The sequence below is a fragment of the Nuphar pumila genome, chromosome 13, assembly GCF_984573655.1.
Source record: "Nuphar pumila chromosome 13, dmNupPumi1.hap1.1, whole genome shotgun sequence".
Taxonomy (NCBI): domain Eukaryota; kingdom Viridiplantae; phylum Streptophyta; class Magnoliopsida; order Nymphaeales; family Nymphaeaceae; genus Nuphar; species Nuphar pumila.
This window is the reverse complement of record NC_143261.1, coordinates 72,771,439-72,843,527: the sequence shown is the minus strand read 5'-3', so window position 1 is coordinate 72,843,527 and position 72,089 is coordinate 72,771,439. Positions and strand designations below refer to the sequence as shown.

The window sequence follows — 72,089 nt, the reverse complement described above, 5'->3', positions numbered from 1 at the left end:
GAACTCGGGTCGGGTATAAAAGTTCACAAACTATACTCAGATCCATGTATTAATTAGACCTATAGGGTTTGGTTGGCATCGGGTCCAGATAAACCAAGCCTGCTGACACCCTACTTGGTGGGTGTCTTCTTTTATTGTTTTAGCTTGTAGGGACTTTTTTTTCTTTCAAATAATAGGCAAAATCCCAATTCATTTCCACTTCCTGTAATCTTACCCTCCCTTTTTTTCTCTCTTAGGACCAATGTTTCCCTTGTCATGTGCCATTCAATCATGAACAAGGACTGACCATAGTTAAGAAAGCTGACGAGACGTTTTAAATACCTCTAGTATAATAAAAAAGTCACTAGAATAGGCGATTTCTAACACTTTTTTTATTTGCAAAGGCTCGGCATGGTGAATTTCCTACTGTTAGATAGTGTATTTTCATTGAAAATACAATTTCTTTGATACTTGATCATTTGTGAAGATTGTGAGCCGTTGAGTTTAAAGCTTTAAAAAAACATATTTAAGCATGATGATTTAAAAGCTGGTTCTTACAAAACCAATCATGCATCATACAAATGGTCATTTTAAAACTTCCAGGCAATTTCTCGCGATATATTGGTAAAATTTTTATAAATATCATCATAATATTTGTCACAGAGCTAAGGATTAAGAAGAAGAAGGGATAACGTTTATAAGATTAGTGACAAGGAGGGAGGGACTATTTTTGGTTTAGTAAAACAAGTTAGGGACTAATAAGAAAAGAAAAAAAACCTGACTTTTAACTTGATGGAAGAGTGTAGAGATAGCACTGGACTGAGGCGGGTGCGGGGGATAAGGTCTCCACCCCTTTCTATCTAAAAAATTTGCCCTCCATCCCGGGTCCATCCCCATACCCATCACTGCCCCTTCCACGTTTCAAAATAACTTTATTTCTATTTTAAAAGAAAAAAAATAAGAAGATAAAGAATTTAAGGTTAGAAATATATGTATATATATATAAATATAAAGATTTTATAATATTATATATTTATAATTTCATTAACGGAGATCGGGGACGAGGATGGGTGGGGTATAGAGTAAATTCATCCCCACTTTAACATCCATATGTGTTTTTTATTTTCACCTTTATTCCCGATCCATTCTCCGTTTTATGTCCTTCCTACCCAGTCCAAAACAGGGCGAGTTCAAACGAATCTCCATTTTTTTTTTCGATCCACTACCATCCCTTGAAAAGTGTATGACTGCCTATCAAATGGCATCTTAACTGAAAGTAGCGTTTTTGTTTGGACTCCTTTGTGGTCGCAGGTGCCTTAGTTTTGGTGAATGGAGGAGGAGCATGAAGATGATGATAAGAGGCGTGCAATTCTATCGTGCTGATTGAGTGTGATATAATTAATTCTCACATACTTTAATATTATTTATTTTTTTTGGCATTTTGTTTTTGATTTATTCATAAAAAATTTAATGATTATGTGGTCGCTTGCTAATGAGCTGAGTGAAGATACGGCCATGAGCAATGTTTACCACATGTGAATATTAATGTGCGCTTAAATTTGTATTTATATGTTAGAAATCTCTATGGGTCCGGGTATGGTGATAAATAAGAAGAACCGATTAAGACCCGAGTGTGGGCTCGAAGGTCCGATTAATACATGGATCCAGGTATAGTTTGTGAAATTTTATATCAGACCCAGACCTGACCGAGTTTTGATTAAGACCCACATTTTTTAATGTAAAAATGATAAAAAAAAGATGGTTTTACTGGGTATGGTCCAGGTTTGGTTCATGCAGTTCTTATCGAGACCGGATATGGGTTTTCTTATAGTGGATCTGATTAGACTCAGGTCCAAACCCGATACCATACCCGAAAATCTGTTTCAAGTTTGGTTCCACCTGGTCCAAACCAAACCTTACCCATTGACACCCCTAGTTGTGAGGGTGATGAGATGAAGGCACCATATCAAACCTCTGAATCAATGGAGCTAGGTATGATATGTGAAATTTCATACCCATTCCAGATCCGACCTAAGGTCGGATTAAGACGTGATTCTTAATATAAAAATATAATTTTACTGAATATGGACCATGTCTTGTTCATGTAATCTATATAGGAGCCGGGGTATGTCAAACCCGATCAGACCCAGTACCTGCACCTCAATGTCAGATCCAGGTTTGGACTCACTCGAGTCCAGAACAGATCTGACCTGTTGACACCTCTAAATAAATACGGTAAAAATATTGCCTACTTTTGTGTGTATCGTACCCTCTAGTAGAAGCAGTCCGTTTCATCACATTTTCTATCAAGCCCCATAAATATGATTTATGATTTATTTGATAAAAAAACATGTTTTAGATTGTCTAATCGATTGTATAAACAAATTTTTTTGAAGGATTCAAATTCAACAATCAATTTCATGATTGAGAAAATTCATGTTTTTAATTGAAACTACACTATAAAAAGAAAGTATTTTCTAGTAATTGTATATGCACGATCAAATTGGTAAAATGAAACTCACACCTATGAGTTTTAGCTAAGGAGTAGGGTACTCTTTAATGTAGCCAATATTTTCTCAAATTTATATTTATTTAACGAGCATGCAGAACCGAGCAGAGAGTCTAGCACCTTTTGTTCGTCTTCGATTCCTTAAGCCCCCAAGAGCATCTCGTGCCTCGGCACACCAAGTCTGTTTTATATGCTCGAATGAGCATATCCGAGGCAAGCCACGAGTTCCTGTCTTCTTTCCAAGCTCTAGTCTCCACAGCGGTGTCAATGGATCTGGTTTACCTGGACCCGACCCAAACCAAACCCTATAGGGTCCGAGTATGGTGATAAATAAGAAGACCTGAGTCCATATCCGAAGGCCCAATTAATACATGGATCCGGGTATGGTTTACGAAATTTTATACCAGACCTGGCCCGACCCGAGTTCGGATTAAGACCAACAATTTTCCAATGCCAAAATAATAAAAAATATTAATTTACTGGGTATGGTTATGGGTTCATATTGTTTTTATCGGGTCCGGTATGGTTTCTCTTATAATGGACCTGATTAGACCTGGGTCCGAACCTGATACCATACCCGAAAATCGGCTCCAAGTCTAATTCCACCTGGGTCTGAACCTGATACCATACCCGAAAAAATCGGCTCCAAGTCTAATTCCACCTGGGTCAGAACCTAACCCGACCCGTTGACACCCCTAGTCTCACATAATGTTTTTTATAATGTTGATGGGATAGGTACAGTCACATAGCATAAATCACCATACATTTGCTGTTCGGCCCTACTCTGACAGGTTGTACAACAGAAGATGGAGGGTGTTCAGGTGCAGCCGGACAATGCAATGTGATTGCATCTGATCCTGCCTCATTTACATAAGATAAGGGCCAGTCATGTCAGATCTAAGTCCGAACCCAAATGCAAATAGTAGATCTAAATCTGAATCAGATCCAATGTTTTGAGTTGAACTAGGATATATGTGATAATACCAGAACCAGTAAAAAACAAGAAATGAGATCTCCATGTAAAAAAAATGCTATTGGATCAGAATTTGATTAGAGTTCAGATTAAATATTAACCACATATGGATACAAATCTGATCCAAGTCCTAAAATCATCCATTTTCCCCAATCAAAATCTGATCCAAATGCATTTTAGTTCTAATCTTACTTCAGGGATCTAAATCTGAAAATAACGTGGGATTCAGATTGAACTTCTGACTGCATTCATTCTTTGGAACCCTAAAGGGAGAGACCCATGAATGGGCTTTTTGGCAGGCCAGCCAGGGAGTGACATGTTTTGGGTCCAAAAATTAGGATTGGTCCAGATCGATGGATTCTGTTTTAGGCTCAGCATGGTTACCAGCTCGTTTCTTGATACAACATTTACCCAGCGCCCTAGGCTTTGGCATCCCCCTGACTTGGATCCGTATCCAGGCTTGAGCAGGGTAAAATGAGCAAGCCCTCAAGCCAGAGCCCTAGTTATAGATGTTGACATATGAAGTTTGCATCAGATATTTAACCCAATCCAATTCCAATTACTCAGTTTTGATAAAGCAAGAGACTGATTAATAATTGGATTCAGATTTTGTATGTAGCTTTGCATCCAAGGGCAGTCCCAGGGGGGCGAGGAGGGAATCGAGGATTTTTGAAAATTTTCATTATTTTATTACAAAAAATTATATTACCCTATAAAATTGTGTTGCCCCCCTTTAAGCAAAATCCTGAATATATATTAGAGCTATATTTTATTTATTATAATTTCGTTTGCTCCCCTTTAAGAAAGTTTTGAAAATTTTCACTATTTTATTATAAAAATTTATATTGCCACCGTTTATATTTTATTTTATTATACATTTTTTGTCCCCTTTTAAACAAAATCCTGAATATATTTTAGTTTTATAATTTATTTTATTATAATTTTTTGTACCCCTTTAAGCAAAATCCCAGACCCGTTTACACCCAAGCTATAAGGCATTATTAGATCATTGGATTAATTTTGTTTCCGTACTCTAAAGAGTACCATGCTTTTGGTCCTATAAGCAGAGCCAGACCTGTCAAGAGACCAATAAGACTTGGGCCTCAGGCCCCTCGGACAAAAAAGATGTTAGGGACCCATTTTTAATAGGGATTTCATTTTTAATAAGGGCCCCAAAAAAATTGGAGGCGCTTCCCTCGAACTCCTACTATTAATAGGGGGCTCAAAAAAATCTGAGGCGCTACCCCCGAACTCCTACTATTAATAGGGGGGCTATTTTTAGGGAGCCCATTTTTAATAGGGGCTCAAGAAATTCTGAGGCCCTGCCCTCAGAACTCCTACTATTAATAGGGGGGGTCATTTTTTTCCTCCGCCTCAGGCCCCATAAAACACAGGTACGACCTATAAGGCTATAATTCAAGATATATATGGCTTTGGGAGCCTGGTGTCAGAGAGTGCCACAACTGTGTCATGGTTTCCTCGACGACCTCCATTGTTTGTGATGGTGTTGACGGTGCAACTCCATCCTCCGCACCACAATTCGATCACTCCAGCACCCATTAAAAATAAAGAGAGCAAAAAGTTAGAAAGAAGAACAGAAAAAGAGCAATGGAAGAGTGCAACCTTACCACGTCCTCTTCCTCCATGCAGTACTCGTGGGTAGATTCAGGACATCAAAACTAGGAAAAATGTTGTCCTTTTTAATCATCACCATGGCTAAAAAAGATAAAAATATGCAAAAAAATTGAAGAAAAATCTCTTTGATAGCCTGACACATAACCAAGCTCTTTGAACTTTTAAAAAAGCTACCAAAGCAACTCTAACGACAAACTGAGTTGACGTCGGAGCAAGGTTAGGTGTTGTCAGCGAATACTCCAAGTTCCTAAGTTGTTGCCAGACTTTAAGGAAAGTTTATGAAAAGAAAGCTAAACGCCTCAACTTGTTGTTAGAGCATTAAGGAAAGTCTTTAACTAACACTGTAACGCCCCAACATTTTATAGTAAAAATTTTGGAGTAAATTTTTTTTTTTTTGAAATAGCGGAAGTGACAAATCTAAGCGTCAGGCGAGTTACAGGTAAGCCAGAGAGGTACTAAAATCATTTCATTCATTTATTAAAGCTTTAAGTACATCTCATAAATGGAAATACAAATCTAACTATTCAGAGTTTAAGCAGGAAACATTGAAAAACTGAGATCTCTTGACTACTTCCATACGCGACGCCCACGATGCTCCAATTTAGTTGCTACCTGAAAAACATTCAAATGCAGAATGGTCAAACTCCCCTGTCTGCGTAAGAAGTATCTGATGAAACGGTGGGCTCTGAGTCAAGCCATGATTGGAAGGATGTTATTCAATCGGTGTTTACGACACTCTGACGCAAATGAATATAAAGTGTGTAAATCCTAAGACAGGTTTGGGTATTTGTTGGAAATCCTATGCGTTGCGATGACTCGCACAAGAAAGCAAACAAAAGAAAAAAAATGAATGCAAAATCATAAAATTTGTGTGGCTCTGGGTGCACTTGAAAGAAGGTGTATGTTAGCGGACCCCTCGTTGTGCGATGACTCGCACCTGGTTTTAAAGAAATGTTAAATGTATACATAAATATAAAAACCTTTGAGATTCTAGGTACACCTAGAAGAAGGTGTATGTTACTGGATTCTTCGGGCTCTGGGTACACCTGAGAGAACAGTGTATGTTACCAGACCCATGATCTACCGTGGAGAGGGTCGAATACGATGTCGAATGCCTATGCGTACCCATAGGGTAATGGAAAGATAAACATAAAAAGTTTACATTGTTCTCGTAGATGTTTGTGAATAAATGTTGTAATCCTTATAGTGGATCTTGTAAATGATAAAAACACATAGTGCGTGTAAGAATGAATACACACCTGGTATTTTCTTGTTTCATAGCAAAGTAGAAAGCATGCTTATTTCAGTAGAATTTTCCTTCTTAGCAAGTTATATTGTCATAGGGCTTCTAGTAAAATCAGCAAAAGGACATGTGGGGTATTGGTGGTGGCAGTTGAGGCTGAAAATAACATTAGTTGGAACATGTATTCACCATCAAGAAGCTACCGATACTAGTCACTTGATTGCACACCAAACTATCAATCAAATAAGCCGTGAAGAGAAATTTTGTCTTGAAAAGAAGCAGGCCAAATTCTGGTCAGATTTGTTGCCACCACTCTTTTTACCTGCCACCATGTGTGCACAAACTCACACAAGCATTCACTGCTATATCCACTCACTCCCTGCAACTACCGCCATACCAGCACCAGCCAGTACCCTAACCTACTCACTTTATTCTATTGTGACTCCCACAGTAATATCACTATTATAGCATAACCTCCATGTAACTTATGTACCTCCTTCACCCTGCATTTCTGCACCTATACATTGCTCAGCACAACATTGCATCACCTTCATCCCCTTCATACCATACTTCACTACTTTGTTTACATGGTTTCCAGCATGACTAATTGTTCTTTATTTACATGCTTATATCCAGGCACATTAGATAGCAATAACAGGTTATTGGTTCAGTTCATGGTATATCACTCATAACAAGAACCTTTGTTAGCTTTATGTCTTCATAAAACTGCTAGAAACACTTGATATTATCACAGTCCTGCCAACATCCTGTTCAATTACCGAAATTGCTGCCTTTGCGGAAATCGCCTGCTACACTTTCACTGTTACTATTGTCCTTGTTGTGATTCCGTATACACCCCCCTTAATCAGTCATAGCCATCATGTATACACAGTCCCTATTTTTATCATGTTTAGGTGTATATATAGGCTCTTTCTCGTAGCCTGAGATATCATATACATGTACATACACTTCATCATTGACATAAGTATGAGTCTTTCATCAATATATTATGTAAATTCTCTCATTAATGTGATATACTAATATTATTATCCTGATGCAGAGTATATACATGAAGCTTTCTATCAGTTGTATTATAGATTCAAGATTACATTTTGTAAGACCTCCTTCTATATGCATCTTTTACTCTGTGCTAACTTGTATTTTGCAGGAATTAGGTAATTTTCTCTCTTAATTTAGGAATTTAAAATTTAAATTCAAATCAAGAATTTGTAATAGCTAGATATCAATGAGAATTATTAGATTAGAATGTATGAGCATTTTCATGAAAAGTACTTGTTCCATATTATCTCTTTTATTCCAAAATTTCACAAATAGGAACACGAATGGCACGTGCACCATTTTTAAGAGTTAATTAATTCTAAATTAATGATTTACATCAATGGCCATAGTCAGGATGTAAACAAAACTTAGGGTTTTTTTCTTTTGTAAAATAACACTGGATCCACACTAGATCCTCCTCAAAATTCATCATGCTTTCTTTGAATATTTTCCTCTTTTATCAGAGTTTAGTCTAAGATTGATTCAATACATATATCAATGGCCATAGTCAGGATATATTGAGAATTAATTTCATTTTAAACTCTATAAAAGCACCAAAATGTATTTTATTCTTCATTTGAATTTAGATATGATTATTATATAATACATTCAATGACCATAGTCAGGAGTGTATTATATCATTAATCTTATTTACATTCATTTAAAGAATGAAATATGATTTTCAAAATCCAAAATTCAAAAATTCTTTAAATTCATTCATCATTTAGGATAGAATTGCATCATATTTTCAAAATTCTAAGTGATTCTTTTTCTTCATTTCTCATATCAACTCTTATTTATAGATTCAAATTCAATTCTATCTCATTTCAAGATTCAAAAATTCAATTTCAAAAGTCCAATTTAACTTTAAAATTTCAAAATCAGTTTGTATTCAAACTTCAAATTTCCAATTTAATTCGAAATTTAACTTTGAAGTTTTTTATTCATCTTCTGATTCAAAATCAAGTTTATCTTCTTATTTTGAGATTAATTATGAGTCTCAAAATTCAATTCTTCTTAAAATTTTAAATTTAATCTGGGTTTTCAAAACCCAGATCCATCTTCAAAAGTCCCATTTGGACTTTCAAAGTCCAAATCCAAAGTTAGATCCCAAATCCCAACTTGGATCAGATTTCTAAATACAATCTCCACTTTTGGATCTCAGACTCCAGATCCAAATTACATCTTGGATTCCAGACCTTCGACCCAATTCCATTTAGGATTCAGAATCCATCTTCACTTTTGGGTCTCAGACTTCAGATCTAAATTTCATTTTAGGTTCCAGATTCCAGATCCAATCCAATCTTGGATCTCAGATTCCAGATCCAATTTTATCTAGAAATCCAGAACTCAACCCAATCTTGGATCTCAGACTTCAGATTTAAAATCCATTTAAGACCCAGAATCCACTTCCATTCGGATCCAGAATCCAATTCCATCTTAGATTCCAGATCTTCAAATCCAAAATCCATTTTAGGGTCCCAAGTCCAATTTCTCCTTTAGGGTCCAGATTTCAGATCCAATTTCATCTCGGATCTTAGACTTCTGATCCGATCCCATTTAGGATCTAGAATTCAACTTCACTTTGGATCTCAGACCTCAGATCCAAATTCCATTCCAGACTTCAAAATCCAAAGTTTATTTTGAGTCCCAAGTTCCAAAAATCAATTCCATTTTTCATATCCCATTTAGATTTCTTAAATCCAATCCTATTCAAACTCAATTTGGATTTCTCAAATCCCATCCTAATCTGAAATTCCATTCCACTTCAAATTTCATCTTCTCTTCTAAATCCAACTCGAAATTCGAATTCAAAGTCCATTTCTGACTTTGAAATTTCCTTTCTTTCTCTTTCTCTCAACTTCAAAATCATTCTTTTTCAAATCAAGACTTATTTTCCCAAACTCTGATTATTTCAAAGACTTGGAACTTCAAATATCCTTTTTGATCTTTCTCAAGTTCTAAGTTAGATTCAACCATTTCTTCATTATATTATCAAATTCATCTCAGAAACACTTGGGGATTTCCAAATCATTTTTTAAAGAAAAGAGCATACATCCTTGCATTGCACAAGCATGATTCTTTGTGCATTTAGACTTAGAATAAAATTCTTAGGTAATATTAAGGCAAAGCAAAAGGCATGAATTCGACCATTGGTTCGATTACCCCTGGTAAAGGCGCCAGGAACGGTCGAACCTCGTACCGACGAGCGAATCCCGTCTCCCAATTTTTCCGCAAATATTTCAAAACGGATGCGAGTTATTTTCTTAAATATTTTCAAATCAAGGTCAAGTGAGACCCCGCAAAAGAGTTTCTCTTTTCTCTTTTTTTTGTCTTTTATTTTACTCCCTTCAAAAAGGAGGAAAATAGAGGCTGGAAAGGAAAAGAGAAGGAAGAGAGAGAAATACCAAGAGAGGAAAATTTTTGCGATGATCACAAGGGAATAACCTGCAATACGTAGTCTAGAAAAACTAGACAGTAGGTGGTAGGATCACCAACAAAGAATTTATGGACATGAATTCACCCGCATTCAAGGGTAGAATGGATCTTGAAGTTGTTGAGAATTGGAACTAGAAGATCAAGCAAATCTTTTATGTTCTTAAGGTGCTCGAGGACTGTAAGGTCAACTTTAGGACTTATATGCTAAAGGACCACACAGAAAAGTAGTGGGACACGATCCATGAAGTCAAGTTCCAAAACAAGTACATGTCTTGAAAAGAGTTTATAGAGGTCTTTTATGTTGCCTACTTTCTGAGACATGAGAGGGCCAAAAAGATACAAGAGTTCTTGGACCTGCAGTAGGGAGGATCCACTCTTGTCGATTACTTCATGAGGTTGCGTGACTTGAAACGTTATTGCTCCTAATGTCTAAATGATGAAGGAGAAATGATCTATGAAGTTCGCTCATGGACTGAGACCAACCTTCAGGACCAAGATGTATACCCAAGGTCCTAAGTCCCTCAAAAAGGCCATTGAGGTAGCCACTTTGCTTGATGATGACTAGGTGGAGGCTCAGCAAGTTCACACCTCTTGCCAAGAAGCAGAAGAAGCAAAACGAAATTAGCGGTGTCTGAAGTGTGACCATGTCCACAATGAACAAGTGTACCCTCATGATATGGGTGCTTGCTACTAATGCGATAAGATGGGTTATTATGTCAGGAACTATCGCAAGAAGGCAGTCAATGAGAAAAAGCTATTAGCTAGAGGACAGAACAGAGTGGCAGGTATGGTGTTAGTAAGGCGACTTAGTGAAAGGTATGGTGTCAATAGTTGCTTAAGATGCACTTGTCTTGTTTGGTTGTGGTGTCTTACACTCATTTATAATTGTATTGTTTGCTAAACAATTGGGGTTAAACATTGAATCCCTAAACCATGTTTTAGATATACATAACTTAGTGGGTTATAATTCTTTGTGTGTTACCTATATTCCTGATGTGGACATTGTATTAGATAATCAGAACTTACATACTTGGCATGACCGAGTATGACATCATATGAGGTATAGATTGGTTGTATGAGCGTCATGCTAGTATTTTGTATCGGAAAGAGAAAGTGGTGTTGTATTAATCAGGTTGTCTGAAGATAAAGTTCAGAATTTTTGAACCTATCCTGAATGACAGATTCATCTATGCAATGAAGGCTCAGAAGTACTTGCAAGAAAGTTGCACTACTTTCCTAGTCACTATGATCATAATAGAGCCTAATACGTGGTCGATGGAACAACTTGATATAGTCTGTGAGCTACGGGACATGTTCCCAGAGGACCTACATGCACTCCCACCATACCATGAAGTAGAGTTTAGTATTGACTTGTCTGAAACCAAACCGATTTCCAAGGCACCCTACCATATAGCACCAGCAGAGCTCGAGAAGCTGAAGAAGCAGTTGCAATAGCTGATGGAACATGGATTGATCTGACTGAGTGTTTTACCTTGGGGAGCAACAATGTTATTCATAAAAAAGAAGGGTGATTTAATGAGGTTGTGCATAGACTACAGGATGCTTAATCAAGCAACTATTAAGAACAAGTAACCCCTATTCCGTATCGAGAACCTATTTGATCAGCTGCAGAAGGCCAAGGTGTTTTTGAAGATTGATCTTCAATCTGGATAACATCAACTCAAGATCCAAGATGAGGATATCCCAAAGACGGTATTCAAAATGAGGTATGGGAATTATGACTTCGTAGTGATGTCTGTCAGACTCACTAATGCACCTACGACATTCATGGATTTCATAAGTCATGTATTTCAGCCTGTGAACACCCAAAATTTTCAAAATTTTCAAAAATTATGTTTTTGCCCTTGACACCCACCTTCTGAGCAATTGGGTTAATTTCTAAATAATTCTCAAATTCATTTCCTTGTTAAAGATCCTAAGAAGGCGAGAAGGATATTTATAGGCTTGCAAAGATGAGAGATAGGAAATCGAAGGATTTGGGTATGGTTAGATGTATCAAAGATGAAACGCAAAGGGTTTTAGTCAAAGATGAGGAGATTAAGGAGAGATGGAAAGATTATTTTGATAAGCTATTTAATGATAGTCATGCTCAAGATCTTGGAGACTTCTCCATTCCTTTTTATGAGATAAATCGTGACTTCATGCACAAGATTCAAAAGAAAGAAATTGCAGAGGCTTTGAAGAAAATGAAATCAAGAAGGGCAATTGGCCCAGATGGTATACCTATTGAGGCTTGGAAATGCTTGGGAGAGAAAGGTTTAGAATGGTTGACAAATCTTTTTAACTTGATTTGGCGAACAAATAAGATGCCTAATGAGTGGAGGAAGAGTACTTTGGTGCCTTTATATAAGAATAAGGGTGATATACAAGATTGCACAAACTATCGTGGTATAAAACTCATGAGTCATACTATGAAACTTTGGGAGAGGGTGATTGAGTCTAGGTTGAGGAAGGTTGTCATGATATCGGAGAATCAATTTGGTTTTATGCCTAGAAGATCAACTATGGAAGCTATACATCTTCTTAGACAACTTATTGAAAGATATAGAGAGAGGAACAAAGATTTGCATATGGTTTTTATTGATTTAGAGAAGGCATACGATAGAGTACCTAGGGACGTTCTCTGGTGGACAATGATGAAGAAAGGTGTTTCTCTCAAGTACATTAGTATAATTAAAGATATGTATGAAGGAGTAGTAACCAATGTCCGCACTTGTGGAGGGGTGACAACCAATTTTCCGATAACGGTTGGGTTACATCAAGGATCTGCTTTAAGCCCTTTCCTATTTGCGATAGTGATGGATGAGCTTACGAGATCAATTCAAGAAAATGTACCGTGGTGTATGTTGTTTGCTGATGATATTGTTTTGATTGATGAGTCTAGAGCCGGGGTTAATGCTAAGTTAGAATTATGGAGACAGACATTGGAAGCTAGAGGTTTTAAGTTGAGTAAGAGTAAGACTGAATATATGGAATGTCGGTTTAGTAAGCAACGAAGTAGTGATGGGAGTGTAGTGAAGCTTGGTGAGCAAGAAATACCGGTGAATGATTATTTCAAATATTTGGGATCCATCATTCAAAAGTATGGAGAAATTGATGGAGATGTAAATCATAGGATAAAGGTTGGGTGGATGAAATGGAAAAGTGCAACTGGAGTGCTGTGTGATCGTAGAATGCCATTGCGGTTGAAGGAAAAGTTTTATAGGACGACTATTAGACCCGCTTTACTATATGGTACGGAATGTTGGGCTGCCAAGAGACATCATATTCAAAAAATGAGTGTAGCTGAGATGCAGATGCTTAGATGGATGTGTGGAAATACAATAAAAGATAAGATTTGGAACGAGGAGATACGTAAGAAGGTAGGTGTTGCACCCATTGAAAATAAGATGCGAGAGAATCGTTTACGGTGGTTTGGACATATTCGGCGAAGGCCTAATGATGCTCCAGTTAGAAGGTTGGAGAAATGGGAAAATATATTAGTTAAAAGAGGTCGGGGTAGGCCTAGGAAGACTTGGATGGAGATGATAGGAAAGGATATGAATGCTTTGAACCTCACCGAGGACATGGCATTGGATAGAAATGATTGGAGGAAAAGGATTCATGTGGAAGACCCAAAATGATTTTCTCTTTTGGTTCATATCGCTGACCCCAATTGTTTTGGGATGAAGGTGTAGTTGTTGTTGTTGTTGTTGTTAAAGATCCTAAATTCAATTTCATTTTTCCATATTTGACCTAATCTTGGATCTAGATCAGATATCCAAATCGAATTCTGAGTCTGGATCTTCTATTTTTCAAAAATCAAAAAAATCAATTCTCTGTATTGGCTTAGGTATTTCATCCAGACCCAATATCCATTTGGATCCACTCTTCTTTTTTCTCAATTTGAGAGCCAAACTCGAATGTCTACTCAAAATCTCGGATCCAGATCCATTTTGAAACTCAATTTTTGAAATTTAACCATATATTTTCACAAAACCTCCTTTCGTAAAAACCTTAAATTTTAAAACAAAATATTTTATTAAACTTCTTAAAAACTTCATCTGGATCCTCTCCCTCACACTTTTAGGTTTTCTTTCAAAAATATAAAAGAAAAAGAATTTTAGGAAGTAGCTTTACCCTTTCTTCTGAAAATTCTCATAATCAGAGTCCTCTTTCCGAAATTCTTTGAAACTAGGAGGGACCCATTTTAAAAATTTTCTAACGGCCTCCTCCTATATAACAAAATGCAGAGGTCGATTATTTGACATCCATTTCATCCATCCACCTTCGACCGATCTCCCATTTTTCTCGCACCTATCCATTCTTCTCATCTCTGATCCTTTTTTTCACCATCTCCCTTCTCTACCTCTCGTATCTCTCTTCTCCTTTCTTTCTTCTTTTCCTTGTTTTCCTCCTCTCAAGTGGTGAAAGAATCTTATTCTGCAAGCAGTGTACAGAGGCAACACCTCTTTTTTCTCAATTGAAGCCTAGCCACGGTAAGAACTTCTCCTCTTATTCTCTTTCTTTCCTCCTTTCTGTTTTCTTTCACGAATTACTTTTGCTTGTTTTCATTGATTCAATATAAAGCACCCTTTGTAGTGTCAATCTGCATATAGAAGCATCGACCTACATGTTGCAATATCATTGGAATTCTCATATTCCAACAATTTATTATCGAATTTCTTTTGTTCACGTATAGTTGAATGCATGTTCGTGTGATTAAATTTGGTACTCCCTTGTAGCATCATCCATTTTGTTTTCCTGCATCCCTGTGCTTTATGATTTCATACATCTTGCATTTGAGCATTCACTACATTTCCTCTGTGCATTTCATGTTTCATCATCATTTCTTCATCCTACATTAGCATCTCATTCCATTTGCATTACATTTATTTTATCATTTCTAGCCTGTATCATATCCATCTAACATTTTTTTGCAATTTGTAGAATTATCAATTTGATTTTAGAGTTACTTCTTTTTATTTTCATCCGATTAGTATTTTCACCTTCATTTTCACCAATACCTGTAATTAGCATCTGATCTGATCCAGTATTAGATCAGATCTACTTTGCAGTGATCCTCCATTGCACTGCTTGAGGGCTCTTCATTATTCAATGATGTTGTATTTTATTGGGTTACATTGATATTCTTTATGCAAAGAGGACTAATCCCCCCTCTTTTTGAGGAGATAAGCAATCCAGACTACAAATATGTTGCTCTCGGGCTTACATTTCTCTTCTTGGAACTTCTTATATATCTACCGTATATGTTTCCTTTTACACTGCAAGACATCATCTAAGGGAAATTTAGGCCATTGTTGTCTTAAGACTGGAGATGCCCTTGTAGCATAGTGACATCCTCCAACAAAGCAGTATCAGTGTGACCTGTGAAGGCTCCTTTCTTATGATTGATAGGGACTTTGCCAATAGTTTTTCATCTTGAGGGTTGCTTAGGTTTGGCTCAAAATATATAATGTTGACTCACGTGCGGATTCTGTGGCAGCATGTTAGGATATGTGCACGTTATTGTTCCTTCTAGACCTTTGCAGGATGGAAATAGTTTACTTTGTCATGGTGATAATGTTGGTTAAAGAAAATGATCTATGTGATTTACTTGACTCATTCTCATGTGTTTAGCTACATCGGATTTCCATTATATTATCATCCTTGCATTTGCGTTGATTATTCATTGAGTTTTGATCTGTTTCATCGGTATCATTTCATCGATCCTTCATTTTGGCACCTGCTGCTCTGAAATCCAAATCAGAGTTGCAGTGAAGTCCAGCATCTGATCTGGATTTGCTGTGAAAAGACTATGTTCTGATCTACAGCTGAACTTGTCTCTCAGTCACTCGTGAAATCTCTCCCAGCAGAGGATCTGAAATCAGATTTGGATTTGTTGTAAAATGCCTCATCTGAACTGTCATGAATGCCTTATTCATCAGGGATCTCGGATGAGTTGTCGGAAAGTCTCTGATTGGTACATTGTCATTTGATTTTGCCGTAAAGGATCAGAAAAACCTGCTTTGTTTTTTAAAGTTTTATTGACTCTTCAATCAATGATTTCCTGTTTTGGTTCACTGTAAAACTGTGGTTCGCAATTGCTGTGAATTACCATCGAGGGAAATTGCAATCCAGTTTTGACTCATGGCATTCCACCTTTAAATTCCATAGAATCTTATTTCTCATGGTAGGTGAATTTCACAGCATATTCATATGCTTTATATCTCAGATCATATCATAGCATATCACATGATGTTCCCTGTATCTCCTCACCACCATCAACAACACATTTGATTTCAACAATTATCACATTCTACATCGCCATTGCATTAACACTGCACCTGCTCTCTTTGGGTTTAGATATCGGTGTGGATCATACTCTAAAAAAAATGGAAGTAAACTCAACCTTATAACACATACAAGTGACTCTTGTCTGTCAATCGATGAGGGAATGGTACTGCCTCTTCTAGCCTATGCTACAGAAGTTGTTGTTGTAGATTGGATCGATCTACATGTGGCATCAGAATATCAGAGTTTGCTTTCATTTTTGGCGTTGTTAATAAGGAAGTGTAAGAAAAATTATGAAGTCAATGAGCTGGAGATATTTGAGTTAGGTTTTGATAATATTGCTACATTGATTGAGAGCTTGTTGATGAAGTTTGTTGAACTTGATGCTGGATGCGGGACTGAACTAGAAAGGCTAATCCCTGATGTGATACTGCGATTGTCAGAAAAGTTGCAAAAATTTGATGGAGATCATCATGTCTTGCCTTCTAATGCGGAGAAGAGAAAGGCAAAAGCTCGAGACCGCCAAGCTGCTATTATGATATGAATCAACATTGATGCAGGACATGCTTACTCTTATAATGCAAATTGTGAAAGAACACCAGCTTTGAGGATTAAGTATTGCAGATAAGTTGAAGAGAGAATTGATTTACAGACTAGCTATTATAGATGCAACTCACAATCAGCTTGTTAAAGCACTTCCTCGAGGCCTTTCTATGAGTGATCAACTTCAGAACGCCATTGACATGATTGCAGTTTATTCTCACCCATCCAACATGAAGCATGGAAGATATTCATTACGAAAAACATGTTGGAAAGAATTGGATTTGTACCATCCTCGTTGGAATTTAAGGGATCTGCAATTAGCTGAAGAAAGATACTTGCGATTTTGCAATGTATCTAGTATGACTGCTCAACTACCTCGTTGGATAAAGATTTTCTTTCATCCACTAGATGGAATTTTTGGAATTGTTGTTTCTAGGATAGTGCTTGAGATTGTATAGTTTATCATGCTGTTGCTGCAGAACAATCATCATCTTCACGAGATCCTAATGGGGTTCTTCTTAGAGCACTTCACTGCACTCTATCAAACTGTTGTGGCTTCACCACCACTTTCTGCATATCATTTCAACACATTAGTTTAGTACATGATGATAGCATTCACCTGCATATTATTTGCATCTCTTCACATTACTTTGCTTCCTGTGTTCCACTCTCACTTCCTGCACCTCAAACTTTGAGGTTGCTAGAAAGCTTTGATTTGTTGTATAACCATTATGCAAAAATTGATTATTAATCAATTTGCTGCGCCACAATCTACATGTATTTACTGCTTATCTACTGTTTAGCTTCTACCTCACATCACTACACCTTAGCACAACATTTCATTTCCTACACTTCTGCTCCCAGCATTTGCAATCATCATTGCACTGCTACACTCACACATAGGCACAACATTTGTGTACTTTACATCGGCATGTCAGCAGTATCAGTTACACTTCTGCATACATCACCTACATGTTCACTGCACTTGCACTTCTGCACTTGCACACTGCACCTGCATGTTCACTGCACCTTCATTAGCACTTCATTGCACTCTATCAAACTGTTGTAGCTTCACTAGTATACCATCGCACTCTTACAAACCGTTGTAGCTTCACTAGTATACCATCGCACTCTTACAAACCGTTGTAGCATCATATGTGCTCAAAGCATCTGCTATAAGCTTCATTTTATCTATCCCTTCATTAGCATTTGCACATTAGTACTTAGTTTAATCACTTGTATGTTAGTGTTCTCATTGCATTTTCATAGCAAATCCAGTTAGTATATCATAGGTATTTTCACTTTATATACATCATAAGCATTCTCTATCCTCTTTCATCATATCATATATACTTCTACATTAGCATAAGTATAGCACTTAACATATTTATTTCTTCATTAGAATAGGCATAATCATATGCATGATTAGTTTTAACATGGCATTTTCCATATTTTTCTATACTTTGCATTTTTACCTTGTGCTAACTCATTTTTGCAGGAAAAGCATAGACGACTTAGATTTTCTTTTCCTAGATTAGGATTTTCAATATTCAATTTCAATTGTAATAACTTTGTATTAATGAGACTTTCTATTTTTCTGTTTAGAATAGAATGTATGAGCATATAGTTGCAATTTTAAATTCTCATAATTGTTTGTATCATTTCATTTTCCTTTATTTTTCAAAAAAGCATTGTGGGATAACACGAATGACACGTGCACCATTCTAATAAAAGGTAATTAATCCTAAGTAAATGATTCACATTTATGGCCATAGTCAAAATGTGAACAATACTTAGGATTTTTATCTTTTATGGAATAAAATTTGACCTACACTTTAGGTCTTTTCTAAAAATCATCATGTTTTTCAAAAATATTTTTTCTTCTTTTATCAGATTTCAGAGTAAAGATTAAATTAAGATATATTTGTGGCCATAGTCATGGATATATTAAAATTTAATCTTTCTTTAAATTCTATAAAAGCAAAAAAATTAATTTTATTCTTTCTTAGAATTTAAATGAAGATTAAATCAAAATATATTTGTGACCATAGTCATGAGTATATTCAAATTTAATCTCATTTCAATTTTATTAAAGAATGGAATTTGCTTTTAAAATTCTAATTTTAAAACAAATTCTTTCAATACATTCATCATTTTACATCATCATTTGCCATTATCTCAAATATTTTTTAAAATTCCAAGTGATTTTTGGAATAAACTTTCAAAAATACAGTTTTTATTTCTAAATTCAAAACCATTTTCAACTTTCATTTATAAATTCATATTATCGTTTTATTTTCAATTTCATTCAGTCTTAAAATTTATTTCCAATTCCAAATTTCAAATTCTGAACTTTATATTCTTGGATTTCACATTTCAACTTCAAATTTTATTCAAATTCTTTATTTTCATTTTAAATTTTCAAATTCTATTATAAATTCAATTTTTGAGTTTTAAATTTTCAATTTGATTCTAAGTCAAAGTTTTGAAATTTACTTTGAAATTCCAAATCAAAATTTTGAGATTTACTATGAATTTCTAATCCAATTCTCAAATTCAATTCTGATTTCAAATACCAAATCAAATTTAAAAAACAATTCAAGATTCCATTCAATTTTTGAATTCAATTCTGATTTCCAATTCCAAGTTTAATTTTAAATTCTAAATTTCTAAATCCAAATTTCAAAGTTTATTTTTAAATTCCAAGTTTTCAAACTTTAAATTCATTTCCAAATTTCAAAGTTACAATTTCAAAGATCTAAATCCAAATTTCAAATTTCAAATTTCAAATTTCGAAATCAAAGTTCAAATCTCAATTTCAATATCAAATTTTAAATCCAAGCTTCAATTTCAAATTCAAATTCAATTTCAATTTTCAAATTCAAGTTCCTATTTCAAATCCAAACTTTAAATTCAAATTCAATTTTAACTTTCAAATTCAAATTCCTATTTCAAATCCAAACTTCAATTTCAAGTTCAAAATTCTGATCTCAAAACTCAAAATCGATTTCTAAGTTTGTTTCTCAATTTCTAAACTTCAAAGTCTACTTCTTAAAAGGATGTTTTCAAATACATTTCAGAATCACTTGGAAAATCCAATTTCTTAAATATTTTTAAAAGCATACATTTCAGCACAAGCATGATTCTATGTGCATTTAGGATTTCAGAATAATTACTTAGATAAATTTAGGCAAAGCAAAAGGTATTGATTCGATCATTGGTTTAATTACCCCTAGTAAAGGCATCAGGAATGGTTGAACCTTGTACCGATGAGCGAATCCTATCTCTCTATTTTCCCGCAAAATTTTCAAAATGGAGGCGAGTTATTTCAGAATCTATATTTCTTTCAAATAGATCAAGTGAGACCTTGCAAAAGAATTTCTCTCATTCTCCTCTCTTCTTTCTTTTTTTTCCTCTCAAAAAGAGGAAAAGGAAGAAAAGGTAAAAGAGAAAAAAAATTTACAACGATCACTTAGCCTTACTTAGACTCTTTTATGATAGTATTCATTAATGATATGCTAGCACAAAGCAGCATCGGGATCACCAGAGGATGGTTTTGAGTATTCTTAAATAACATATGCTTTATTCTAAGTTCTCTAAGTATGAGTTTTGGCTCAAGAAGGTTATATTTTTGGGTCATGTGATTTTGAAAGATAGAGTATTTGTGAACCCTGCTAAGGTGGATACTCTTCCTCATAAATTTTTTAAGTATTAATTATGAAATTCTTATTCTTGTTGGATTGTAATAAGTGAATATTGAATAATCTAATAGGTGGAGGTTGTGCTTAACATGGATCAACCAAAGAATGTTGGTGATATCAGGAGTTTTCTCAAACTAGCAGGATACTATTGGTGGTTTATTTAGGATTTCTCACATATTTCTTTATCGATAACTAAGCTTTTGAGGAAAGGAGTCAAGTTTTAGTGGGACAATAAGTGCGTAAAAAGCTTTCAGATGTTGAAGGAGAAGCTTATGATGGCTCTGGTTTTGACTTTGCCTTCTGGTCATGACGGTTTTGTGGTATACATTAATGCCTAAGGTACAGGTCTAAGATGTGTCTTGATGTAGCACAAGAAAGATATAGCCTATGCATTTAGACAATTGAAGACTCATTACTTTGAGTTGGCTATAGTGGTCTTTGCATTGAAGATTTTATGGTACTACTTGTACAAAGAATAGTTCGAGGTATTCACATACCATAAAGTTTGAAGTACATGTTTTCTCAGAAGGAGCTCAAAATGTGGCACAGACGATGGTTGGAATTCATCAATGACTACGAGTTCACCATTTTCTACCATCTAGAAAATGCGAACATTATAGTGGATATACTTAGCTACAAGGCTAGTGGTACCTTGGTCAGTCTACCGGGCGCAGGATGGAGGTTAGTACAAGATTTTGTGGATTGAAAGCCCTCTGCAGATAACCACGATGTGTTCCAACTATCTAGCTTGACAGTTCAGCCAGAGATTCTTACGAGGACAATCGATGAATAAATGAAAGAGCCTCAATACGAGAAGCTGAAGGCACTCACATAACAAAAATATGTCTCTTTTTTACTTAAAGAGGATAAGAGTATTTGGATAAAGGAGTGATTGTGGGTACCTGTTGACCCTAGATTGAGGGAGGAGCTTCTGAATGAGGTTCATAAGTCCAAGTACACCATACACCTAGGAAGCACAAAGATGTTCAAAGATCTATAATGGAGGTATTGGTGAAATGACATGAAGCGAGAGGTCACAAGGTAAGTGGTGTTGAATTGATTCTTTGGTGGTTTAAGGTATTTTAGGGCTCAAAATAACATTATGTAAATACCCCAAATTTTCACCTTCATCCAGTGTTTACATTTCATATGTCACTACATATCATTGCATGCATTCAACATATCATTTCATTGCATTGCATAGCATTGCATGTCATTACATCTCATTATCGAGATCCAAAACTCCCATTTTCAAAATATTAAATCCAGATTCAAGTTTTAAAAACCTTTCTTTTGAAATCAATTTCAAAATCTGGGTTTTAAAATGATATCTTTGCCATTTGCCAACCCCCAGAATCTTATGTTTGAAAATATTTTCCTCAGAAAACAATCTGGATTCATTTGAAACTCAATTTTAATTAATCTCAATTCTCATATGATGGCTATTTAGGTGGCGTCACTTCTGGATTCTTTCATTCGTCAAAAATCCCAAAAATCATAGAGTCCTAGTTGGATCAGGACTCTGTCTTTTTATCTTTTTAAATCTTTTCAAAACTCTATTCTGGTTTTAAACCAGTTGTGGTCATATCCTTGCACATTTCTGTCATTTTGGTTAAAATTTTTGAGTCCTAATTGGATCAGGACTCTTTTTTTAGAGTCCTAGTCGGATCAAAACTCTACATTTTACTACCCTTTTTACCTATTTTTGAGAAAACCTATCAAAATCTTTTGTTTTGACTGAAATCCCAGAGTCCTAGTTGGATTAGGACTCTTTTTCAAGAATCTCGGTCGGATTAGGACTCTTCTTCAGCGTTTCAGTCGGATTAGGACTCTATCTTTCGTAGCTATTTTCAATCAAATCTTTTAAAATCTTTCGAAAGGAGTCAAAAACTCAGAGTTTTAGTCAAATCAGGACTCTATTCAAAGAGTTCCAGTTGGATCAGGACTCTGACCCTTATTTCAATTTTGAGAGAATCTTGCCAAAATCTCTTTATTTATCTTTTCAAATTTCAAAATTATTACACCTTTATCATAGAATTTCAAAATTCTGGGATTTTATCCCAGAGTCCTGATCGAATCAGGACTCTATCCTGAGTTCATTTTCACTGATTTTCAAAAAGTTTCTTTTAAAATCTCTTCATTTTCTCTTTAGAAAACCAAAAATTCTTGGAGTTCTAGTCGAATTAGGACTCTTCCTTAGAGTCGTAGTTAGATCAGGACTCTGAACCGGACTTCAATTTTATCTTATTTTCACCTATTTTTCAAAATTCTTTCATTTGTTTTCTCAGAAAATTCAGAATTCTGAGAGTCCTAGTCCAATTAGGACTCTGTCTCCAAAGTCCCAGTGGGATCAGAACTCTGTTTTGATTTCAATACCTATTGCTATTTTCATTGTTTTCACTGTTCTTTTGTCTGTTTTTCAGAAAATGCCAAAAAAAATCTAGAGTTTTAGTCCAATCAGAACTTTGTCCCAAAGTCCTAATCCAGTTAGGAGTCTATTCTGAAGTTTGTTTTCACTTCCATTTTCATTCATTTCCATTTGTTTTCAAAAATTAGGTCATTTTGCATAGTTCAGTTAATTCAGGACTCTATTTTAGAATTTCGGTTGAGTTAGGACTTTAACCCTGACTGTATTTTCTGACTTATTTTACCAGTTCTGATAAAATCTTTCAAAACTTTCATCATTTGACTTTCAAAATTCTAAAATCTCAGAGTTCTAATTGGTTCAGAACTCTGATCCAGAGTTTTAGTTCGCTTAGAACTCTGTTCTCAAAACCTTTGAATTTCACCTGTTGATTTTAACCCCTTTTCAAAGTAATTTTCAGTCTTTATTTCAAGACTTTCAAAATCCTGATGTGGGGTCCACTCAGTTGGTGCCATATCCAAAGGAGCTCTGACCCAGTCAGGACTCTGTACCATTTCAAAACTTTCAATCTCAAAATCTACTTTTAAATATCTTTTGAAAAATCTCTCATTTGCAAGTTTTAAAATCATTTTTTGAAAATTCAAGTGAGGCCTACTCTAGGTGGCGCCACATCTGATAAGGTCAGGGTTAGACTAGGGTTAGTCAGTGTCCTACTTAGTTTAAAGGTTTAGAGGAGTTAAAACCAATTTTGAAAATTCATTTTTTTTAGATTTTTAACTAGTAGTTTTTAAAGGTTTTAAATTGAAGCTTTAAAAAACAAATGTGGGCCCACTGTAACGCCCCGAATTTCCAAAACAAAGCTAAGTTAAAATTTTCATGAATTTCTTTTTTTTTTTTTCTTTGCAGCGGAACTTAGAAAAGCTTTTAGCAGCGGAATCAGACGATAATGAGTCGTCAGTTTTAGAAAACTCCGAGCACGTTGCAGGTATGTGGCCAAGCAACTCATTGACCACCAAAGTGTTCCATTTTATCGAAAACATATGTTTATTACAACACTACTGCTTAGGAAAGCAGTGTAGGTTCAATAAAAAGGAAGCAGTACAACTCTGTCTAGAGAAACCTTGGAACTCGATGCCGCCTTGCTCCGCATATCGCCACGCAGGTCCAACACCTGAAATCCCCATAAAATGGGGTCAGAACCACTGATGGTCTGGTAAGCATGCAATCATGTAACCATTCAACTCAAGTACGATAATGACCACTCAGGGTCGCAATGCGCAATAACGACGCTCAAGCCTCCAAGACTTAGCGTATATCGCAGGAGCCTCCTCAGGGCTATGAGTTGAACATCCGCTCGAGTCTTCATGACTTAGAGCAAGCCTTTTCAGGGCTGTGATTTGAATAGCCGCATAAGTCTCCACGACTTAGCCATGACCTCTTTCGGGTCTCAAAGTGATGTCTAGCTCAAGTCTTCATATTTGGTACATCCGTATCTCACGCATCTAAGGACAACTCCTCGAGTTTCGCTTAGTCGTGCGGATACAACATGGGTCTTCGCCCAGTCGGTCCAGTAGTATACCGAACATGACACCTTCACAAAGGTTATGCAGGACTGACTCAACACGTCATCCACTCATACATTCAAAGCATCGCTGTACCTAGAACTAATGCATTGTTTGATAATTAACCGCTCCCGCCTTTGGTACGCAGGTAGAGCTATTGTCCGGGCATCAACGCGACGTTCTGGGGGTTGATTATTCTATGTATTTTAGATACCCCAGAGGCCTGTTGACCCTATCCATAGTAGGGCAGTGTGTTTCAACTGGGAGAATCCTACTAGGCCCATATTCGGATGCATCCTCTACTTGCAGTAGTTGGGTTCAATCCTTAGATCTTAAGGATAACCACGACCCCAAAACCCATGAGTGACTAAGGCCATCGTAGACTCTATCAGGTCCAAAGTAAAATACATGTCACTCAAGGTTGTACCATCATTGTCATTCCACAGTGAGCATAATTCCTGAAGGGGTCTGCCAGTCTTACAATTACTTGGACAGAATCTGCATGCCATTTAGGCAGCCCGTGCTTTCAGCACTACGGGAGTATGTACCCGACCCCATTCAGTCTTCCCCAACACAGTCATTACTGAGGGGGTACCCCTAACACGATCTTCAACCGCGGGGTATGTGCGACCTTAAGTCTTATTCATATGCATGCAGAACACCGCTCTTTGGCACTTCGGCCACCACGAGCATCACACCTCTTTGGGTGGAAACAACACACTCTGGCTCTTCGGCCCTTACGAGTCTGGTTGTGTAACCGTTCTCAATGAGCATGCATATGACTCGATCTAAATAGATCGGCTACTCGGCGTATTTTTACGCAACGAGTCCAAACCTAGCCAAGACGCAACCTCTACTCCGGCTCAGCGGCCCTTACGAGCAAGGTGCCCTTGCAGGCACAAGGATACGAGCCGATCTGGCATCGTTCCATCAACGGACATCATTATGTCGTTCCATTGGTTCCGGCAGCTCTTCTGCCGACCATTTCGTCAGCACCTTCCCTGCTCTACCGGCAGTGGTGCGACGAACCCTTCTATGTTGTAGAGGGCAAACCATGAACTGGGTAGCACTCTGCTATATGTCAGAGTATCCTGCTACGTTCTTTCTGAGCTATTCTTAGCTTCTTCAGAAATTTCAGCAGCACTTCCTCTCTTTTACGGAGAAAGCGTGCGTTTCTTTTATCCATTTCAGCGGCATCTCCCCTCTTTGGTAGGAAATCGCCACGCTTAATTCGGGGAAATGGATGCGCACCGTTGTGCGTACTTTGCATCCATCAAGGTTGCAGGAACCCTTGGCCATAGCCAGGCCATACGTAATTAACTTAGTCATTACGTAAAGAGCATTTTGCCAAAAAGCGAAGCCTTTCCAATAGGGGCTTCATTCGTCAAGCAGAGTTTTGAACGAGGAGCGGTCAAGGAATCGCATGGGCGATTTGGAGTTGATCTCCATTTGAACGCTCATTTATGCGCTATATATGTAGTATAAGCAGAAGCCTGTGCTTTATACAGCGGCGGCGTAAAGAAATGCATATACTATTGTTCAGGGTGTGTAACTGAACGAAATATTCTATATATATAACAAAGCAGAAGCCTTGGCATCGTTCGACGCGACGGCGTAAGTAAATACATTGCAGAAAGCAGGAGCCTTGGCATCGTTCGACGCGACGGCGTAAGTAAATGCATAATCGGAAGTGCAGTAATCGGAAGTACAGAAAACAGGGAGCCTTGGCATCATACGACGCGACGGCAAAGGTAAATTACATAGCCTGTGCGATATAAGACGCGTCGGCAGAATCAGCAGATATACACCTAGATCTGTATCCAACGATAGTTACGAGGCGAGCGAGTGAACACCGAAGTGTCCTAGAGGGCTCAACCAAGAACTAGGGTGAGATACTATTTTTGAAGAACGCATATACTGCGCATTCGAACATATATATCCGACGATAGTTACGAGGCGAGCGCGTGAACACCGAAGCGTCCTAGAGGGCTCAACCAAGAACTAAAGCAAGATACTACTTCAGAAAGTATATTCTATATACAAACAATCAAATACTTGAGAGAGATGGATCAACGAAGCGAACTTACTTCAAATCGTGGAAGAAACGGCTCCGGGTTGCTTCTTTGGCTTCGAGCCTTCCTTCGAGAGGTCAGACTAAGTCAGATGAAGCTGACTTAGTTGAGAAAGAGGTAGAGCAGGTCAAGCTACTCAACCTAAGTGGTTTGAACCAAACAGGGTTCGATCCAAGTCAACTGGGTTCAGCAGGTTCGAACTCAACTCAAGTAGGCTAAGTCTGGGTTCAGAAACCCAAACCGGAATCTGGACCAAAAAGGACTTTGACTTTGACTTTAAACCCAACTAGGTTCAAGTCAAGTCAACTGGGTTTGGACCAGGTCAAGTGGGTTCAGACCCAGGTCAGGTGGGTTAGGACCAGGTCAGGCAGGCTCAGGCTAAGTCAGGCAGGCTCAGACCAGGTCAGGTGGGCTCAGGTGGGCTAGGCTAGGTAGGGGAGGTTTAGGAGAGAGAGAGAAGGCAAGAGAGAGAGGGGGGTCGATTTTTATGAGAAGAGAGAGAGTGGGGAGGGCTATTTATAGCCCAAGCCCACCTCCTCTTGGATTTTCTCATGCCCCTTCTACCCCCTTGGCTTCTTTTTAATTCCAAGAGGTTCCTTGGTGTGGGGCCCACCTAGATATTTCCATGGGATATTTTGTGGGTCCCACCAGATATTTTCTGAGGAATATTTCTGTGGGTCCCACCAATATTTCCGTGGGTCCCGCAAGAATTTCGGGTTTCCGGCGATTTTTTTCCGAAAAATTCTGAGTACGCCATTCCCTTCGTATTGACGTAACTAAGAAAGTTGGCTCGCAGGAATCCTTTGATTTCATTCAGGTAGGAAGTTATGGCTTCCAGAGTGTTTGAGCATATATTCGTGATTCGACGAATATCCTAAGTATAACTGGCTCGCAGGAATTGATTCGTTTTGCATTCTGAGAAGAAATGCTATTTTTACCAGTAAATGCCTCATGAATTTTATTCAGATATTTTCTGAAAAATTGTGGGTCTTACACCCACACTAGGTGGCGCCACATTTGGAAGTCCTTTAGTTTAGTTAGGAGTCTAATTAGGTTAGCTAGAGTCCAGGTAGGTTAGGAAGTTTCAGAAAAATCGCCCCCCACTAATAGCTTTGGATAGGTTTTTAAAAGGGACAAAGTGGGAATTAATTAGCTTTTTTTTTCAAACCTAATTTTGCCTATTTAAATAGGCTAGAGGGGAGATCAACCCCTATTCTTTTCTTCGCAGTTTCTTGGAGCCTCTCTCTCCTCCCAGCTGCTTCCCCCATTGCTGCAACACCTAAGGTAAGATCTCCACCTTTTATCTCATTATTTTTATGAAATTTATTACTTTTTATCATGGTTTCATCATGTATTTATTTTCCTTTACAAATTCTAAAAAAATCACAGTACGTGCCCTTAAATGTTCTTAACAATCTACAAAAAAATCGGAGTGATTTGAATTCGTTTACTGCGCTCAAAGTTCAAAATGCTAAGTCGGGTTTTGTGACACGGGAAACGTTCTGAAGATTTATTTACGACATATAAAATCGAGATCTCCCTCATATGAGATCCGATTTTCAATCATAAAAATGTCCTGAACTTGAGATGATATCTAGTATTTAACATGATTTTCTCAGATTTTTATGATTTTTTTTGTTGTCTAACAAAAATCCGAGAGTTTGGGACACGTGTTAGAGCTTGATTTGAGTATCTGAGACTTTGGATCATCTTGGGTTGATTGGTTCTCTTTGGATATGTCTCCAAATCCAAATCTGTAAAAGGTGAAATTTGTGTTCTGGATGTCCTCTGTTTGCTTCTAAAATTTTGTGATTTTTAGGACAGTCTTAATATCAGTTTCGGATTTTTCATCTCAGGCAACTATTTTTACATTTTCATCTGTCCTTCTGATTTATGCACACAATATCGTATTTTTATCCCATTTCCTGTTGACCAAATGCCAAAACCATAAAAAGTAAAGTTCTTCCTGCATGTGGCATTAGTTCTCCATTTAAATTTCAAGAGTTTCTATAGTCGGCTGATATTTTTCATTCAATTTTACATCAGAATAGGTTAATTTTACCTCCGTCAGAACCAAATTTCCGTCACCGAACTCACCGTAGTTCAAATCCCGGGACTGTAAAAGCCAAAATTGTTCATTTTCATATCATTTAGCAGTCTGCAAAATATCAGACATTTCTATGATGGAATTTTTGCATTAGCGGATTAAATGTTATATTTGGTTCGGGCATGTAGGCGAAATTCGCCCATTTTAGGATTCTCTTTTAATTTCTGTATCTAAACCATATCATTTCATGAATTTTAGCATTCTAGGTTGTTTATAAGGGTTAAGGGATGTCTCATACTGAATTTGACATTATTTGAAGATCGTTTGATGCTCGATTTAGCCGTATCATCAAAACAGGGCCCCGCGGGACCCCGACCCAAGCGAAAAACAAGCAAAATTCGTTATTTTGGATGAGTTGTAAAATGTCAAATTCTGAGTTTTACAGCCCTAAGGTGTTTAGCAGCATGTCATCATGTCTCATCATGCATTCCATCATCATTTGGTTCAATTCAAGTTTCAAAATCTCAAATTTTACCAAAATTCCTTCTAAAACCCTGATTTTAAAGGCATAACTTCAATATTAGGGGTATTTTGGTCATTTTGACCACAATTTCGAATTTCAAACTATTTATTACTAGATTTTCTTGCATTTACATCATTTCAAACATCAAGGAAGTGTAAAATATGGTTTATATCCAACTAAGTCCAATAATCTCAGGATATTATTGGAAAATCTTGGAAAAACCCACATATTTGAGCTAACCCCATTTCAAGTTTGGCAAAGACATTCAAAAGAAGGAGCTGAAGTCTGCAATTTCCTTTTATTTCATTTAATTAGTGATGTAATAATGCAAATTTTGGAATAAGAGATTTAATTTCCTGCTTAGACTAGGATGCATATCATATAGTTTAAATTTCGACAATATCATGATTATGTGTTTCATGCATTATATTTCAAAATCACTATGGATGTACACGAATAGCACGTGCACCAACTTTTAGGGAGTTGATGAACTCGATGGAGTTCATATTTACGGCCCCAGTCAGAATATGGACAAGACCCAGATTCAGCATCTTTCTACTAGTCACACTGAGCCTACACTCTTAGGCTATCTTCTAAAATTTCACTGCATGTCTTCAATTTTACAAAATATTTTAGAATTAACCAAGTAAATTATAAACATATTTACGGCTATAGTCAGAATATGTGATAATTCTACTTAGCTTAATCCTAAAATTGCATATTTTCCTGAAAAGATGTTTTCTCAAAAGGCATTCATTCAAATCATCTGCATCATGGCATCATCTGCTTTTCTCATGATTTTCTCAAGAAAATTTCATTCCATGGAAATCAATTTCTCAAAAAATTCAGAAAATTTTTCAAAGTTGGAATTTTCAAATCAAGTTTCCCATGATTTTCCCTGAAAATGTTATTTTCCTAAGATTCATTTTCAAAAGGAGTTTCTCATCTTTCTCAAGAATCCAAATTGATTTTCAGATATTTCAAGGACAATATTCTCGAGATTTCAATTTCCTAAGTTTGGATTTTCCTTCTCCAAAGAGTTTTTCAATGAATTTCAATCATTTTTCAAAAGAAAATTCTCAAAGTTAGAGTTTTCCTGATAAGCATATTCTCTTCAAGTATTTGCCTTTTCTCGAGAATTACTTCTACTTTCCCAGGATTTTCAACCATTCATGATTTTCCCAAAACTTCATAAATTTTCATGAGATTTCAAATCCTTTTCATCAAAATTTCCTGAGAGATTGATTTCCATCTTTTTCCTGAAATGCTTTCCAACTTCAAATGTTTTCTAGGCATACATCATGTCTTTCCAACTTACATTTTACAAAATTTCATAGCACATGCCTGAATTCTCTGTGCATTTAGGATAGAACACGATTTTGATAATTTAGCTAAGTCAAGCATATTTTTGGTCCTTGGTTCGATTACCCCTGTTAAAGGCAGCAGGAACGGTCGAACCTCGTACCGACAGGTCGAGCCCCATCCCATGGATTTTTCTGCTATTTTCAAAATGGATGCGAGTATTTCAAAACAATTTTTCTAAAATCCGATCAAGTTTGACTCGCGAAAGCATTTTCCTCTCTCTCCCGCAAGGAAGGAAAGACAAAAAAAATTTGCGACGATGACAAACACATATGAGCATGATTGAATCACATATATATAGTTTTTTGTCTGCCTTAGAGCACATATGAGCATGGTAGAATCACATATAGAGTTTTTCTAGCTGCCTTAGAACACATATGAGCATGATATAATCACATATAAAGTTTTTTGTCTGCCTTAGAGCACATATGAGCATGATAGAATCACATATACATTTTTTTGCCTGCCTTAAAACACATATGAGCACATGATAGAATCACATATAGTGTATAATTTATTTCAATATATTTTGTTTATCAATATTGACTGTTCTTTTCTTGTATAGGCTGCTACCGATAATCAGCGTAGCGGAGCTGAAGGGACAGATCAAGGCAATGAACAAGAAGACGCACAAAATCTTGGCGATGATTAGATTATTGTGTTGAAGAAGTTCTATTTTTTTTGTTTCAAAATTGTAATTGTTGAATTGTAAATAATTAAACTTGTTAATTTTAAAGTGGAACGATTACTTTGTTTTTTATTTACATGAAATATAAATTGTACAGGAAATATAAATTGTAGCGTTCTCGATATTTAATTTTCAAATATTTTTTTAATTTTTTTTTCAAGTTTGCGACGAATTAGCGGCAGATATATCCATCATTATACATATAATATAGCGATGGCTTAGCGATGGATTTACATTCGTCGCTAAGCCGAGGTCGTCGTTTAGTACCGGCGACTTTGCGACAGAATCCGTCGTTCGTTATTCCATCGCAATTAGCGACAGAACTGGCGACATAAATTTTCCATCGCCAGTTAGCGTCGAAAAATTCGTGACGTCATCTATTCGTCGTCGTTTCGTCGCTAAGCCGGTTACCGACGGATTAGCGACAGACATATGACGTTGCTAATCCACTGCTTTGTTGTGGTGAAATATTAGAGTCCTGGCAGGTTGATGTAACAGATTGAGATCTTGTAGTGAAAATGAAAGGACATTACGATAGATTTCATGGTAGGTTTACCCATGATTCGATGCCAGCACAATACGATTTGGGTGATTGTTGGCAGACTTACCAAATTGCCAATTTTCTGCTCATTCGAATCAGCACTCACTCAAGAGCCTAGCAAATTTGTATATTAGGGAGATCATACAGCTACATGGAGTACTAGTCTCGATCATCTCTGACTGAGATTCTCATTTTACTTTTAGGTTATGGGGATAGTTAAAGAAGGCTTTAGGTACAAAGCTTAAGTTTATTACAGCCTTTCATCCCCCAGACCAATGGACAATCAGAGAGGACGATCCAGACTCTTGAGGACATGTTGCAAGACTGTGTTCTGGACTAAAAAGGTGATTGGGATATACATGTAGTACTTGTCGAGTTTGCATACAACAATTTCTATTATGCTAGCATCGGGATGACACATTTTGAGGCTCTTTATAAAAGATTCTATTGATCACTTGTATATTGGGACGAGGTTGGTGAGTAGGCTGTAGATTCGTTGATCGTACTGTAGCATTACATATAGCATGTGCAAATGATTTCAGATAGTCTACGTATAGATTAGATTCATTAGAAGAGCTATAAGAACCAGTGACATGGAGAACTCGCTTTTTCCATGGGAGATCTTCTTTATAAGGGTATCTCCTACCAAGCATGTGTTCCAATTTAAGAAGAAAGGAAAATTGAGTCTCAGATACATTGTTCCTTTCGGGATCCTTGAGCGGGTTGGCAAAGCCGCATATCGTGTGGCACTACCTCATCAATACTCACAAATCCATAATGTCTTTCATGTGTCTATGTTGAGAAAATACATTTATGATCCATCACATGTTAGCCAGTGTAAGGATGTAGATATTTAAGAAGACTTCACAGTAGATGAGAGGCTAGAGATTTTGGATTTAAAGAAACATGTGTTGAGGACAAAGACATTCTTCTAGTAAAAGTGTGTTGGCAATATCATGGTATAGAGGAATGTACTTGGGAACTTAAGGTTGGGTATGGAGGAAAGATGCCTCTATTTGTTTAAATAGTGTTTGTATCAAATTTCGATAACAAAATTCTTTTTAAAGGGGAAGGATGTAATACTCGCAAATTTCTTAGTATTTATTAAAATTAATAAAGATGAATTTATGTCTAAATTATTATTTTAATTATATGTGAATTTGCATTTAATGTGTACGTTAATTTGAATATAAATCTCAGGTGAATTTGAAATTTAATTAAATTTAATTTAAAGTTTGAATTTAAATTAGATTTAGTTTCATGAAAATTGGAATTTGGATTTAATTAAACCTGAATTTGATTTTGGATCTATTCAAGTGTGGATTTGGATTTGACATTTAAATTTGGATCTAAATCTAATTCAAAAATAATTTGGATTTGGATTGGATATTGGATATAAACTTAATTAGATTTAGAATTTGATTTAAAATCTAAAATAGAAATTAAGATGAATTTAATTTGGTAATTTAATTATTTAGTATAATTAATCAAATATTAAACCCAAGAAGGTGGGACACCCCTCCCTAGGTGGGCCCATCATACTTGGCTGGAATTATACCTTCTAAAGTTCTAAATTAGTTAGGAGTTTATATTGGTTTAAAAGTCCATAGTTTCCTAATTAAGTAGTAGGCTTAGTTAATTAGGAGTTTTAGAATAAATTGGACTCTATGGTGGGACACCCCCTAGGTCGGTCCCACCTAGGCTAATGGGAGTCCATATGGAATGGACTCTGTAATGAGAGAAGTTTCTCATGGGGTGGGAAGTCCCCACCTTCCTTATCTTAATAGAACTAATGAAAAAAAAGTTACATAAATAAATTAAAATAAGAAACCACTATGATTGAGTTTCCTTAGAGAAGGAGTCTCAATTGGCAAACTCCAACCTCCCACATGATTTCGAGGAGTTGGAATCCACATGGGATTGGGAAACCCATGTGGAAAGACTATAAAAAGAGGCAAAATCTCCCCATGCCCTTTCTATCTATCTATCTCAAGTTCTTTCTCTCTCCCTATTTTCATGCCTCTTAGAGGTTCTTGGAAGGTTTGGAGTTGGTGTTGAAGGTGCTTCATTGTTGAGAAGAAGGTGGTGCTACCTAGAAAAGGAGGAGGATCATGCCTACGGTCCTGATTTTTGTTTTGTATATGTATTTCAACTTTTGAGGTAGATGCACTCTAACTAAGAGTGTGTATATGATGCCAAAGAGCATGATCATACTGGGATTCGATTTCCAAATGTATAAGGGTGTGTTTACTTAGATCCATCTTGGATTTGTAACATTTTTATGGTCAGGATCTTCGATTTACTGAAATCTTTTTTAAGAAAAGCACTTTTGGGAAAATACATATTGGAAAAATGGTTTGATATGTATTTTCAGATGTAAATCCATGTTTAATGTTATATTTTTGTATTTGTGCATGTTGAATGTGATTATGTATTATTGAAATATGATTTGATGGTTTAAAAACCTTTTTTGAGTTTTTTTAAACCCGAAATCATCTTTGGAAAATAGGGTTTTACTAAAAACCCAGTTTTTAGTGTAGAAACAATGGATTCGTGATATGATTCATACTGTGATTATGATTTTTGTCTTTACAAAATATTTTATCATGTATATGCATGTTAATGATGAGTTATGTTAAATCAAATCATTGAAAAGACATGTTTATATTGTTTATTTTATAAAAAGCATGAAATAAATGGTATGTTGTGATTTGAATGCATGTTCTGTAATTTTCATTTCAACCAGTCTAAAAGAATTGATTGGATATTCAAAACGGTGTATTAAAAATTTTTCAAAATTTAGAGAGATGTTCCAAACACATATAGAAAGTCTCAAAAAAAATTGGCTTTGTTTAAGGTGCAGATTGGGAAATACAACCTCTGTAAGTCATAGTAGAGTTTTATCTTGACAAAATATTTTTAATGACTGTGTGGTCTTGTTGATTTTATTTCTCCCAATTTACTCCATATTTATGGCTAATTTTTTTAACAATATTAGTTTATATATTGATGAAAAAACTGTAAAAATTTTAGGCATAAATTTATTTTTGTTTGTGAATTAAAAATCATGAAAGTTTATTCCAAAAACCTAAAAATTTTAAACTGCAATCTGTCCAAGAACAAGAATAGACTGTAGGCCATAAAATTTAATTCGTTGATGGCATGGTGTTTAGACCTGATTTCTATAGAAGATTTTGTCAAATATGTCAATCTAACTGCATTAAAATTTATAGAATTTTTCTCATTATATAACTTTTTTTGTTGATGCTTCTTCGGTAAGACCGAACCAAACAGATATGTTCAGTGAATAGAAAATCAGTTTCAGTACAACATTTATTTCTCCTTGTTTCGGATTAGTTTGAGGCAAGTTTGTGATTGTAGTTAGCTAACACATCTGAGCATTTACTGTAAAAATTTTAGATTTTATTTCACAATATTATAGTCGTGATAGAATTTACACCGACTGATAAATATTGTTTATGTTGTTACGAGTTGGAACTCATGTTTGAATATATGGCATGGTTCAGAAAGTGAACCAGCTAGACATGAATGATGTCCAAAACTGAACCAATTGGACACATAACTTGTTTAAGTAAAAAATGTGGTATTAATGATGGTAATTATGCTAATAGTTGAATACGAACATGTGATTATGTATATGCTGAAATTTTCAATTACAAGGTTAATTGAATGCATGTGATATTTATATGCTTGAATGAGAATCATATATATGCTATATATGTTTATGATATGATGTTAGGGTATGCATTATTATGTTTATTACTATTGTTATGTGCTATAATACATGAGTTGCATGTTGCAAATGTGAATACTCCTGAATGAGCTTCTCGGTTTGAAGAACCAAATTAGTGCTTGAGAGCATGAACATAACATGCACAATTTTTCTATGTATGATGTGTTGTAAGATATGGAGAGACATACATGCACATGAAATTGTGGTTCAAGGAACTATTACAGTTCTGTGGGTGCACGAATGGATATATGTGTGGGCATGTGATAGCATTATACTGTAAAGCATGAAAAATGTATGCACATGGATTTTGTTATTGAGTGAGCAAGGAGTGGTTGAGAACCCAATGTGGGTGTTGTGAGTGCACTGAGTTGTCTTAATAAATACACACATGCCCTCATAATAATTTGAAGATACGCCTTCATGGGCAAAATGCTCGGCTAGTTTAAATGCACTGAAGCATACTAAATGGGTTATAAACTTGACTGAACAAATAAAACTATGTAACTACCAAGATGGATAGTATGATGCTCATGTCTGAAGGGCAATTTGGCAAGTTACCTTGGAGAGGCACTTGGGTTGTTGAGCCTTTATGGTTCTATGTAGGCACTTGTGATGAAAACATATAAACCCCTATTTTAATAATATCTAATAACTCATTTAAACATGAGTTTACCTTTTAGAGGGTAGATGGAACAAACTTCGTTAGACCGTCATATTTTTTTTAGAGCAACGATGTCTCGCTTGGTCCCCGATCCTCAGAGTTAGGGAGCTAAGACTACCAATGTGTCATAGGTGGTAGATCTATATCTTCTGTAGAAGAATCAGGTTGCATCCTCAGAATCTCAACCACTAGTGGTTTTTCTCTTGGTCACGAATCGCCCTTTATGGATCGATCTCAGTAAGTCACTTACAAAATTAAAATGCATGACATAACGAACACTTAGGGGGTCTCCTCTAAGACTACGATTGTACTGCATGTATCTGCATGAGAATAATAAAGTAAAACTTAAAGCCTTAAACTTGATCACATTTATGCATAAAATTTTATGTGAAAATATGCCCTAATAATTCAGATGCATAATCATGATATTATTACTGTTCTATGGAATGTTGCATAAAAATGTTGTTTATGCTTGTTTTGTTGGATGCCCTATGATTTATTTATATTATATAATTGTTCAAAATGATATTCGATTATATGTAAACTTAGTTTCATATTTGCATGCTTAGTTATTGTGTATTTCTTACTAAGACTCATTATAGTCTGACCCCTTACTTTACCAATGTTCAGGTAACGAGTAGATTGATTGAGTGATTGCAGAATGCTGCGACGGTGTTATGTGAACCATCAATTTGAATTTTGATAACATTATTTTTAAATAATTGATCATTAAATTTAAGATTAGATTGTAATAACTTTTATTTATTTGATGGATGCTTTAAGTTTATGGATGATCGTGTGTATGAATACCTGTAACTCGCCCAAAATGTTAATGGATTTCAAACTAATGATTTTCATTGTGATTTCAAAATTATTTGATAAAGAGTTTTTGTCAATTGGATATTTTTTAACGAACTCGATTCTAAGAAGATATTAAATGTTGGTGTTTACGTTGGCTGACTCTTTAGAGCTTATTTTGGTTAAAGCAATGATAAGACCTCGTATTAAAGTGTATATTTTTTAAAAATAAAAAAAAAAAATCTTATTTTTTCAAGTTAAAATTTTGGGGTGTTACACTAGGGCGCATTCTCTCTAAGGCCAGCACTTAAACAAAGAATTTTCAAATGTTCCAGGCTCTAGGGGTCAACCCGTATTTATAACAATCAAGGATGGAATATGGATCAAGGGTTTTTAATATTTGAATCCAACCCAAATGGATTTATGTCTATCCTGATGGAGGATAAGTCTCATCCATGAAGAATCCTACATGAAATACATAAGAAGAGTTTAAGTTTGAATAGGATGCACCTCTTTTGAAGCTTTTTCGCATGCTCAATGGGGCAAATGGCACATGGAAGTGTTGTCTCATAACAAGATGGAAGACAGGGTGCCATCTCATGGGAGGACGACATACCAGAATGTCAAAGGGTTGCCTTGGGATGGCATACTAGTCTGTTGTCTTGCATTGGGATGGCATAACAGTCTATTGTCCTACCACATGAAGACATTCGGTCTATCGTACTCCCTTGTGACGGCACACTATCTGTCGTCCTGCTATGAGATGGCACTTCCCTGTGTCATCTGCCCCATTGAGCATGATGATAAGCCTCAAAAGATGTGCATCTCAATCAAACTCGAACTTTCTTGTGTGTTTTATGTGGGACTCCTCATGGATGAGCCTTATCTCCCATTGAGATAGGCACAAATCTATTTGGGTTGGAACAGAATCCTAAAAACCTCAATCCTTATTGCATTCTTGATTGTTATAAATAGGGGTTGACGCCTAGATCCTAAAACATCTGAAAATCCTATGTCTAAGTGCTAGGTCTAAAGAGAACGAGCCCTAGCCTTGCCATCACTTTGTCCTCTTTTTTATTCTGAAACTACCATACCGTACACAAAGGTGCTTGTTGATGAAGAAAAGTTAGTTGGAGTGTAAAGTACAAATAAATTTCAAAAGTCCAAAAAGGTGATTTTCATATCAATCTTTTTGTTTATTCATTTATTTAGTTTCTATATTCGATTCATTTCGCAACTACTCATACGCATTTGATTCTTATTGCATATCTTGTTTCACTAAGTCAGAATCCTGACCTTTTCGACAATAAGCTTCATGCTTCGAAGGTTGAAAACCTGTCCTTACTTTGCCTTCTCGTGGAGAACGGTTGAGGCTTGAAACAAGCATCCCACGTCTTTTTAAACGTATTTGTAAAAGGTTTTTGTAAATCTAGGTGGGTCTATTTTATTTTACCCACAAGATTTTTGTTAATAGTTGTGAACCTTCAAATATATTTGTGTCTTATGTTCTCATAAATATGTTGCAAACCTCCCAATATAATTAAAATCACCAAAGAAATTTACAACATATTTGCACGGACCACTTGAAGTTATCATAGCAAACCCACGGTTAGAGTATCTACCGTCTTTGATGATTCCAGCCTCTGCTCAGCCGACTGAGCCACTGGTAACACACGTATCCTATTATTTTGCCACCGCCGATCAATTCTTAATACAACAACAACTACGCCTTCATCCCAAAACAATTCTTAATAAATGTGTAAATCAAACTTTACACACACATTGCAGTATCATCGCTTTTGGTTCGGACATGATCGCCTGGTCCTGGTGCAATAAAAGACATTTGGAGATTGGCATCAAAAGTTGAGAAAATTTTAGGCTAGCCGAAGCTAAAACCTAGCTAGTTTGAGCTTCATCTTGCCTCATCATGGCTCAGGTGGTGGCTGTGTTGAGTGGCCTCCAATTAGTTGGTGTCTGACGTAATATAATTAAACAGTAGGAGACATTGAAAGCCCAAAGCAGCACCCTCTTGGGTTAAATTAACAAGTTAAGAGAGAAAAGAATCGTCCAGGCAAACTAAAAGGTACACACCCACAGAAACACAAACAGAAACTACAAACAGAAACACAAACAGAAACTGAAACTGTGCATCAAATGAGGGGTGGGAGGGGGGGGGGGGGGGGGGGCACACAAAATTCGTTCAGCCTAGCCAAGGAGACAGACCGATGCCAGGAGAAGCCACAGCAGAGCAGACACAGCGCTGAGGCTGACCGCTGTGGAAGAAGAGGGCCCTGCCGCTACGCCCTCGGCCACGGCCACAACATCAGCCTTCACTTGCTCATATGGCAGCACATTGACATGCAACTTCAGGCCATTTTTGCAATTAGCTGGCTTGCCACTGGCGAAGAAGCGGCTGCCTTCACCGTCGAGGCTCACCTTGTCCAGTCCATCTGTGTACATCCGCAACGGATTGCTCAAGTCACATGACTCGAATTCCTCCTTGCTGCCCAACTCTAAAACACTTTCTACAGGTGCTGAGTAAGTGAACCCTGATGAACACCAAACACAAGCTAATCAAAACGGCGACAGTGCCATTGTTTCATCTTGTGTGTTAAAACGTAATCAACTAAGGTCGAGCCACGCTGAAGCTCGGTTAGGATTCTGATGAGACCAAAATATGTATCTGATCAGAGTAAGCCTAAGCTAGGGAGACTCGGCCCTCAAACATCAGCGCAAAACATGCTGGCCTGGACTAACGGACCGAACCTCAAGAACGGGCGGATTCCGGCCAAGCGACAATGTACTGGGCCAACAATGAAGTGGATCTAACCTGGACCAAGCAAGGCCGGACCTGGCGTTAGCTTCCACAATGGAAGGCAGACACAGAGGATAGAAGTTTGAGCAGGATAATGACCAATTCTAACTCGATCAACATCATTATCTTATCATCATTATACGTTATCTCCACTCTTCTATGTATGCAAATCATTATCATCACCGCATATTTGGAAGTAAGAAAAAGTCTGGTTGGAGAAGTTTTGATATAACTTTTCTAGATGAAAATTTTTTGTTTGTTTATGTAGCATGAGAAACATAGAGTGAAAAAATATGAGAAATTGAATTTTTGAAGCAAAAATTTTGATAGAAAAAATTCTTCCACCCACCCAAATAGAGGAATTTTTCTATACAAAAATCAATTTTTTTACAAAAAAACTTTCTTTAAAAAATTGTCATTTGGAACGGTTGGAAAAGTTGTTTTTTTCCTACTTTTACTTTTCCTACTATTTTCTCACTTCCAAATGTGCCCAAAAATCTATTTTTTGGTATGAAAATTTTCTTCACCTGGGGTTGTGGTGAAAGAATTTTTCTTTATCAAAAATTATGTTTGTGTTAGGGTAACCATTTACCCATGACACATATCATTCCATGACCCGTCATAGGAAGAGGTTTCTTCACCTTCATCTGCCTCTCACCCACCACCATTTTCAGCTCTAACCCTCATTTGTCTCATATTTTTTCACTCTATAATTCAAAATCAGATGATTCAAGAGCTGGTTCTTATAAAACCAAGCATGATCTGTATGGTTAGATTCAAGAGAAAAGAGCAAAAAATCCATGAAAATCACCGTTCTCGTATTTTCAGTTCTCATATTCTAGTGTAATATATATATATATATATAGAGAGAGAGAGAGAAATGAAAGCCTACCAAATATAAAACATACCAACCTTACCCATTAAGAATTTTTAGGTGTTTTTTCGAAATTTGACCTTACATATGTGTTCCGCGTGATTGATTTACTAGAAATTGACACTTGGATTATGCATGTTGGATAGGAAAAATGGTAATTGAAGCCTCAAAAATTAAAGAAATTTGTAGACAGTTGATTTTTAAACCTTATAAAAACATATCCATGCATCGGATTCACATAATCCAAGTTGAACACATCCATAAGGTCAGAATTTTGAAAAAACACCAAAAATTGATAATCCCAAGCAATCTGGAAGAGATGTAATTGGGTAGCTCTCTCTCTCTCTCTCTCTCTCTCTCTCTCTCTCTCTCTCTCTCTCACTCTCTCTCTCTCTCTCTCTCTCTCTCTCTATATATATATATATATATATATATATAGAGAGAGAGAGAGAGAGAGAGAGAGAGAGGATCAACATTATCACTCATGAAGATCAACAAAATGTCGAACCCATGAACCGAACAAAATAGAAAACAAAAACTAAAATATAGAAAAACAAAAGCTAAAGAAAAAACAACTACAGCCAGCTAGCAACAAACAACAAAGTCAAGCTCAACCAGGATCCGCTCGATTAGAAGAAACCACCGATGAGTTAACGTTGTTCAGACGGAAGGAGAGGTCTCTAAGATGCATACGTAAAATCGCATATACATCAACCAGGATTTTATGGACAAGATTATTAAGGATGACCGGAATTTGACAGAAAGTAGCATCATTGTGTGTCATCCAAACAAACCACCAAGTAGAAAATATACCAAACCCAGACCACTAAGAATTTTTTGGTGTTTTTTCAAAATTCTGACCATGATTGATTTACTAGAAATTAACACTTTGATCATGCATTTTAGATAAAAAACAGTACTTGAAGACTCAAAATTTTATGAAAATTGTTGATTTTTTAACCTTATAAAAACCTATCCATGCATCGGAATCAAATGATCCAATTGTCTATTTGAGTAAATCAATCATGCTAAACACATCTGTAAGGTCAGAATTTCTAAAAAATATCAAAAAATGATGGTCTCAAGCAATCGGGTACTATTTGGTAGGGATGCTGTCCGGTAGCTTCCCACTATATATATATATATATATATATATATATATATATATATATATATATATATATATATATAATCTCTCTTGAGTGCATTGTTAACATGAAGATGAAAGATGTTTTAGAATGATTCGACCATAAGGATGTAGCTGGCATGGTATTGGTTTGTATTTTTTTGATGAAAAACCATGATTTTTTAATGTTCAACATTTAAAATTGTATAGACCGTGATTGTCAAACTCTAAAAAATCTGCTTGCAAAGCACAATGATATGTATTTAAGGATTTTTCTTGAGAGCAAATATATTTTTTTTAAAGGATTGGGAGTAGATGCTAACAAAAATTAGGTGCAGGCAGTGAATGAATGGGAGATTTTAATCTGACTTCACAGATGTGCTTGGCATAGCTTGATCATGTTTTCTTGTCAAAAATATATGATTTTTTGAACTTTGAATATTCATGAAAAATTTAAGCGTTGATTTTCAAACCTTATAGAAACCATCTACATGTTGGAATCATATGATTTAACTGTTGGTTCCCGTAAAATCAACCATGTAAACAACATCATATATATATATATATATATATATATATATATATATATATAGAGAGAGAGAGAGAGAGAGAGAGAGAGAGAGAGAGAGAGAGAGAGAGAGTTTCAACAACCCGGCTCCCTCGAAAGACCGGGGCAGGTGCGGGGACAAAGGTCTCCACCTCTGCCCCGTATCAAAATTCTCGTCTCAAAATTACTTTATTCTTATTTTTAAAAAAAGTTAAAAAGAAAAAGTGTTCAAGGTCACGAATACATTTACATATATAAATATTTTATAATATATAAAAGTATATTGATAATATGATTTAGTAGTCACCTTTTCTATATGTGGCTCGACAACCAACATAGGCATGGAAGTCCGACTCACCCCAGTTCCGATTCTTGGGTCGAAAGACTGGGTCCGATTCGAGTGAGAGGACTCTAATGACCAGGGATCTGAGAAGAGAGATTTCCGGGGAAGCAAGGGACAGAGTTCAGGCGCTCTTTGGATGCATCCAAACAGGGTTAAGTAGGGATCTTTTAATAGTGCCCCGTAATGCTTCTATGTTATACCAGTTTTCTAGGGAAGCGGATGCATTGGGAACGGGCAATGGAGAGACAGAAGGAAGGAGGAGGATGACACTTACAGATGTTGTCTCCGACTCTGAAGATCCTGCTGGAGGCCCAAGCTCCGATATGGGAAGAAGGATGCCACCCACGGTCGTCACCAACCACGTGATGCACCTCTCCCTCGCACCCTCCAACCCACAGCAACACCACCATCATCATCACCACACCCACCGCCCTTCCCCTTCTCCCACTCATTTCCATTTCCTTCCTTCAAATCTCCAACGCAAAGCCACGAATCAAGAAGAAGAAGAAGTGGAGAAAACACTGAAAGAATCTCTCTCTCTCTCTCTCTCTCTCTCTCTCTCTCTCTCTCTGACCCCTTTTTAAGTTTTTTTCCGGGAACGGATGGTAAGGAAGAGAAGCCCAAAAGAAGGAATGGTAGTTGTGTGTGTAAACAGATATACTTTATACGGGGTCATGTGACATAAGTCTTCAATTACACTTTGGTGATCTTGAATTCTTGGTGGGAAACCTAACTTCTTCTTCTTCTTCTTTTTCCATTAAGGTAGGGAGCTTAACTTACAATCGCAGTGACAAAAGCTCAAAATGATAAAATAATGGTGGCCATTTTAGCGTGAGGAATTATAATTTCTAATTTTATCATGTTTTTATGGGTCAAAGATTAATTTAAAAACAAAACATATATTTAACAAAAAATAAAATAAAATTTTAATTTATACCGATATTTACTGTTTTAAATTGCTGGCACAATATCACTTTTTTCACATTTTTCCAAAAAAGAAGAAAAGAAAACGCTCATGCTCTAGTGGCCGGCCCAAGTAAAATGATACTTAGAGCTTTACCAGGCTAGATTCTGATGCGATGTTCACGTGGGTTAGACGCTTCGTTGGTGACCCGTGTTTCCTCCTCTTTTCTTTTCACTTTTTTTTGGTTGAATGGTAGATGATGTTTGCAAGACCTAGGTTCGCTGGCTTGGGTTGTGGAATGTTAGGTGGTGTTTGCAAGACCCAGAGGGGGCGTTTGTTTTACCTAATTTTTGGTGAGAAAACTACTTATTTTCCCATGACCTTTTTTCATGGGAAACAAACACTTCCATTTTGGTGACAAATGGTCAAAGAAAAACAAGTTTCTCTTTGAGTAGTTGTTTCCTAAGAAAGGGGTCTCACCTCCTTCATTGTAAGAGGTCTTTCTCACCATCTTTTCCCACAAGCGGTTCTTCTAATAGGTGCAAAACAGTTACTTTGTGTATGTGTAGTCCAGCAGCCTTAAGACTTTCTCATTTAACATGTTTCACCTGACTTTGCCAAGTGGGGGCTCCGCTTGTTTGGTAGGAGCTGTTTGCAAGTTCAAAACCCAATGGTATGTTGTGTAACTGGTAGGGGTCTGCCTAACACTTGGGGTGACAATCGGGTCGGGTTGGCGGGTCAGCATACCTCAACACGAACCCAACCTGTTTATTAAACGGGTCGGCTATGGCAAACACAAACCCGACCCATTTATTAAACGGGTAACCCGACACGACCCACCTAACCCGTTTAATAAACGGGTTGGCGGGTTAGCAGTGCAACCTAAAAAGCATACAAACTTTTTTGCAGCACTTCATGTGGGTTTGCCAGTGCCATGATGGCATTGTCATCGCCTAACCTCACTGGCAGGGCAGGCGACGACAGACCACCGGTGACGACAGTAGCCCTGACAGCAGTATACCGGCCATCCGGCTGTTGAAGCAAGGGAGGATGTCGATCGCCATCGCCGATGAGGTCTACCGGTTTTCCATCCGCGGTGACCTTTCCAGTCATCGTCGCCCGTTGTTTTCATTGTCGTTGTCCCTCCTATTGCAGAGGTTGATTTCTGAATCGAAAAGGGGAGGGGGTGGGAGGCCTGGCTTCACTAGTACCCTTCGCAGAAATCGGTTGAAGCAAGGGAGGATGTCGATCGCCATCGTCGACGAGGTCTACCGGTTTTCTGTCAGCGGTGACCTTTCCAGTCATCGTCGCCCGCAGTTTTCACTGTCGTTGTCCCCCCTATTGCAGAGGTTGATTTCTGAATCGAAAATGGGAGGGGGTGGGAGGCCTGGCTTCACTAGTACCCTTCGCAGAAATCGGTTGAAGCAAGGGAGGATGTCGATCGCCATTGTCGACGAGGTCTACCGGTTTTCTATCAGCGGTGACCTTTCCAGTCATCGTCGCTCGCGGTTTTCACTATCGTTGTCCCCTCTATTGCAGAGGTTGATTTTTGAATCTAAAAGGGGAGGGGGTGGGTGGCCTGGCTTCACTAGTACCCTTCGCAGAAATTGGTTGAAGCAAGGGAGGATGTCGATCGCCATCGCCGATGAGGTCTACCGGTTTTCCATCAGCGGTTGCCTTTCCAGTCATCGTCGGCTGCGGTTTTTACTGTCGTTGTCCCTCCTATTGCAGAGGTTGATTTCTGAATCGAAAAGAGGAGGGGGTGGGAGGCCTGGCTTTACTAGTACCCTTCGTAGAAATCGGTTGAAGCAAGGGAGGATGCCGATCGCCATCACCGACGAGGTCTACTAGTTTTTCGTCAACGGTGACCTTTCTAGTCATCATCGCCTGCGGTTTTCACTGTCGTTATCCCCCCTATTGCAGAGGTTGATTTCTGAATCGAAAAGGGGAGGGGGTGGGAGGCCTGGCTTCACTAGTACCCTTTGCAAAAATCGGTTGAAGCAAGGGAGGATGTCGATCACCATCGCCGACGAGGTCTACTAGTTTTCCATCAGCGGTGACCTTTCCAGTCATCGTCGCCCGCGGTTTTCACTGTCGTTGTCCCCCCTATTGCAGAGGTTGATTTCTCAATCGAAAAGGTGAGGGGGTGGGAGGCCTGGCTTCACTAGTACCCTTCGTAGAAATCGGTTGAAGCAAGGGAGGATGTTGATCTCCATCGCTGACGAGGTCTACCGGTTTTTCGTCAGCGGTGGCCTTTCCCGTCATCGTCGCCCGCGGTTTTCACTGCCGTTGTCCCCCCTATTGCAGAGGTTGATTTCTGAATCGAAAAGGGGAGGGGGTGGGAGGCCTGGCTTCACTAGTACTCTTAGCAGAAATCGACATTCGCCGAGGATGGAAGGGGGAGCTAGGATCCAATCCCTATCGTCATTGCCATCGGCCTTGCTGGGCCTCCTCAAGATACAAACTTAAACGGTTAACCTGTTTATTAAACGGGTCAGTCGGGTTGGCGAGTTGGCATACCCCTAACACGAACCCGACCCGTTTAATAAACGGGTTAGGCGGGTCGACCCGTTTACGACACGAACCCGTTTAAGCCGAACCCGAACCCGGCTAAGAAGCGGGTTGGCGGGTCGGGTTGTCGGGTCGTGTCAGATTTTGCCATCCCTACCTAACACCAGCTTGACTTTCAAAAAAAAATTTTGTTTCACATGACTTTATTATCATATGAAACACAAATCATGTGTGGTTTGTGTTTTTCTTTCTTTCGTTTGAAACAAATGCCAATGACATAAAATTATTGTTTTGCCTTATCATATTGTAATGTTTGCCAAATTTTTGTTAGAGACTAGGCCTATCCGACTAGCCTAGTATTAGTCCACATTGAACCTAGTCTTGGATTCATATCCCCCAACTCAATCACATATTGAGCTTGTGCCAAGTTGAAGTATCACTCATGCTTCTGCACTCATCAATAATAGAAAGGGCTACCTAAGCCCGAGGTGAGTTTGGTTAAATTTTGCTTATTGTTTTAATTATTTCATTTATTTGATTTAGTTTAGATTTTTTAACAAATATTATATTGTTTGTGTTTCATATGTTTCCTAGGTTTTGATGGCTTTCACTACCAAACTCGCTTTTTCTAAGAATTTGTGTATGAGGTACACTCATATTCACAATGCAAGCTCTAGCAACAATGATCTGCAGTCCTTGATCTGGTTGACCCCTGCTCAATGGAGGAGAAAATATGCAAGCTTTTAAAAAATAATTTTCATTATCTTCTCATGTTTGGTTCCGAATCTCGAATCCATTTTTCAAAACAAAACTTTTTCAATGAAAAACTTGTATTTTTAGCTTTTAAAAATTCAGGATCCACAATTATATAACCTTGAAAAAGGTTTTATAAAGAGTAAGGATGTTGAATTCTTAGAAGAAAAGGAATAGAGATTTGATCCTCAAGGAGATAGTATTTCATTTGACATCTTAAATGATGATGGTATGTCATTGAATGAACCAGAAAAGTGTGTTGTTTACAGAGGATCATGAGTCAGTTGTTGATGACGAGCAATTATAACTGCACATAAAAGGCTCAGAACTCCTTCATCTTATTTGAATGATTATTATGTGTACTTGGCAAAGAAGTTGTATTACTCTATTGATTTAGATGAAGTTGTTGATAATTTCAACTTTCAGGATGTAATCAGTTTGCATGACTCCAAAGAATGGATTGAACTGATGTAAGATGAAATTGATTTAATAGAAAAGAATAGAGCATGAAAGCTAGTAACATTGTTTAATGATCACAAGGTAATTAGTTTAAAATGGGTCTTAAGAATGAAATATAAAGTTGATGGGACTATTGACAAATTTAAAGCAAAATTGGTTGCAAAAGGATATACTCAATATGAGGGCATCAATCATAAAAAAGCTTACTATGTGGTGGTGAAGTTTGCTTTCATTCGAATTATGTTATCCTTAGTGGCATTATTTGACCTTGAATTATATCAAATTGATGTAAAAATAGTTTTTTATCAATGGTAAACTGAAATAGACCATATATATGCAACAATCAGAGAGCTTTGTTATAAAAGGTCTAGAGGATATAGGTTAAAGAAATCTCTATATGGGCTTAAGCAATCACTTTGTTATAAAAGGTCAAGATGATACAAGTTGAAGAAATCTCTATATGGGCTTAAGCAATCACCCAAACAATGGTATATGACCTTTTATGAGGCAATTATCAAATTAGGTTATTTAGCAAATATGTTAGACCACTGTGAATATGTCAGGAAAAGTGAGAGTAAGTTTACCATATTGTCCTTATATATTAATGATATCCTCGTAGCAGGGAATGACATGAGAATGGTTATCGAAACCAAATCTTATCTATCTTCTCAGTTTGAGATTGAAGACTTGGATGAAACATCATACGTAGTTGAAATCAAAATCACAAGAGACAAACAATCTAGATTGAACAGTACCTAAGTCAAGAAGGATACCTTGACTACATATTAAAAAAATTCAAAATGGACAACTATAAAGCCAAGTTAACCCTTGTTGTAAAAGGAATCAAATCAAGTAAAAATGATTGTCCAAAGGATAGACAAAAAAATTTTGAAGTCTCTTATGCTCAAGTGGTTGGTAGCTTGATGTATGGTATGTTGTACACTAGACCAGGCATTAGTTTTACTGTGAGTCTAGTAAGTAGATAGCAAAGTAATCTTGACATTCATCATTAGGAAGCAGTGAAAAGAATCTTTGGGTATTTTAAGAAAACTAAAGGACTTAAGTAATGTTACCTAGCGAAAAGGCTAATTCTTATTGGTTATTCTAATATTGACTTTGCATAAAGCATTGATGATGAGAAATTCAATTATGGATATGTCTTTACCTTGGGAGGTGGTGGTGTTTCTTGGTCTTGTAAGAGATAGTGATGTATGACATTATATGTAATATCCATAATTTTTTTATAATTATTAAATAAATAAAGATAAATTTTCAAGTTTCGATTTTATGTTTGAATTGAATCTCAATATGAGTTTGAATCTCAAGTTAATTAGGATTTCAATTTGATTTGTATTTCATTTGAGATTTAATTTCAATTTGGAGTTGAATTGCATTTGAGATTTAATTCTAAATTGAATTTAAGTTTTAATTTGATTTGAATTGAATATTAATTTGAATTTAAAATTTAATTTGGATTTAATTCAACATGAATTTGAATTTAGAAATTCATTTGGATTTGGATTTAATTAAATACGAATTTGGATTTGGAGCTTAATTGAATTTGAATTTGGATTTGATTTAGAAGCTAAATTTAGATTTGGATTTGTTATGGATTTAACTTAATTAAAACTTGGATCTAAATTGGATTTGGGTTTAGATTAGAAAACTATTTATGAAATCAATTTGAAATCTCACTACAACAAATCAGTGGATTAGCGACGACTTAATTTCGTCGCTAATCCATCACTAAGTTGGATTAGCGATGGATATCTTCTATCGTGAATTTGTTGACGTTAATAAGCGACGATGTATATCTGTCGCCAGTTCCGTCGCTAAGTTGGGGCAGAATAACGAATGACAACGTCCGTCGCAAAGCCATCGTTACTAAATGGCGACCTCGATTTGGCGACGGCTTTACAGTCGTCGCTAATCCATCGCTAACTTAAACATCTATCGATGGATATATTTGTCGCTAATCCGTCGCAAACAAGAACAAAAATAAAAAAAAATATTTAAAAATTAAATATCGAGAAAAAATTTCTCGCGCTACAATTTATATTTCCTGTGAATAAAAAACAAAGTACACATAAAATTACATATAAAAAGAAACTAAAACAATTAATCGTTCCACTTTAAAATTCATAAGTTTTAATTATTTACAATTCAACAATTACATTTTCGAAACAAAAAAAAAGTAGAACAAATTCAACACATTAATCTAATTATCGCCAAGATTTTGTGTGTCTTCTTGTTCATTGCCTTAATCTGTCCCTTCAGTTCTGCTACGCTGATTATCGTCAGCAACCTATATAAGAAAAGAAAGGTCAGTATTGATAAACAAAATATATTGAAATAAAAAAAACTTTATATGTGATTCTATCATGCTCATATGTGCTCTAAGGCAGGCAAAAAACTCTATATGTGATTCTATCATGAATGATGTGTTCTAAGGCAGTCAAAAAACTGAATATGTGATTATAGCATGCTCATATGTGTTCTAAGGCAGTCAGAAAAACTCTATTTGTGATTCTACCATGCTCATGTGTGCTCTAAGGCAGGCAAAAAGTTGTATATGTGATTTTATCATGTTCATATGTGTTCTAAGACAGTCAAAAAACTGAATATGTGATTATAGCATGCTCATATATGTTCTAAAGCAGCCAAAAAAACTCTACATGTGATTCTATCATGCTTATATGTGCTCTACGGCAGGCAAAAAACTTTATATGTGATTCTATCATGCTCATATGTGTTCTAAGGCAGTCAGAAAAACTCTATATGTGATTCTACTCTATATGTGATTCTACCATGCTCATATGTGCTCTAAGGCAGGCAAAAAACTCTATATGTGATTCTATTATGCTCATATGTGTTCTAAGGCAGTCAGAAAAACTCTATATATATTCTACCATGCTCATATGTACTCTAAGGCAGGCAAAAAACTTTATATGTTATTCTATCATGCTCATATGTGTTCTAAGGCAGTCAGAAAAACTCTAAATGTGATTCTACCATGCTCATATGTGTTCTAAGGTAGTCAAAAAACTGAATATGTGATTATAACATGCTCATATGTGTTCTAAAGCAGTAAAAAAAAACTCTATATGTGATTCTATCATGCTCATATGTGTTCTAAGGCAGGCAAAAAACTTTATATGTGATTCTATCATGCTCATATCTGTTCTAAGGCAGTCAGAAAAACTTTATATGTGATTCTACCATGCTCATATGTGCTCTAAGACAGGCAAAAAACTTTATATCTGATTCTATCATGCTCATATGTGTTCTAAGGCAGTAAAAAAAACTCTATATGTGATTCTACCATGCTCATATGTGCTCTAAGGCAGGCAAAAAACTTTATATGTGATTCTATCATGCTCATATGTGTTCTAAGGCAGTCAGAAAAACTCTAAATGTGATTCTACCATACTCATATGTGTTCTAAGGCAGTCAAAAAACTGAATATGTGATTATAGCATGCTCATATGTGTTCTAAAGCAGTCAAAAAAACTCTATATGTGATTCTATCATGCTCATATGTGCTCTAAGGCAGGCAAAAAACTTTATATGTGATTCTATCATGTTCATATGTGTTCTAAGGCAGTCATAAAAACTCTAGATGTGATTCTACCATGCTCATATGTGTTTTAAGGCAGTCAGAAAAACTCTATATGTGATTCTATCATGCTTATATGTGTTCTAAGGCAGTCAAAAAACTGAATATGTGATTATAGCATGCTCATATGTGTTCTAAGGCAGTAAAAAAAATGTATATGTGATTCTATCATGCTCATATGTGCTCTAAGGCAGGCAAAAAACTCTATATGTGATTCTATCATGAATGATATATGCTCTAAGGTAGGCAAAAAACTTTATATGTGATTCTATCATAAATGTTATGTGTTCTAAGGCAGTAAAAAAACTCTATATGTGATTATATCATGCTCATATGTGTTCTAAGGCAATCAAAAAAACTCTATATGTGATTCTACCATGCTCATATGTGCTCTAAGGCAGGCAAAAAGTTGTATATGTGATTCTATCATGCTCATATGTGTTCTAAGGCAGTAAAAATATTATACTGAAATATTATATAAAAGGTCAGTACTGATAAACAAAATATACTGAAATAAATTATATCCAATGCACCTAAGTTAAGGCAATCAAAGTTACATGAAATCTAACGACATGCAATATATTGCATGAAACTTTCATACTTGAGAGGCACCTACAATCGAAGTTCCCTTGTTCAGCAAAAAAATGTTGAACTCAGATCAGAGAACGTCGGCGATGGTTTCATGGAAGTAGTCATGCATTGTGTCCTTAACGATTTGGCGTACATCATCACCGGTAAAAATAAGATGCTGCTTGGAGCTTATGTCGACAGAAGAAGTCTATGAGCCGTGACTGAAGGAAGCAATGACAGGTGAGGTGTTCATATTACTCCCAAACCGGAACACACGACCCTTTTTGGGTTCACCTGCTGCAGTCACCCATGCTGCAGGATCAAATGATGGATGTTGAGTAGAGTCATCGTCATATCGCTCTACCATCTGTTGCTCATATGCCTCCTACAAAATAATGTTTACAGTATGCATCAATAATTAAGAATTACAAAGAAAATGGTAACTTGTATATTGCAATGATTATTAATAGAATAAATACATATTGTCGTCATTCTCGCTTTCTCTGATACGAAATCTCCCGTGGTCTTTCGTTTATGTGTTTCAACAAACACATTCTTATATGGTACAATGCCTCCTTTTTCTGCTTCTTGCGAAGTTAAATGATAAAAGATTTAGTTAACAGGTTTGCAACAATACTTATAAAATTGATATTATATATTGATGAGTTACCGTTTTCTTCAGGTGGCTCTCAAAAGTCTTAGATCCACCTGTGTGTAGATGGGCTTCAGAAATTTTTGCTCGATTTTATGCAGCCTTCGCAGAGCGATTTCGAAATGCATCCCCCGCTCACTTGTCGCACATTCCCTCCCAATAATCTCTTCTGATAGTAATAGGGTCATGGCCCTTCTACTGTAGTGGATCATCTATTCCGTCAGATGCTTTTTTTGTTGCAGTCTTCATATTATGCAGCATGTCTGCAAATTGATTGGCAACCACCTTCTGCCACACCTTTCTTGCATCATGTTCCTCCACCGTAGTCGCGAAGTAATTCGAAGCCTATATATATTTTCAAAAAGTTAGTAGACATGACTATAAAAAAAATTAAATATGAAACACATTAACTATGACAAACAACTGTATATCGTGAATGAGGACCACAACCTGTCTATCACCTCTTTTGGATACTCCTTCCATTGAGCGACCGGTCCTGGTAGATGTTGAAGAAGTGAATTCCTAATCTCGCGTACTACTTCTTGTGGCTCAAACCTCGTGTTGCACATGAATTGGTATACAGTAAATATCAATATAAAATATTTATAAGATATGCAATAAGTGAAAATGAAATACTTACGGTCGATTATCGATATACACTATTCAAATAGGTCTTCTTGTTCCAGACTAAGAAGACCTTGTATCCTGTGTTGGCTCCTAACTTGTGTGATCAACTGGTGTAGGTGGGTCATGTACAGGCGAAACATCACCTGTAAAAAAATACGTTAGAAATTCTCAGAATGTGCATTTCAACTAATCAAGCATCTAATTAGTTATATGATATACCTATCACAGGAGCCCGTGAAGATGAAGGTTGAGCCTGGCTACAACTGGATGAACGACCATTGTAAGCTCCATGAACAATATTCTAACAAATAAAAAATGGCATACAATACATTCAAATGATTCGCATCAAGTATTACAATACATTCAAATAATTCAAATCATTCACATCAAGTATTGCAATACATTCAAATCATTCACATCAAGTATTACAATACATTCAAATCATTCGCATCAAGTATTGCAATACATTCAAATGATTCGCATCAAGTATTACAATACATTCAAATAATTCAAATCATTCACATCAAGTATTGCAATACATTCAAATCATTCGCATCAAGTATTACAATACATTCGAATAATTCAAATCATTCACAACAAGTATGGCAATACATTCAAATCATTCACATCAAATATTACAATACATTCAAATAATTCAAATCATTCACAACAAGTATTGCAATACATTCAAATAGAGGTTTGTATTACAAGATTTTGCTCACTAGCTTGAGAATTCTTCTTCATCACTTGTTTGACTTCCATATTCTTCTTCTTCTTCTTCTTCTTCTTCTTCTTCTTCTTCTTCTTTTTCTTCTTCTTCTTCTTATTCCTCTTCATTGTTTGCCCATCCACTTGGTATATCATTTGGATCACATTCTTCTATGAATGTTTCATCGACCAATGGAGATATGATATGCATATCATGCGCAACATCGTGACTATAAGAGAAGTCATAGATATCATCTGATTGATAGTAATCACTGTCTTTAGCTAACTTGTCTTCCTGTAACTGACCATACTCAGGGTATAGTTTGGACTTCACCTTGCAAACTGCCCACCATTCATTTTTATCTGACTTTTTTGTACTCGGATATGAAGTATAATAAACTTGTTGAGCTTGTGATGCTAATATGAATGGTTCATATGCTGCAAACCTTGATTTATGATTCACCTCCACAATGCCTGAGGATTTGTCGAGTCTTGTTGCAGTTGGATCAAACCAATGACACTTGAATAAAGTTACCATATTATTTATGCCTAAGTAAGTCAACTCCATTATTTCCTCTATAACACCGTAGTAATCATGTTCATTTTCACCGTAGTTGCTACCCTTGACACACTGTTATCATCGCAAATTTTTTACTTTTGTGAGTCAAACCAACCTTTGAAAAAAAAATTGAAAATAACTCGCCTCCGTTTTAAAATGCGGGATAATTCCGAAGAATGGGACTCGCTTGTCGGTACGAGGTTCAACTGTTCCTGACGCCTTTACCAGGGGTAATTGAACCAATGATCAATTGTGTGCTTAGCTTTGCTCAATTTGTCTAAATCATGTTCTATTTCCTAAATACACAAAGAATCAGGCATCTGCTATGAATTTTCTGAAAATGCATATTTGAAAACATGATGTTTGCTTCAAGATTTGAAATACTTAGAAATTTTTGGAAAAGATAACACTTGAAAAATCGTGAACCATGGTGAGAGAATATTTCTGAGGAAAATGAAAATCGATTTCTGAGGAATTTAGAGGCTTTGTGAAAATTGATTTTGAGAAATTTGGAATAACTTTGGAAAAACTTGATTTCTCTGAATTCAAACTTTGAAATTGAATGCATAACTTGGAAAATCAGGATTTTGAACTTAGTAAATGCTTGAAATATCATTTGAAAACTTAGAGTTTTGAGAAAATCGATTTCAGAATAAGACTTAAAAATTTTGAGAAAATTGATTTCTCTGAATTGAAATTGGAATTTGCAAATGAATGAATTGAATGAATATGGATTTGAAAGACTTGATTTTGAGGAATTGAGAATTTTTTTTTTGTATTTTTGAGAAATGCAGTGCATTTTGAAGTTAGCCTAAGAGTGTAGGCTTAATGCGGCTAATACGAAGATTACAAATCTGGGTCTCATTTGTATTCTGACTATGGCCATAAATACAAATTCCACCAAGTTTGTCAACTCCATAAGAGATAGTGCACGTGCCATTTGTGTATACCATAGTGGATAAAAAAATGTGCATGAATTGGCATACATGACAGTTATATATTAAAATTTAAAACTATATGCAATGCATCCTATTCTATGCAGGAATTGAAATTCTTATTCCAAAATTAATTACAATTTACATCACTAATTGAATTTAAATGATTGAAAATTAAAAGAAAGTAAAGTCTTCAATATCCCTGCAAAACTAGAAAACTGGTTAATGAAGATATGTTGGCTTTTCTAGGTTTATCCAGCAATATCTGGAAATTGCTAGATTTTGCTAGATATAAGCCTTTTTCCATCATTCCCTGATATAAACTTAATAAAATATGAAATAAAACTAAACAAATAATAAAGATGAGATTTGAAAATTCGAAATTGGGGTCAAAATGACCAAAATACCCCTGATAGCAAGACTATGGCCTTGAAATCAAGGTTTTTAGAAAGATATTTTGTAAAATACAACTTTTGAAATTCAAATGAGGATAAATTAAACCAAATATGATATGACATGATTAAAAACATGAAAATTAGGGTTTAGAATTTCGAAATTGAGGTCAAATGACCAAAATGCCCCTGATAGCAAGACTATGGTCTTGAAATCAGGGTTTTCTGAAATAGATTTTAGTAAAAACTTGGGATTTATGATTGAAATAAACATAAAATCAAACATAAAACATCCTAATATGATTTTAAACATGAACAACCCCTAAAAACATGAACTTATACATGAAAATCAAGAAATATCACAAAATTTGTGATTTTGGCAGTGTTTCGGGATCCTGCGGGTGCCCTGTTTTGCAATTTGATTAATTCAGGCATCAAACGGATTCCAAATTTTATAAAAATTGGTACCTGCACTTTTTATGTCTTTTAAATCAGATTGAAATCATAAAAATAATTTTTTGACATTATTTTAATCCGAAAATTACATTAAAACCTTAAAATATGCTATTTTTAACCTAAATCACAAACCAGTTTCAGAGTTAGACCCGAATCAGGGGTCAATCCTCCATGAAAACTTCTAAATTTTTACAGAGGCAAACTAGATATAAAAATAGAGATTTTATTATTTACAGATCGGAAAAAGCATCTCCGGTTAGAGAGAAACCCTTCTGGCAATCTGAACTAAAATATAACAAATCTAACAAGGGTTAAAACAGATACTTAGGATTGAAAATATAGACATAAATAGCAAACGTAATAAAAAATTTCTGAAATTTTATCAGTGGATAGTAGACAGAAAAATAATGAAACTCCTTTTTTACAGATCGTGAATCGGATCTGTGGTTTGAGATCTATGGTCATTACAAGTCTGATTAGGGTTTTGGTAAACCCTAACGAGTTTTAAATTTAAAATCAGACTTTCTGTCAGAGGAAAAATACTAAACAGAGACCAAAAATTACCAAAATTTCACAGTAAATAGATCATCTCAACATGAATCCACAACATTTTACGGATCTCAAATCAGATATCAGATGAGAAAAATATTATAACAGCAAGTTACCCTTTTGATTTTAACAACGATTTTAAAGCTTGAAAATCTCGATTTGATGTCTGATTTTTCTGGCAGGGTTCTCGAATCCCAAAACCTTTTATTTTTTTTACAGTAGTTCATTTAGACATTCATGTATCACATATAAAAAAATCAGAAATTAACAGTGAGTATTTCAATCCGAAATAACATGCTCTTTACTGTTCTAAACTAAAAACACACAGAAATTTGATAAAACCTAATAAATCATGCTTTAACTAATGAAAATAATAAAAGAAATACCAAACAGCAAAACGAAATTAATTTTTATGATAAAACACATGTAATAAACATAAATAAGTAAAAAAATAAATAAAAACAGGGAATCCATGGCTGGAATTGCTTTTACCATTGAAACCATGGATTTAATCTATTTAATCAGATAAATCTCATGTTTTCTTGGTTAAGAATATAAAAAATAATGCAATAATCAATTCTAATGGATTAGAATCATGGAAAACCGCATGGAACAGGGTTATATCATCTTCTTGAATTGAACTTGAGGTTCTTGAGGTTGAATCCATGGTTAAATCCATGAAAGGGGAGTTTCCATGGTGAAATCTATTGAAAAATAAAAAAAACCAATAAAAAATAATAAAATAATATTAAATAACTTCTTACCTTGGGGCTGCAACAATAGAGTAAGGAGAGGAGCTGGAGAGAGGAGGAAGACCACGAAAATTTGAGAGAAAAAGAGCTCCTTTTTTACCTCTTGAAGTCCCCCTTTTATAAGTTTTCAAAACCTCCTTAATTAGGGTTAATTAAGGAGTTTTATTTTTTTAGAACTCTTTCTAATAAATCCAATAAAGGGGGCAACGATTTTTTGGAGAATTATAGCCTAGGTGGGACTCTAATTAATCCCTAATTAACACCAAATTAAACCCTAGAAAGTCCAAATGTGGCACCACCTAGTATACATTTGGTTTTTAAAACTTGAATTTAAAACCTTTAAAAACCAATGGTTTAAAACTTAAATAAAATAGATTTTTAAAATTGATTTTGACTCCTCTAAACCCCTAACCTAACTAGGACAATGACTAACCCTAGTCTAACCTTGACTTCTTCAAATGTGGCGCCACCCCGAGTGGGCTCCACTTGAATTTTCAAAAAATGATTTTAAAACTTGAAAATGAGAGGTTTTTGAAAAGAGATTCAAAAGTAGACTTGAAATCAAAAGTTTTAAAATGGCATAAAGTTCCAACTGGGTCAAAACTCCTTTGGATATGGCTCCAACTGAGTGGACCCCACATCAGAGTTTTGAAAATTTAAAATAAATACTGAAAATGGCTTTGAAAATGGGTTAAAATCAATAGTTGAAATTCAAAGTTTTGAAAGTAGAGTCTCAAGCGAACTGGAACTCCAGGTTAGAGTTCTGGATTTTTAGGACTCTGTGATATTGGTTTTTAAAAGCCAAATGAAAGAGTTTTTGAAAAGATTTAATCGAAAATGGTGAAACAAGTCAGAAAATACAGTCAGGGTTAGACTTCTAACTCGATCAGAACTCTGAAATAGAGTCCTGGATCAACTGGACTCTACAAAATGACCTAATTTTTGAAAACAAATAAAAACAAATGAAAATGGAAGTAAAAACAAACTCCTGACTGGATTAGGACTCTGGGACAGAGTCCTGATCGGACTGAAACTTTAGATTTTTTTTTTCGTATTTTTCTGAAAAACAGATGAAAGAACTTGTGAAAACAGTGAAAGCAATAACAAATATTGAAATAAAACAGAGTTCTGATTCAACTGAGACTCTGAGGACAGAGTCCTAATTGAACTAGCACTCTCCAATTTTTGGATTTTCTGAGAAATCAAATAAGAGGATTTTGAAAAACAAGTGAAAACAGGATGAAATTGAAGTTTTGGTTCAGAGTCCTGATCTAAATAGGACTCTGAGAAAGAGTCTTGATTCAATCAGAACTCTAAGAATTTTGGTTTTTCTGGTAAGCAAATGATGAATTTTAAGCAAAGCTTTTGAAAACCAGTGAAAATGAAGTGAGAAAATCAATTTTGGATAGAGTCCTACTTCGATCAGGACTCTGGGGCAGAGTCCTGATTTAATCAGGACTCTGGGATAAAACCTCAAAATTTTGAAATTCTTTGATAAAAGTATAACAATTTTGATAGATGGAAAGATTTTTAAAAGATTCTTTCAAAATTGAAATCAGGATCAGAGTCCTGATCCAACTAGGACTCTCTGAACAGAGTCTTGTTTTGAATAAAACTCTGAGTTTCTGACTCATTTTAAAAGATTTTAAAAGATTTGATTGAAAATGGATAAAATAGCTGTAAAAGATTAGAGTCCTAATCCGATTAAAACTCTGAAGAAGAGTCCTGATCTGACTGGACTCTTGAAGAAGAGTCCTGATCCAACTAAGACTCTAAAATTTTGGCCAAAACAGAAGATTTTAAAAGGTTTTCTCCGAAAACAGGTAGAAAGGTAGTGAAAAGTAGAGTTCTGATCCGACTGGACTCTGGAAAAAGAGTCATAATCCAACTAGGACTCTGAAATTTTTGGAGATTTTTGACAAGTAAAGGAATTCAGAAGCAACACCACCTAAATGGGTCTCATCTGAGAATTGAAATCGGTTGAAAATTGAGTTTAAAACAAATCCAGATTGTTTTCTGAGAAAATATTTCAAAATATAAGGTCTTGGAGATTGGAAAATGACAGAATGCTGATTAAAAACCCAGGTTTTATCAATTGATTTTGAAAGAAAAGTTTTAAAAACCCAAATCTGGATTGAATATTTTAAAAACAGGAGTATTGGACCTCGAAAATGAGATGTAATGACATGCAATGCCATGCAATGCAGTGAAATGACATGTCAAATGGATGAAATGATATTGCAATGATATATGAAATGTAAACACTAGATGAGGATGAAAATTTGGGGTGTTTACACACACACACGCTACTATTCATCGTTGATTTGTTTATACCATAATCTTTTATATGGAATCAATAACCATTTATGATGTACCCGTTGTAACATTACACAACTTTGGTCGGACCATTTTCTAAATCACATATTCTTTGATCTTTAACATCATCATGGCGGACGTAAGCACAAACATAAACAATGATTGTGATCATGACCAATTAAGTAACTTAGTGTTGTTTACAAGTACACAATTTATGTTAGAGTCCTTACCAACTGTTTCAACCACTCCACAAACTTAGTTTCACGTTCTTTTTGTACTTCTGCATCAGTGAGATGTGAAACTTCTCTTCGCAACTCCAGATCAAATCGTCTGCAAACCACAAACACTTATATTATTGAACCATGTATGCACGTATAGAACATAAAAGGATTTATAATTGTGTTGCATCTACATATACTTACTTGATGTATGGGTCGATCGCTGAGCAATTAAAAAGAATATATATGTGTGTTGCATCTTGCTCTAGATCTGTCAAGAGCCTTGATCGGCAACTACCAAATGCATGCCCAAGTGGTTGAAATATCGACAGCTTGTCAGCTACAGTTACTTGTTCTCCATCATTGTTACGAGGCGGGCATGTGTAATGTGTTAGAATTTGAGGTTCAAAGCACATAGATGAGAAATTTGAAATCTCTTCTAAAGTGTACGCCTCACAAATAGAGCCTTCTACTCTTGCTTTATTACGAACCTTTTTTTTTAGGTCAAGTATGCATCTGTCAAAAATATACATTTCAGATTTGAAATATTTGTCATTGAGGAAACAAATATAAGAAAACATATATCTTTCAAATGGGTACATCCATCGATATTGTACAGGGCCACCAACCCTTAGTTCATATGAAAAATGTATGCTCAAATGTTCCATAACATCGAAAAATGCCGGCGGAAAAAACTTTTTTAGCAGACAAACAGTGGTGATGACAGAGTCCTCAAGATTCTTTATATCAGATACTACGACTTTCGATGCGCATAATGTTCTAAAAAATCTACTCAACTCAGACAATACCCTCCATATAGGTTTGTCTAACATATCATGAAATGCTAGGGGTATCAATCGTTGTATAAAAATATGACAATCATGGCTCTTCAACCCATATAACTGTCCATCGTCAATCTTCACAACCCGAGCAATGTTACAGACATATCCATATGGAAATCTCAATTGTCTCAACCATTGACATACATGCTTTATTTGATCAAATCCAAGCACGTACTTTGCATTTGGTTTCAGTACTTTGCCATTATACTCTTTGAGTTCCAATTCAAGTCTTTTACATATTACTTTTAAATCCATACGGGCCTTTGGATTATCCTTTGTTTTCTCTTTAACATTCATTACTGTATTGAACACATTATCAAACCCATTTTTTTCACATGCATCACATCCAAATTATGTCGTATCAATAGGGTCGACCAATATAATAGTTTCCAAAAAATAAGTTTTTTTGTTCAATTGTGATCCTTCCCAAATTCATGGAAGGGTGTAGGACTGCGGGCATCTGTTAATACATCTGAAAAGTATCACAATCTTCTTAGAATCTCTATGCCAGACAATCTTGTGGATGGACCTTCCATTTCAGTTGTGCCTTCTCTAAACGCATTCCTTTGTCGTCGTAACGGATGGTCGCTGGGTAGAAATCGATGATGGCACTCAAACCAGCAAGGCTTCCTTCCATGCGTCAATCTAAAAGCTTTGGTATCCTCCATGCAGTACGGACATGCCAACCTCCCATGTGTGCTCCAACCAGATAGCATATCATATGCAGGGAAGTCACTGATTATCCATATTACAACGACCTTCATATTGAAATTTTGTTTTTTGTGGGCATCATACGTGGTAACATCGTCATCCCACAGTACTTTTAGTTCATCAATCAATAGCCTTAAATATACATCAAGATTTTGGCCAGATGAGGTCAAACCAAGGATCAACAGAGACAAGAAAAGATTTGGACGCTTCATATATAAGCTTGGTGGAAGGTTGTATGGTGTTACAAATACTGGCCAACATGAGTATGGAGTTGATCTACCCCCAAATGGATTAAATTCATTTGTACATAAACCGAGTCTAACATTTCTCACTTTCATTGCGAAGTTCTGATGAGTACGATCAAAGTGCTTCCAAGTTTCAACATCAACAGGATGCGTGATTTTGTCTTCATCGTGTCAAACTTTATTTGCATGTCATATCATGTGTTTAGATGTCCTTGAAGATATATACAATCATTGCAATCTATGAGTGATAGGAAAATAGCGGAGCGACTTGTATGAAACTTCCTTTGATCTTGTGCTATCATTGCCTCTTGTCTTTGGCTTGAATCGAGGATGCCCAAATGACGGGCATGATATGTTGTTTTCCTGATCCTTGAAATACAACATGCAGTGATTTGGACAAGCATCAATCTTTTTATACCCCATATCTAAAGCGTTGACCATAACTTTCGCACGATAGAAATTTTGTGACAATTTCTCATCTTTGGGCAACATACTCTTCACAATCATGCACAAACGGTCAAAACATGATTGACTCAAATTATACTCGAACTTCAAATTTATTAGTTGAAGAATTGCAGACAAGATAGTGTCTCTCGCAACCGTTCCAAAGTGTCTCATCAGCATCTTTAAGTAAATCATAAAATCTACTAGCTACATCGTTTGGTGATTCTTCATCTACTGCAGTTCTTACATCACTAGGACTCATAGCAAAACCCAGTTCTGTTCCTGCGGCATCAAATATCAAATTCATATATGGATTATCGTGCACTACATTCACCCGTGCATCAAAATTGTTTCTAAATTCTTCTCCATGAAATGTCCAATTCTGATAATCACTTACAAAACCCTTCCTGTATAGGTGATGTCTAACGCCATGAGGTTCTACAAATCAATTATTCTTACAAATCTTGTAGATACACCTAATCCGACCAGTGGGATCCACTATACTGGCACTTGCCGTTGCAAATTCAATAAAACTTTCAACACCATCCATATATTCATGCCATAACTCATTGTCTATTATCATACGGTACATTCATTCATGGTTTGCAGTCATTTTGTCGTATGATGTTACGAATAGTATCCTAACCAGTTAAAAGAGAACCATCAGAATGCTATGATGAAGAAAATATCAAATTTATCATGCAATATATGATGTCATACAATCACAAGAATTATGATACATGCATTGATAACTTAATATTTTCATGTGCAAACTATTCATGACACGATACATTCATTTGAAGCATGCTTTCATTATACAATTTCACATGGAAGTCATAATCAAATTGAAAGTAACTACATGCAAGCATGAATACAATCACATTAAATATTGCAATACATCGAAATCATTCATATCAAACAAATGTCAAACATGTACCTGTAGCAAACACACTTCAATATCATGTTAACTTCTACCATGCCTAGCATGAAATCCGTACTCCAAAAATAAGAACACTTCTATTCTCATACATTAAAATCATGCTCAGCATGATCTCCGAACTCCAACAAAGCAGTCCTAGATATCAATAACTAAGTGAGTGTGTGAACAATAAAGCGTTACATCCAATAAATTAAATAATATGTGATGTGTTTGCATCACTTACTCACCACGGGTATTTACCCGATTTGCATTATTGTTGTCACTTACTTACCGCGGGTGGTAGGGTACAAGCGAGTTCTGTTGAGAAATCTGCAAAAAACACTGTGTTAAAATGAAGTCACCACCTGTCGAAAAAAAAAACTGAGGCAAATGAAAAAATCTTGCATAGGCCTTTTATCTAAAAAATACGACCCTTCTAGAAGTCGGGCTTTGGTGCACGTATTAGCTCTAGCTTTACTAGAGTTATCCGAGTAGCAGGAACCATCAAACAAACGATAACTGATTTAATGAGTCATTCGCAGTTTCACAGAATGATGCAGTTTCACATAATGCAAGGGGGCGACCCCCTGTCTGCCAAAAACGCATGAGGGGTGACCCCCTGCCTGCCAAAAACGCATGGGGGGCGACCTCCTGCCTGTCGAAAACGCAGGGGGGGCAACCCACTGCGCTCTGCTGTCGGAAACGCAGGGGGTCGACCCCCTGCTGCCGGAAATGCAGAGGGGTTGACCCCCTGCTGCTGGAAACGCAGGTGGTCGACCCCCTGCCGAAAATGCAGGGGGGTCGACCCCCTGCCGATGGAAACGCAGGGGGGTCGACCCCCTACCGGAAACGCAAGGGGGTCGACCCCCTGCCGACAAAAAGGTTTACTTGCGCATCGCCGAGCGGCGGTGGGAAGCTGACGGGGAGTGGCGGCCGGCGAGCGGTGGGGGCCGAAGAGAGGCCGACAGGTGGTGGGAGGGAGAGGGCGACGGGCGGGAGCAGTGGAAGATGCAGCAAAATAGGAAAAGAAAAAGAGGTCTGGAATTAGGGATTTATGCGACATTTAGCGACGAAATAATTCCGCCGCTAAGCCGTCGTAAATCAAAAATACGAAAATAGCGATGGAATCTATTTCGTCGCCAAATCTGTCGCTGAATGACGCGACTATTATGACAAAATACGAAAATAGCGACGAAATATATTCCATCGCTAAATAGCTACGACGTGTGCGACAGAACCTATTTTGTCGCTATTTTCGTAAATAGTATTCATTTTAGCGATGGATTTGTTTCTCTCGTTAGTCCGTCACTAGTTAGCAATGGAATTATTCCGTCGCTAATTCCATATTTTCTTGTAGTGTCTATCCCCCGCCAGCCCATATGGGCCCATCCTAATTATGTAAAGTTTTTTACTTCCTAATTTCTAATTGCCCAAAAAATACTACTTTATCTAAAGACAAAGCACTAATTAGTTTACTCATTTAAAAACAAGTCTAGATGGTTACGATATTTTAAAGATTTTTATTAGCTTAGGAGTCCTAATTAGTATAGGATTCCAATGAACATGTAAATAGTAAACTAGGTAAAGACTTGAGAACTTACCTTGTGTGATTAGGAAATCTTATGTGGGGTTTATAAAATGGGAGACCCCCTCACATGCCTCCTATCTCTCCCTAATTCTCTATAGTTCACTCTCTTTTCTCTATTCCTTCTCTCTCCTGTCTCTTCTTCTCCATATTTCATGCCCCCTTTGAGGAGATTTGTGGTGGTGTAGTTGTCCTCCATTGGTGGTGGTGCTAAGAGTTGGAAGGTAATCATCAAGGAAGAAGGTCTACTAGTTCTATAATTTTATTTTTTAGTTTTCGGCATTTGATGCTAAGGAGCATAAGCTTGTTGAAATATAATTTTCATATGCATATTAATATGTATAACAATCATGATTGGTGTAGGGACTGAGGTTATACAGTCTATGGAGTTTTAAAACCTTAAAAGTTGTTTTTACCAAAAAATAGTTTTTGTGTATGGCATAATTCAAGTATTTCTTTGAAAAAATCAATTGGTATGATTCTTGAACCATGTTGTGTTTTAGATTTATTCATGAACATCATGTATTGAATTAGGTTCATGTTAGATATAATATTAATTGTTCATGACTGATTTAAAATATCCAAGAATAAGATCCATCTATGTGAAACTGATTCTTTTTTAGAAAATCGTGGTTTCCTATTTAAGTACATTGGATCTTGTATTTGATTCATATTATGAATTTGATCTCTGAGATTACAACATACTTGGATATATACATGCATGTGTATTATGTGTTTATATTGAATCAAAATCATGAAATGCATGATTATAGTAATTTTTTTATAAAAAATATGAAATTATTTATGTGTCTTTAAAATGCATTCTGTCATGTTATTTCTATTCTGACTAGTATGAAAGAAAATCATGGTTCTTCAAAATGGTGAAACCAAAAATTCTAAAATTTTAGAGGGATATTCCAGACATGTATGGTTCATTTGAGGTCTAGATTGAGAGATATGATATCTGCAATTTAGTATAAAATTTTTGTGTAGGCTACATAATTTTTATTGATTTTAATGCTCTCAAACACTTTTATTTTTATAGCTAATATTTTTATGTGTGTTATATATTAAAGAATACATGATAAAAATCATGTGCACTAATTCATTATAGTTTAAGAATTAAAAATAACAGATGTTTGTTCCAGAATCTAAAATTTCTATAATATTGTTTGTATAAGAATAAGAACAGACTGTAGTGAGTGAATTTTAATTATCTGTTGGTATGAAGTTTAAAATTGATTTCTTTTTAAGCTTGTGTCAGACACACCAATCTAACTGCAGTAAAATTTATAGAATTTATTTTATTTTATAAATTTGTTGGTTGATAATTTTTTGGTAAGGCCAAACCAGATAGGTTTGTTCTATAAATAGAAAACAAGTTTTAGTAAAAGATTTATTATTCTCTGATCTAGAATGAGTTTGGATATATGTATTTTTTTATAGAAAGCTAATACATTTATACATCTACAATAAAAATCCTAGATTTAAATTCATTGTATACTGATTATGACAAAATTTATATTGACTGATAAATTTTGTTTATGCAGTTAAGAATTTGGAACTCTTGTTTGAGTTACATCATGGATTCAGAAATGAACCAGTTATACATGAATTATTTTGAGAACTAAAATAGATGAATACACTACTTGTTAGAGTACAGTGTGTGGTCCTAATAATGTTAAATGTGTGTGTTCAGTTGTGAACATGTGTTTATTCATATGTTGTAATTTTTTGTTACAACGCTAAATGGATTGCATGTTATGTTATTATGCTTGAATAATGTTATGGTATAAAATATGATGATATGACATGCAACATATGATTATGACATGTAATATGATATTATGGTATGCATCATGATGATATATGTTGTTGCTATGTGTTATGAGATTTTAAATGCATGTTTGCACATGTGAATGCTCGTGAAGGAACTTATTGTAACACCCCAAAATTTTAACCTAAAAAATAAGGCTATTTTTTTTTAAATAAAAACACAACAAAAACATTTATTTTTTATTTTGGTTAAAATTTTAAGCGGGTTACAGACATTTAAATCAAACACTATAATTTTATAAATTTATTTAACTCATCCATCAATTAAATGAAGGGTTTACAAAAACAAGTCTTAATCATAATAATTAAAGTTTAATGCAACATCTTGAAAACACAAAAATTAGTGGATCATGGCACCACCCATAGCATCCCGTAACTGCTCCAACATTGTTTATTTTTTATCAGTAGATTTATAATATACATGGGTCAGGCTTCACAAGTCTAAGTAGGAACACAATCCCAAAGCATGTATAAAAAGTACCAAGCATGTATGAGCATGCATCATTCAAAACATATAAAGGCAATATTGTTACATTCATTCAGGACATGTGAAATATAAATTCATGTCATACCATAAAACCATTCAATGAACATATATAACATTTGAAAACCATACAACCAATATAATCTAGGACATGCAAATTTCCACAACATAGCATTTACATTCTAAGGACATAATTCAATACCAAATCATTATAAAGTAAAGTTGCTTAAGTAAAGATTTTTGTTTCTCTTGCTTACCCCTGCAAGTACTCGCAGTTCGTATATACCGAATTAGATGAGACCATCCGGGGGTTTATTATGCAATATATTTTTTTACCCCGAATGACTAACTGAAACAAAATCTAAAAGGGGCAGTATAATGATCGAGAGAAAATCCTAGAGGATAAAACAAATAGGATGCATCCAACTTTTGCAGAAGGTAAAGGGCAAACCACTTAGAATAAATTGGTAGTTTGGTCCCCTAATTCCATAGATGGGGACCAACTGAGTCATTGTCACTCGAAACATAATAAAAGAATAATCCAACATAGTTTGTACCACCTACCTTCTCTAAGGTAGCTCGAGAATGAATGGGTTATTAGTTATCTTTATTTTATTACATTACCTCACATGTGCTTGCATAATTTGGTATCCAAGGCTCAATAGCTCAAATACCTTTCTAGGGTAACTTACCACAATTGTCTTCTTGGCATAATCAATATACTACATATTCACAGTAGTTTTATTATTTAAATTAGCTCATTCAATTTAACCCATTCAGTGTGCTCCAATGCCTTTAAACCAGTTGAATGACAAAAAAGCTCTAGTACAATTAAACCATTTGCGCATCAATTTAGGTTATGTATGCATGTATATTAATTTTATAAACTTAGGTGTACTTGCAACACCCCATGATCTTTTTTCAACTACATGCCTAGCCCCGAGCAATCAAATGCATGCATCATATCAATGCATTATAATACAGTCACAAGCATGCCACACACAACAACATCACATGTGCTCATATGGCACAACAATGGTTCTTCTAAACCGCAAGCTCAATTATGAGCTAATACATGTGCAAACATCACATTATATTTCACATCAACATGTTGCACATTCACATTATCATGCACATCATTATGTTGACCATATTCTTAGCATTAACATGCACTTCTCATTGACATGCACTTACGATCATTATGCTCATACCATTGGCATTCACATAACATTAGCATGCACTTCTTATTAGCATGCTCATATCACAAGTATGCATATAGCATTAACATACACCCATCTTTAGTATAGGCATAATATGCATAACATCATCTATGCATGACATTATAGCATCATAAACATGGCATATACATCATATGCATGATATCATGGGCAAGGCATTATGTGCATTTAAAACCAACACAATTTATGCAAAAAACTATACTTTCAGAGTTTTATGTACCAATAATAAATCTGTCAAAATCATAATAAATGCATTTAGTTCCAAAATTTTTACAAGAGATTTTTATGTGTCATAGTCGTATAAGAATAAACCTTGACCCAATCTCATTTCGGATGAAGAAATAAGAGGTCTAGAACCACAATATGTTTTTCTATCCCAAAACAGACTTGTCTCAAACTGACCTTCCAATGAAGCATCGACCAACAATTATACCAAATAGAATAATTTTTGGAAATTTTACAGTAAATACATTAATATGTTTAGTGTCTATACAAAAAAAAAAACTAGACTCAAATTTGTTAACGTGTTTTTATGCTTATGCTTTTAGATTTAATGTCGCTGTTATAAATCAATAACAGCAACATTCTGGTGTCGCTGTTATTGATTTATAATGGTGACATTCAATGGCGTTAAATATTTTCGTTAAAGTGTTTTAACGGCAATATTTAATGGCATTTAAATATCAATGTTATAGACTTAGCAATAATGGCGATATTTAAAGTCATCGTTAAAGACGACATTTGTAGCATCGTTATTGTCTTAATTTTAATGGCAAATTTTTTTGTCATCGTTAAAGAGTCGTCGTTAAAAACACAATTTCTTGTAGTGCATAGATAAGGCCTTGCATAAAAAAAATTCGTATTTTCGGGTTTTAAATTTTAGAGCATTATATTATATACTCAAGAAGCTGAATATATAGCATGTAACATAGATGCAACCTTCGGGGTCTAGATTGGCCGCTTCTTGAGTGAATTGAGACTGGATATCTTGAATGAACCAGTCCAAATATATTCTTATAATAAAACTGTAATAAGTCTAATGAACTCTAGAGTAAACATATTGAGGTAAAATATCATTATGTTCACGATATGATAAAGAAAAATGAAAACTAACGAAGGCAGGATGTCTTTGCAAGACATGTGAGTCAAATGGAACTCAGGTACGTATAAATTATCATGAGTAGTTCACTTAGTGTGAGTAAAATCTTTATGATGCTCATATTAAAGTCAATAATATGCGTAAATAAAATACAAAGTGAAGAGTGTACAAATGCAAAAGCTCATAAGAGTGAGAGTAGGCTTTGTGACACTGAATACCCCTAAATGGTTTATGGCCAAGTGGGAGATGTAAGGATTTGTTGCCACAAGTTCATTAAAAAAAGGAAATTGATACTAGATTAAGTAACGAATAAATTCTCCTTAATGACGGCACATATATGAAAACTGGCAAATGCATGGGATTACATTTAGAAATTAAATAATATATATTTAATTAATTATAATTAAGTAAATAATTGAAACATGCATGTCAGTTAGAAAATGAGAAGATCAAGGCGGGGGCGTTTCACCAATGAAGGGAAATGACTCCATCCCTAGGATGATAAAAAGGGGTCCCTCGTTCTCTAGACAGAGATATACAAAAATGAGAACTATAGAGAAAAAGAAAAAGCGATTTCATTACCTGCAGAGGATTCACTAGTCCAAACCCTGGAGATCACAAGCGTGCTCCACCTTTGATCCGTCCTCATCTGGTCATCGAACAAGAGCATCCCTTCCCTTCACTTATGCCCAGGCACTTGAGAGAGGAATTGGAAAAGGTACTACAAACACACACACACCTGTTTTGATGTTTATGCAGGAGATGACCGTGCAGTTGAAATGTTCAGCAAAACATAAAATATGAGAGGCCAGCTAGCGTCCGACACAAGGAGACACACAACTTGAGAAGCCAAAGGCTGTCGAGAGAACAAAAACATTTGCATGAAAAAATCAGGAAAAAGGCTACCTAAACACAGGAATTTTGAATTGTTGTTCGTCTCCTCGGGAAGCTAGTCCGTTTGATCTCAAGCATTGTCGTTGTTGAACTCTTCTCTGCTAGAAAATAGTGCATGATAACCTGTGACTTTTAAGACATTTCAGTTCCAAGACTGTAAATGGGCCGGATTCTGTCCGAATGCAGGCGTTACTGAATCCGACTTAATTAGGGATGGCAGTCGAGTGGGGCGGGGGACAAGGTCTCCACCCCCACCCCGCCTCAAGATTAGAACCTCCATCCTCACCTCCATCCCCGGCGGGGGATGGATTTTAACCTCCACCCCTGCCTTCATCCCCGTTTCATGTCCTCCATCCCCGGTTCAAACGGGGATGAGGCAGGGCGGGGATGAGGTGGGGAAAAGTGGCAGGGACGGGGCGGGGCGGGAAAAGGGTAAGTCCATCCCCGAACAGGGATGGATTTTAACCTTCGTCCCCACCTCCATCCCCGTTTCATATCCTTCATCCCCGGTCCAAACGGGGCGAGGTGGGGCGGGGCCCGCTTTCCCCCGGTCCACTGCCATCCCTAGACTTAATCAGATACTGACTAGTTAGATTCTGGTTCAAACGAAGGGAAATATTGAATCTGGATCTAACTAGCCTAAAATAGACAATCAGATACGGTTTTACACATAATTGGATTCAGATAGCCATTAAATTCAGATTCAGTTTGGACTTGAATTGAGATGCAAATAAAATACTCTATACGAAATCTGATCCGGTTGTCAATCGGATACTGTTTGCTATACCGAATCCAGCTAAATGGATTTGGATTCAGTGACATCGACATCCCTAAGAACCACAAGAGTGTCCTTCCTGATACTGAAAATAAATTCGAAGCTGCTTGGCCAAGAATTTCATGTTTCATGCAATCCAAGCTTGCGAGCAATCGCATTCAATAGAAAAGGGACACATTTTTTAGGAAGCAGATCAGGTCATGCTGAACATGAGCGTTTTTGCTCCTGCCCACATCGTGGCCGTCTGTTTACATTTTGGATGAATGCCACGTGGTTTTGTTGACTTTTGATCTTTTTAAAATGCAAATTGGATGGCCACGATGTCAGCATGACCTACGTCATTGTTCATTCTTCTTTTATTTCTTTTTAATGAGAAACATAAATCTAAGGGATGCAAATGGGGATCCAACCTCATTATGGGCACTGGCTAACCGGATTCATAGTCAGATTTAGATTCCGATGAAAATGGTGCTATTGAATCTGCCGATGAGGATCCGACTAGCTTAAAATAGCTAGCTGGATATATATGGTTAACTATAAATATATATATCTATATATATTCAGATTAGGATACCCGATTGGATTGGGTTCAGTTCATACCAAATGTTGTCAGTAAAATTGTGAATTGGTTTGTACCGTATCGCTCAAAATCGATACGGAACAGGCCTGAGTCAGCTTAACTTTTTTAAAATACTTAAAACTGTTAAAATTAGTTTTTTTTATACTTTTAATATTATTTTAATATTTTAAAGACACATGTCATCCTTAGATTGAAACTGGCCAATTCAGGGCCATATCGATACTGACAACATTGGTTTATACTCAGATTCAGAATTTTGATTTAAAACATCACACAATGTCTAGATCCGATTGTTAATCGGATGCTCCTTGGTCTAATGAATCTGACAAAATGGATTCCGAATCAGTTGGATATCCAACTCCACATAAGGACCGGAGTAACAGGTGGATGGCACTTCTTCCACTTTTTACGTCGGACAAAAGAGCGCCGCTGATGGAGCACGCGATCAGCGGCACTTTTTTTTTCACTTAAAACACCCGTTTTTAGCTGTGGTCTCGAGTGCCCTAAAGAATTGGGCAGAAAAAAAAGTCTTTTAGCACCTGTCAAAACCCGTGATGGTTGTTCGATGGAAAGGGGTCCGTTGATACCCCTTCCCTCCTCCACATAAATCCTAGATTTGACGTTTCCTACCATAATCACTTGTGAGTTGTTACATCCAACGTTAATACGATTCAAGAAAGGGATACAAGATCTTATATATGTATGAAGAAAAAAAAAAATCAAATTCTTTGATTTGATCTCTTTCCCTTTCTTACTATATTGGGTGCCGCACGTAGGTTGGGCATGTGTTGTATGCAGCTAGATAGGGAAGTAAACCCCAGCTTTCTCTGTCGGAAAATAAAGAGGGATGTAAATGGATCTAGACATTATTGAGTCCCACTTAATGGGGGTCTGGCCTAATCGGGTTAGGTTTGGGATTTGAATTCAGACGGAATTAGATAAAAGCCTAATCTAAATCCAACTAGCTTAAAACTAAATACTTACACTTAATCCAGTCAGGTTTTAAT

The 72,089-nt window shown here is 36.0% G+C and overlaps 2 protein-coding genes across 3 annotated transcripts in view; one reads left to right on the top strand and one right to left on the bottom strand.

Annotated features, from left to right (window-relative positions):
- TDT (tonoplast dicarboxylate transporter) overlaps positions 1–1,560 on the top strand; it is a 5,438-nt gene extending 3,878 nt beyond the window's left edge. Inside the window, exon 5 of one of the 2 annotated variants that reach the window (XM_089984905.1) lies at positions 1,291–1,560. In XM_089984905.1, the coding sequence (XP_089841031.1) occupies positions 1,291–1,325 (35 nt within the window). In that variant the 3' untranslated portion in view covers positions 1,326–1,560. Of the gene's footprint in view, positions 193–1,290 lie in introns of those variants that run through there. The other variant, XM_089984904.1, reaches the window with a different exon arrangement.
- Positions 1,561–38,753: 37,193 nt separating this feature from the next.
- Positions 38,754–43,026, bottom strand: LOC149818695 (uclacyanin 1-like). The gene is made up of 2 exons (XM_089986423.1): positions 42,728–43,026; positions 38,754–39,297 (listed from the first exon to the last, which is right to left on the bottom strand). The coding sequence occupies exons 1-2, from the start codon at positions 42,909–42,911 to the stop codon at positions 38,954–38,956; spliced, it is 528 nt and encodes a 175-aa protein (XP_089842549.1). The 5' UTR covers positions 42,912–43,026; the 3' UTR covers positions 38,754–38,953.
- Between the last annotated feature and the right edge of the window lie 29,063 nt (positions 43,027–72,089).

Coding starts and splice junctions, on each gene's coding strand:
- LOC149818695 (XM_089986423.1), bottom strand. CDS start 42,911: ATGGAAATGAGTGGGAGAAGGGGAAGGGCGGTGGGTGTGGTGATGATG. Junction 39,298..42,727: donor CAGAGTCGGAGACAACATCT/GTAAGTGTCATC, acceptor GGTGTTCATCAG/GGTTCACTTACTCAGCACCT.